The following is a 66261-nucleotide window of genomic DNA, read 5'->3' on the forward strand; positions in this document are numbered from 1 at the left end:
TTGTTCTGATCAAAATGACTTTTGATGTACAATTTTGACCAGTCAGTCAGGTTGTACTATCATTTCACACCGTGGAGTGGAATGATGGCACAAAGACTGTATTGATCTACTCGTAACCAACAGAATGAGTGTACTGTGGTTTAACTATGCAGTCCAGAGGCCCTGGACATGCTGAAACCAGTCTCTTTGCAGAGGCCCTGGACATGCTGAAACCAGTCTCTTTGCAGAGGCCCTGGACATGCTGAAACCAGTCTCTTTGCAGAGGCCCTGGACATGCTGAAACCAGTCTCTTTGCAGAGGCCCTGGACATGCTGAAACCAGTCTCTTTGCAGAGGCCCTGGACATGCTGAAACCAGTCTCTTTGCAGAGGCCCTGGACATGCTGAAACCAGTCTCTTTGCAGAGGCCCTGGACATGCTGAAACCAGTCTCTTTGCAGAGGCCCTGGACATGCTGAAACCAGTCTCTTTGCAGAGGCCCTGGACATGCTGAAACCAGTCTCTTTGCAGAGGCCCTGGACATGCTGAAACCAGTCTCTTTGCAGAGGCCCTGGACATGCTGAAACCAGTCTCTTTGCAGAGGCCCTGGACATGCTGAAACCAGTCTCTTTGCAGAGGCCCTGGACATGCTGAAACCAGTCTCTTGTCTTGTATCAACTGAATAATCTACAATAAATAGAAACATGGTGTCAAGAAACTTAGTTGCTGCCTCCTCTTCATATCTTTTAATAGACTCATCATTCCGGAGTCCAATCCTCTACCAACGTCTGAACTCTTCTAGGGACAGATTAAAAAGGTCAGAAATCTAGTTCCCCAATGAAAACTCATTGAATAGACGGTGACCTCCAAAAATAATTTCTGAATGGTTAGTCCTCAGGGTTTTGCCTGCTACATAAGTTCTGTTATACTCACAGACATGATTCAAACAGTTTTAGAAACTTCAGAGTGTTTTCTATCCAAATCTACTAATAATATGCTTATCTTATATTCTTGGCATGAGTAGCAGGAAGTTGAAATTGGGCACACTATTTATCCAAAAGTGAAAATGCTGCCCCTCATCCCAAAGAGGTTAAGGTAAAAAGAGAATGATATGCCCATCAATCCCTGGGCAAGAGATGTGTACAGACACTGAGCAAACTAATTACAGTGCAAGGTTTTACAAAGATGCAACATGGTCATAGAAGTGTGCAAATTTAAGATGTTTTATTAGTTTACAGATGTTTTAATACCTGAACACACAGTGCCATGTCTCATCTATGTGGAGCTTCACATTATCAATGTTAACTAAAGTATTCCCATTTAGCATAAACTATGAGGCAAACCACATTGAACAGTAGAATACGAGGTAGCTACTTTTCAACATCTCAAGGAGGGAACTCCCATTTTCACTCTACATTTTCGGTGGAACACCACACAGGAATGTCCTCTATTTAGTCAAAATGATTTTGAACTGTTTTTTTTTTTTTTGGCTTAACAAAAGGAGTGGCATGATGGCACAAACAGACTGGTACCCAGGCTACAAAAAGGCCCTTTAAAAACAGAATAACTAGAGAATAAAGTGCATTTGACGGAGGATTGTCAAACAGAACAGGCTCTTCCGTGTTCATTAGGGGAAGAAAATACTTGAAAAACGCGAATGTTCTGTTTTTAAAAACGTTTTGCTATAACGTGCCCTTATGAACACATCCCAGGTAGGATCAGCTTGACTACTGGACAGAGGAGGTCCCTTCATTCGTGCGGGTGTCATCCATCACTGCTGACACATTGCTAAGGTGACTTTCCGTTTCCTGGATCAGTTGTCTCAGCTGACAGGAAAAACAGACGAGACAGGGCCAGGGTGGGGGGGGGGTCAATTTAAATTGCAGGCAGTCAATTCATGAAGTGATTTGAATTTTCAGTTTATTTCCTGAAATTGACTTATCTTCAATTCAAATTAACCCCCCCAACCCTGAAGAACACCATTCACTGGAACAGCATCAGTTCAATGTAACATTCATGGCTAGAGACTAAACATGGTTTGACTACTATGGTGGAAATAGATGACGGGTGTCAACGTGCAGGGTAAAAAACAAAAAAAAAAATATTCTTACCTCACTTAAACGTTCTCCTAATGGTGCTACACTAAAGTCGAGTGTCGAGGCTTTCACCATTTGGCCAGTGCTGAAAATATAACTAGGGGGAAGGAAGAAATAATCGTATTCCATTCATGAGATAAATCTGTTTACGGAAGGTAAAAACGACAACGACAAAAACAAAAAAGGTAACTGTTTACGTTTACTACTTACCAATACATCTGGTCTTTCTTGAGGAGAAAGAGGTTGCGCAGAGCAGACAGGTGCTCTGGTGTTGAGTAGAGAATTACGCCCACGAGGCAGAGACAGCCGGCGCATTGGAGAGTGTTGTACACACTATACATGAGGGGGAGAAAGAAAAAGAACTGACACACTAAGAACACTACTCTTTCCATTACATAAGACTGACCAGGTGAATCCAGGTGAAAGCTATGATTCCTTACTGATGTCACCTGTTAAATCCACTTCAGTGTAGATAAATGGGAGGAGACAGGTGGTTAATAGAAGGATTTTTAAGCCTTGAGAGAATTGAGACGTGTGTCTGTGTGTCATTCAGAAAGTCAACGGGATATATAGTAGGTGCCAGGGCGCACCGGTTTGTGTCAAGAACTGCAACGTTGCTGTTATTTTTTATGCGCAACAGTTTCCTGTTTGTATCAAGAATGGTCCACCCATCCAAAAGGACATCCAGCCAACTTGACACAACTGTGGGAAGCATTGGAGTCAACATGGGCCAGCATCCCTGTGGAACGCTTTCAACACCTTGTAGAGTCCATGACCTGACGAACTGAGGCTGTTCTGAGGGGGCGCAAGTCAATATTAGGAAGGTGTTCCTAATGTTTGGTATTCTCAGTGTATAACTGTAGTGAAAAAAAAAACAAAAATAATTAAAGGCACATTGATCATACCATGCACTGAACAGACCATCCAGGCTCCACTCACGTTCACTATTGATGATCACATCTTGGGTGACCTCTGAAAAGAGATGACATCATTACAAAGCTGTATTCCATGTGCATCCCATCCCTTTATGAGTACTGCCTATGCCAAGAGGTCAGGTCCTTAACGGTGTAACAGTATTCCTTCTGTCCCTCTCCTTGCCCCTACCTGGGCACGAACCAGGGACCCTCTGCACACATCAGCAACTGACACCATTACGAAGCATCCATTACCTATCGCTCCGCAAAAAAAAAATGCTGGGGGAAACAACTACTTCAAGGTCTCAGAGCAAGTGACATCACCGATTGAATTGGGCATTGAGAGGCTTTGAAGCCACCGGTTGGACATATGGGCTCATGCCCAGTAGGAGCAATCCTCCATAGAAATGAATGGAATTCTACAGTATTTCAATTAAGTGTTTGAAGGACAAAAATGACATGTATTTAAGTATTTTTGCAGAGATTTTTTTTTGTCCCCGCGGTACAGACGGCGGCTATTGGTCCGCTAATACAGGACTAGTAAAGGACCATTAAATTACTTAAATTTAAAAAATACAATTAAAAAAATAAAACATTTAAAAATCACTAATCAGATTTTTCTGGGGGTGCTGCAGTACCCTCATCACCCCAACTTCCTGCAGCTATGTTTCTATCCACCGAATGTTCTAACGTTGCTATGGGAACAGCCAAACAATGGAAGTGATGGATTCCACTTCCTCTTTATTTCCTATGGAAAACTTGCCACAGTACATTATTTAAAAGGAGTAAATTTCTAAGTAAACAAGTATAATGTATTAATATCATTCAAGTTAGCTAACGTTACCATCCCAAAGGTGTTCGATGGGGTTGAGGTCAGGCCTCTGTGCAGGCCTGTCGAGTTCTTCCACACCGATCTCAACAAACCATTTCTGTATGGACATAGCTTTGTGCACGGGGGCATTGTCATGCTGAAACAGGAAAAGGCCTTCCCCTGTTGCCACAAAGTGGGAAGCACAGAATTGTCTAGAATGTCATTGTATGCCGTAGCGTTGAGATTTCCCTTCACTGGAACTAAGGGGCCTGAACCATGAAAAACAGCCCCAGACCATTATTACATTGGGACAGGTAGCGTTCCCTAGCATCCGCCAAACCTAGATTCATCTGTCGGACTGCCAGATGGTGAAGCGCTATTCCTCACTCCAGAGAACATGTTTCCACTGCTCCACAGTCCAATGGCGGTGAGCTTTACACCCCTCCAGCCGACGCTTGGCATTGCGCATGGTGATCTTAGGCTTGTGTGCGGCTGCTCGGCCATGGAAACCCATTTTATGAAACTCCCGACGAAACAGTTCTTGTGCTGACGTTACTTCCAGAGGCAGTTTGGAACTCGGTAGTGAGTGTTGCAACCGAGGACAGACGATGGAGATCGCATGGCTGTGTGCTCAATGTTATACACCTGTCAGCAACGGGTGTGGCTGAAATAGCCAAATCCACTCAATTGAAGGAGTGTCCACATACTGCTGTATCTATAGTGTAGGTTGTGATATGGCTTTATTTATTTATGGCTTCCCCCACACACTGACTACTGGTTGTGTCAGAGTTAATAGGCCTAAGTTTGTAGACAGGAAAATCTGTCTGCCTGTGGCTATGGAATCTTGACCTGTTCACCGGACCTGCTACCTGTCCCAGACCTGCTGTTTTCAACTCAATAGAGACAGCAGGAGCGGTAGAGATACTCTTAATGATCGGCTATGAAAAGCCAACTGACATTTACTCCTGAGGTGCTGACCTGCTGCACCCTCGACAACTACTGTGATTATTATTATTTGACCCTGCTGGTCATTTATGAACATTTGAACATCTTGGCCATGTTCTGTTATAATCTCCGACCCGGCACAGCCAGAAGAGAACTGGCCACCCCTCAGAGCCTGGTTCCTCTCTAGGTTTCTTCCTAGGTCCTGGCCTTTCTAGGGAGTTTTTCTAAGCCACCGTGCTTCTACACCTGCATTGCTTGCTGTTTGGGGGTTTTAGGCTGGGGTTTCTGTACAGCACTTTGAGATATCAGCTGATGTAAGAAGGGCTTTATAAATACATTTGACTAGATTGTACCTGGGCTGGAACACAGTGAGTACACAATATAAAGTGAGTATCACAATTAATAAAGTGAGTATCACAATTAAAACGTAAAATTCAGTGATGCGGAGTCATTTGAAAAAACTACTCAAAAGGCCTGCTTTTTAATAGGCCTACGCCCCGGGTCTGATTAGACAACCATTTGGATCTGTTTTAATCTACATCACATTCTAAAACTTGATTGGAGTCCACCTGTGGTAAATGCAATTGATTGGACATGATGTGGAAAGGCACACACCTGTCTATATAAAAAGGTCCCACAGTTGACAGGGCATGTCATAGAAAATAATCAAGTCATGGGGGTCGAAGGAATTGGCCGTAGAGTTACGTGACGGGATTGTGTGAAGGCACAAATCTGGGGAAGGGTACCAAAACATTTCTGAAGCATTGAAAGGCCAAGAACACAGTGGCCTCCATCTTTATTAAATGGAAGAAGTTTGGAACCACCAAGACTCTTCCTAGAGCTGGCCACCCGGCCAAACTGAGCAATGGGGGGGGGGGGGGGGGGGGGGGGGTTGGTCAGGGAGGTGACCAAGAACTCGATGGTCACGCCGACAGAGCTCCAGAGGTCCTCTGTGGAGATGGGAGAACCTTCCAGAAGGACAACCATCTCTGCAGCACTCCATCAAATCAGGCCTTTATGGTAGATTGGCCAGACGGCCACTTAGAGCTTGCCAAAATGCACCTAAACAAGATTCTCTGGTCTGATGAAACCAAGATTGAACTCTTTGGCCTGAATGCCAAGCGTCATGTCTGGAGGAAACCTGGCACCATCCCTATGGTGAAGCATGGTGGTGGCAGTTTCATGCTGTGGAGATGTTTTTCAGTGGCAGGGACTGGGAGACTAGTCAGGATCGAGGGAAAGATGAACAGAGCACAGTACAGAGAGATCCTTGATAAAAGGTCCTGAGCGCTGTGGAGCAGGTTAAGACTTGACAAAGGTTCACCTTACAACAGGACAATGACCTTAAGCACACAGCCAAGACAACACAGGAGTGGCTTCAGGCTTCAAGTTTCTGAATGTCCTTGAGTGGCCCAGCCAGAGCCCTGACTTGAACATGATCAAACATCTCGGGAGAGACCTGAAAATAGTTGTGCAGCGACGCTCCCAATCCAACTTGACAGAACTTGAAAGGATCTGCAGAGAAGAATGGGAGAAACTCCCCAAATACAGGTGTGCCAAGTTTGTAGCGTCACACCCAAGAAGACACAAGGCTGTAAAGGCTCTGAATAGTTATGCAAATGTTATATTCATTTTGTCATTATCTTTATCTTGACCAGGTCGCAATTGTAAATGAGAACTTGTTCTCAACTTGCCTACCTGGTTAAATAAAGGTGAAATATTTTTTTTTTTAATTATGGTTTTGCTTTGTCATTATGGGGTATTGTGATGTCATTATGGGGTATTGTGATGTCATTATGGGGTATTGTGATGTCATTATGGGGTATTGTGATGTCATTATGGGGTATTGTGATGTCAATGCCGGGGCGGCAGGGTAGCCTAGTGGTTAGAGCGTTGGACTAGTAACCGGAAGGTTGCGAGTTCAAACCCCCGAGCTGACAAGGTACAAATCTGTCGTTCTGCCCCTGAACAGGCAGTTAACCCACTGTTCCCAGGCCGTCATTGAAAATAAGAATTTGTTCTTAACTGACTTGCCTGGTTAAATAAAGGTAAAATAAAAAAAAAAAAATTATGGGGTATTGTGATGTCATTATGGGGTATTGTGATGTCGTTATGGGGTATTGTGTGTAGATTGATGAGGAAAAAAATGTAAAAAAAGTGGAAAGGGTCTGAATACTTTCCAAATGCATTGTATTCTCGACAGTTTAGAAGGTCCAGAAAGGTACATTAGCAGGCCACTCATGATTTATTTAGTCAGGATGCAGCCCGGTGGCCTATTGGAAAATGTGGGCTTCTCCTTTCGAACTCTCCCGCCTGAAGGAAGTGTCCAACAAGCTTCTATAGTCTTGCTTTACCTGGGCCTCTACATTTAACATTTAAAAGGAATAATCGTTGCAGCGTCTAGGTTCAGGTGCGTAATTTCACAACAGATCAAAAGACAGACAGGCTGGAGATGCCTGTAGCCTATGTGAGAAGCGTATGCATTATAGCCCATAATTCACATGCTCAATGTAAAGCTTGATACTGCAGTGAATATACCCAGTCAGTTTACACAGTGAAAGAATGTTGATTTCTATATTTATCGGTAGCCTACACTATGCTTCTCCCAGTCCCTGGGTAGCAGCTCAGAAATATAACCTAGTTTCATTTTTTTTTAGGGACAACAAATGTATCCTACCCTAAGCTACAACAACACAATGTAATGATGAATGTGATTGTTGTCAAGTGAGTACAACACGCTGTAACCCGCAGTGAATAGCCTAAGTGATTTGAATAATCTCTCAAAAGCATGGCGTTTTTGAATGCCATATTCATTTCGAAATAAAGACATGTAGCCCGCCTGATTGAGCAACCATTTGGATCCGTTTTATGGGCCTTTCCACTGCAGTTTAGCCTACAGGGTTCTGGCACATTAGCAGGCCAGTAATCATAGTGTGTTTTTTTTCAGGATGTATCCGTTAACAGACATGTTAATGTGGGGTTTTCTAGTGGCTCCATATGAATTATGATCCATAGTTTCCGAGTTTGGCTTCCGTGTTTTAAAAGCCTTCGAGAAAAAAAAAATATATATATATTATATAAATTTATATTTTCCACGGGTGAAGAAGTGCCAAGATGGAGGAAGTGGCTTCAACACAGCGCCCTCTATTAGTCATCTAGTGTATATATAAATGCATTGGTCACGATTTCTTGTTAGAAAAAAAACATTGAACACCTAATTAGCTAGTTAGATCCAATGAAGTAACTTACCAAGACAAATGAGAGAGTTGACCGATGTTGCTTCTCCACAGATCCCTCGGGAATCAGCCCACACGGTGTTGCATCGTCCACAATGAAAGGTCACGGGATTCTCGACGATGGCTTGGTTCACTGACTCATTCTCCAGTTTTTGGTCATCTGTGTCGCAGGACTGAAATGACTCAAAATCATACATTTTTTAAAAAATATTATATTCTTTCAAAATGCCACGTTGTTCAACTTCAGTGATAACCTCTTGTGTTACTTTCAAGTGTCTTCTGTGATAGTTTCCCCCCACGTGGTTTTATCGCCATCTAGCGGAGAATCATGGCGCCAAATAGTAATAATTTTTAATTGGTCGAAAGGTACTTCCGTATACATCTGCCAGCCAATCAAATGGCCTATACTCCTGTTTTTTGAAACTTGCATATGTTGACCATAAGGCGCGACAAAATACAGAGTAGATTGTGTTTGTGTGTAACGTTACTCGTTCAATTTAACGGGAGCTGATTCATTGAACGTGTTTCAGTGACACTGGCAAGCACATTGTTTTGTTTTTCGCTAAAACAAGAATAAAAAATGGACTTGGATTCCATGAAGTATGCCGAATTGCGCAGTCTTGCAAAGGAGGTTGGTCTCAAATCCTCCAAACTGAAGGTAAATCGCAAACATTTATAGTATTATTTCATTGGGTTGTTTGTTTGTGTTGTGAGTGGTTAGTTACAATAGCTAGTTAACGTTAACCAACTAGCTATTATCCATCTCGTTTGTTACGCAGTGTACCTTGCTAACTGTTCGATCTGTGTCTACTGCACAGGCTGATAAACTCCTGAAGGCGCTCAGGGAGTATTTCCAACAACAACAAACGCAGGAAGATGTTGCAGTGGACGTAAATTCTGGCTTTTAATTTCCCTCCCACTTCTGCTCAAATGATAACGCTTCCCAGATACTACAATGATCTTCTATGTATATTTGGATTTATATATATAACCCTAACACTAACTCGCTTTGTTTCTTTAATGTCTGCAGATCTGTTTTGCATTGTACAACTAATTATAGCTAGTAATAACAGACTTCTGATGGTCGTGTTTTTAGCAGGGAGGTGAGACTGGTGTTGATGCACAGGATAACACGGTTAACAGCAACTCAACTCAGGATGAAAACAATTCAGCACTGGTTGATGAGCTGTCACCAAAACCTCCAGCTCGGGAGTTTGTGACCAAACGTCGTGGTAGAGGGCAACCGAAAATGAGGAAGGAGCCTGAAGATGAGGAGGCAGAATGTGACCCTGCCAAAGCGCCACTCACCCCGGCTGAGGTATGGGACCACTATGTAAAAATGTATCTCTCTTGTAAGTCGCTTTGGATAAGCATTTCTGTTAAATGACTAAAATGTAAGAGGTGTGAGAAGTGTTTCTTACACTGAAATAATGCTGTGCATGTATCTCTGACAACCAAAAAAATTCATTTTTGCTTTATATTTTTATCGAGGAATAGCAAGCTAAATGTTTTCAATATAGGTGACTGAATCCATCATCGGCGAAGGGAGTTCCAAGAGAAGGAGAGTGTCTGCTGCTAAGGATTCTGGGGTGGCTGTGCCTGAACCCGAACACAAAGTTACAGCAGTGATGTTCGGTTAGTCTGGAGGACTCTGAAGGCCATGATGATTTGTGTAGACACATTTGCTTCGTCGTTGTTGCCAGAAGTCTAATGTAGGGTGTGTCGCTGGCCTTTTGTTCATGAAATAGGTGACTACGACGTGAGCATCACCTCTGGTTATAACGTTTTATTATTGGTCATGTTCTCATATTGCTTTACACAGGAGTGGGACAGAAGGTGGTGAAGCCAGTAGGAAAGATCCCTCGCCACGAGGGGCTCCTGAAGAGGACTAAGTCTATGTTGAAGCCTACTACACCAAGTTAGTGTCGTCCCAATCATATTTGCTGTAGCTACACGATCTTAATAACATGCTCAAACTCTCTGTTCTGTTATGGAGAGAGAAGAAGAAAAATATATACTGGTAACTACTTTTTATTGTAGACTTCAGAAAGCTCCACGAGGCGCATTTCAAAAAGATGGAGTCAATTGATTCATACGTGGACAGGAAGACCAGGAAAATGGATTCATTCAGGAATTCAGTGAATGAATTGAAGGTAATGAATTGTATATAATGTTATAATGGAGATCATTGGGATCTGGCCACTGTCTGGTTTTCCTTAAATAATAAGCCCAGGCAACATTGTTTTATTGTAGTCATCAATTTATACATTTTTGCAAGTAGTTAACTACACTGCTCAAAAAAATGAAGGGAACACTAAAATAACACATCCTAGATCTGAATGAATGAAATATTCTTATTAAATACTTTTTTCTTTACATAGTTGAATGTGCTGACAACAAAATCACACAAATTATCAATGGAAATCAAATTTATCAACCCATGGAGGTCAAACTCAAAATTAAAGTGGAAAACCACACTACAGGCTGATCCAACTTTGATGTAATGTCCTTAAAACAAGTCAAAATGAGGCTCAGTAGTGTGTGTGGCCTCCACATGCCTGTATGACCTCCCTACAACGCCTGGGCATGCTCCTGATGAGGTGGCGGATGGTCTCCTGAGGGATCTCCTCCCAGACCTGGACTAAAGCATCCGCCAACTCCTGGACAGTCTGTGGTGCAGTCTGTTGGTGGATGGAGCGAGACATGATGTCCCAGATGTGCTCAATTGGATTGACTGACCCACCGCCAAACCGGTCAGAACGTTCTCCACGGCGTCTCCAGACTGTCACGTCTGTCACATGCTCAGTGTGAACCTGCTTTCATCTGTGAAGAGCACAGGGTGCCAGTGGCGAATTGCCAATCTTGGTGTTCTCTGGCAAATGCCAAACATCCTGCACCTGTGGACGTTGGGCCCTCATACCACCCTCATGGAGTCTGTTTCTGACCGTTTGAGCAGACACATGCACATTTGTGGCCTGCTGGAGGTCATTTTGCAGGGCTCTGGCAGTGCTCCTCCTTGCACAAAGGCGGAGGTAGCGGTCCTGCTGCTGGGTTGTTGCCCTCCTACGGGCTCCTCCACGTTTCCTGATGTACTGGCCTGTCTCCTGGTAGTGCCTCCATGCTCTGGACACTCCGCTGACAGACACAGCAAACCTTCTTTCCACAACTCGCATTGATGTGCCATCCTGGATGAGCTGCACTACCTGAGCCACTTGTGTGGGTTGTAGACTCCGTCTCATGCTACCACTAGAGTGAAAGCACCGCCAGCATTCAAAAGTGACCAAAACATCAGCCAGGAAGCATAGGAACTGAGAAGTGGTCTGTGGTCCCCACCTGCAAGAACCACTCCTTTATTGGGGATGTCTTGCTAATTGCCTATAATTTCCACCTGTTGTCTATTCCATTTGCACAACAGCATGTGACATTTATTGTCAATCAGTGTTGCTTCCTAAGTGGACAGTTTGATTTCACAGAAGTGTGATTGACTTGGAGTTACATTGTGTTGTTTAAGTGTTCCCTTTATTTTTTTGACCAGTGTATAATGAGCATGTCCCATTATTGGGACAGATATATATATATATATATATATATATATATATATATATATATATATATATATATATATATATATATATATATATATATATATATATATATATATATATATATACGTGTGATTGATTTGGAGTTACATTGTGTTGTTTAAGTGTTCCCTTTATTTTTTTGACCAGTGTATAATGAGCATGTCCCATTATTGGGACAGATATATATATATATATATATATATATACACACACACACGTGTGATTGACTTGGAGTTACATTGTGTTGTTTAAGTGTTCCCTTTATTTTTTTGACCAGTGTATAATGAGCATGTCCCATTATTGGGACAGATATATATATATATATATATATATACACACACACACGTGTGATTGACTTGGAGTTACATTGTGTTGTTTTAAGTGTTCCCTTTATTTTTTTGACCAGTGTATATACACATTTTATTCTTCAGGTTCTTTAAGACTCTTTTGACACCAACTGAAGAAAAAACTCAAACAGAAAGTAGACTTTTTGGTTTCCATAGTTGTTAAAAGTGAAATTACTACCACCAATTAAACGTGTTTCCAAATGTAAAACCAGATGGCTATTTTGAGCGGGATGATTCCCAAATCCAATGTGTTGCTTGGTGTGGTCAATGTATTGTTGTTTTTTGCAGAGCTCAACCTCGAGCCGCGTCTCCCTGTTCAGCCCTGCATCCCAGAAACCAGTTCCCGACAGACGTAGACTTACCCAGGTTTCAGACAGCAAACCAGCTCCCGACAAACGTAGAATCTCGGCCAGAAAACCCCCCCAGAAGGACACTGTTGTCCCATTCAGACCCACAGTCTTGTCCACACGCCGGATCAACGTTCGGTGAGACACTCAAAACATTATTTTGTCTGAGTATTCCTAAGCTGAAGCTTCTAGGTGTCTGTTGATTTACCACTGATATAACATTCACATTAAACAAGATGTGCTGTCATGAGTTGCTAACTGGCTTCGTTCAGGTGACCACCACGTATTGGCACTTCTTGGGACGGATTTAGTTACTGCTGAATACTCTAGCCAGTTTGTGGAATTAAACTTTTGTAAAGGGGCGGCAGGTCGCCTAGTGGTTAGAACATTGGGCCAGTAACCGAAAGGTTACGAGATCGAATCCCTGACCTGACAAGGTACAAATCTGTCGTTCTACCCCTGAACAAGGCAGTTAACCCCACTGTTCCGAGGCCATCATTGTAAATAAGATTTATTTTTCTTCTTAACTGACTTGCCTGGTTAAATAAATAGTCAGTCCAACGGTTGATTTGTGTACAGGTTCTCTCAAGCTACTCAGGATAATGAGCACAAGAAGACTATGGCGAAGACGCCAGCACGCATGGCACCCCGCGTGGACCACCTCACTCCTGAGAAAGAGACTACGTTTAGAGGGAAATCTGAAGTCAACAAGACCTTTGTTCTCTCCAGCGCTAAGACACCAGGTAACCTATACTGAACAAAAATATAAACACAACATGGAAAGTGTTGGTCCCGTGTTTCAAAAGCTCATCTCTCTCACGTTTGTTCACATCCCTGTTAATGAGCATTTCTCCTTTGCCAAGAGGATCCATCCACCTGACAGGTGTGGCATATCAAGAAGCTGATTAAACAGCATGACAATTACACAGGTGCACCTTGTGCTGGCGGACATTAAAAGGCCATTCTAAAATGAGCAGTTTTGTCACAACACAATCCCTCTCAAGTTGAGGGATCGTGCAATTGGCTTGCTGTCTGCAGGAATGTCCACCAGAGCTGTTGCCAGAGAATTTAATGTTCATTTCTCTACCATAAGCCTCCCCCATTGTTTTAGAGAATTTGGCAGTATGTATAAAAAAAAAATAATAATTAAACGCGGACCATGTGTAACCATGCTAGCCTATGACCTTCACATCTTGCTTCTTCACCTGCGGGATCATCTGAGACCAGCTGATGAAACTGAGGAGTATTTCTGTCTGTAATAAAGCCCTTTTGTTGGGGGGAAAACTCATTCTGATTGGCTGGGCCTGGCTTCCCAGGCCCACCCATGGCTGTGCTTCTGCCAAGTCATGTGAAATCTATAGATTGGTGCCGTATTTATTTAAATTGACTGATTTCCTTAATAGGAACTGTAACTCGGTAAAATCTTGAAATTGTTGTATGTTGCATTTTATAGTTTTGTTCAATATACATCCTGCTAAATCTAAATCTTAATTGTTTTGGTTTATTTTATTCAGCGTTTGTGTTTAATGCGAACACCAGTGTTCTTTCTAACTGTCCCGAAACCAACAAGAAGGCCAACTTCGATCTGAAGGCCAGTCTCTCTAAGACTCTCACCTATAAGCCTCATAAGGGTAAGAGCTATATGTCAGCATTCAGATTCTGACTGTATACCAGTGCATTTCAGCACGAACCCGGTTGTCTGTAGGCTAATAAAAAACGTTTATTTTACTGGTTATCGTTTCTGGTCTGCCTGTACATAGGAAAGCTGAAGCCATTCATGGTGGCCCAAGAGAACATGGTGGACCAGACCGTTCCCTCCCACCAGAAGAACTACAAACAGCATTCGGTTCAGACAAGGTCAGTATCCGGAAACAACTGGTTAAAAGTAGAGGGGGAAATTGTATTGAATTCCTGGCTTTTTCTCAATTCACCTTTCCTTGATTCCTCTAAACATTATGGGAGAGGAATGTCAGAGAAGGGACTTTTTCCATCCACAAGATGGTGCTGACAAGACATAGAGGCTCTGCTGCTAGCTCCTAAGCAACTTTACAGTGTTTTTTTGTTTTTTTGCTATGTTGTTTCTTACATTATTACCCTTGAACCTTTTTGTTATTGCATACAACCGGAAATAACTTTTGGATATCATAGCGGCAGTAATACACCAATATTATGACCAGAAATACGACTTTCACGAATTGGATCATTTGTCCGTACCCCCCTTGGCAATTTAACTTATCACAGAGGCTGCTCCATGACACCTCCGACGGAGAAGAGGTATTCGCAGTGGGCTTCTAGTCCGACTCGGGAGGCGTGCACATCATCCACCACTTCCGAGTATATTACTCGCTGACGTTCAGTCCCTGTTCAATAAAGTAGACGAGCTCAGGGCGAGGATCTCCTTCCAGAGAGCCATCAGGGACTGTAACATACTCTGTTTCACGGAATTATGGCTAACCGGATATACTGTCCCCGGTTCATACAGCCAGCTGGGTTCTCAGTACATCGGGCAGACAGGAATAAAGAACTCTCCGGGAAGAAGAAAGGCGGGGGTGTATGTTTCATGATTAACTGCTCAGCGTGTGATTGTGATAACGCACAGAAACTCAAGTCCTTTTGTTCACCCAACCTAGAATACCTCACAATCAAATGTTTACCGTGTTACCTCCCAAGAGAATTCTCTTTGGTTATAGCCAAGCTCTGTTGGAGCTAGAAACACAAGCATTTCGCTACATCACAATAACATCTGCGGGGGTGGAAATTACACCATTTAAAAAAAATAAAATGTAACCTTTATTTAACTAGGCAAGTCAGTTAACATCTACAGGATTGGTGGGCCCCCCTTGCGACGGTTGAGCTAAAAGTAGGCTAATGCGATTAGCATGAGGTCGTAAGTAACAACAACACAAAAAAAAAATCCCTGGACATAGGTCTATCTGATATTGGCAGAAAAGCTTAAATTCTTGCTATTAATTCTTGCTATTCTTGCTATTGTTTGAGGAGATTGCACAGTTGTGAACTTGAAGTTATTAATAAACCAATTAGGCAGTCTTGGCACACAATTTTGAACAGAAATGCAATGGTTAATTTGATCAGTCTAAAACGTTGCACATATACTGCTGCCATCTAGTGGCCAAAATCTAAATTGCGCCTGGGCTGGAATAATACGTGATGGCCTTTGTCTTGCATTTCAAAGACGATGGTACAAAGAAACACATTTTTTTTTTGGTATTGTCTTTTACCATATCTAATGTTATATTCTCCTACATTAATTTCACGTTTCCACACACTTCAAAGTGTTTCCTTTCAAGTGGTATCAAGAACATGCATATCCTTGCTTCAGGTCCTGAGCTCCAGGCAGTTAGATTTGGGGGTTGTCATTTTAGGATAAATAAAAATTTTAAAAAAGGGTCCTTTAATCCTTAAGTTATTGTACAGAACAAAACGTAGTTCAGAACAAATTGTTATTTACATTGACTGCCTAGGAACACTGCCTACCCTTCATTGTAAATAGGTGTATGTGACCAATAAAATTTGATTTGAAAAGGAGATGAGGAATCAAGGAAAAACTCATTGAGAGAGCTTCCTGTTTTGAGACTTGTTTTCTCTCAGAACGATTGGCTGTATAACCTGTTATGTTGATTTCCGTGTTGCTTTTATTCTAGGGAGGAAAGGAGGACAAAACAGACTGAAGACAGGAAGCAGAAGAAAGAGAAGGTGCTTGGAGCCAGACGAGGCCTCGTCTTGACCTGATTATTCTACACTTACTTTTGCTCTTGTGAAGTTTAAACTCTTTGTCATTTCAGACCTGCTGATTGATTCCTATTTCACTTTACCCTTTTCCTCTACTTTGACTTTCAGTTCCAACCTGTTTTTGATTTTTTTTCGATTTTTCTATGAACTTATAACAACGTTTAATAAATGTTTTTATTAACTTTAGTATGGTGTACAAATAATGTTTCATATTTTGTATACCTGTGTCGTTTTGTAGACATTTACATTACAATGAGTCATTCACGCTTCGAACCCGCCGACAGTGGCCTTGGTTACTAGCTCCCTTGCGCAAAATGGTACGCAGCGTCATCTGATTATGTATGCAACAAAAGGTCAACATTCTCCTTCTGCGACCATTTCTGTCGAGCCGTCTACAGCATACAGTTTGACAAATCCAACGGTACGCACCACACCCAACACAATGCTGCAAGACAAACTCAGCCGTTTCAATGTAATTCTGTTGGTGTGATCGAAGCGTATGCAGATGGTCTTATCCGGAGCAACTTATTTCCCCTCTTCTCTGTGCTGGTTCCTCCCCCTATGGGAATCAAACCCACAACCCTGACGTTGTAAGCGCCATGCTATACAACTGAGCTACACGGGACCTTAGTCCTAAATGTTTTGTACAGTTTGGTCATATTTGTTATTCATGTGAATTGTATTTTTTTTATACCATTTTGAACTTAGCTGATGTAAAGGCAATGTAAAATACCAGTAGTAAAAAAAAATTTTTTCTCAAAGTAACATTTCTTGTTTTTATTGAGGACTTGGATGGATGATGCTTGTATACCTCATATGCAGACTCCTGTGTGTGCACGGTCGTTAGATGGCTGTGAAATCAATCTCCAGTTGAAAGGGACCCATCTGCCTTATCACTCAGCGTGATTCCAATGGTGTTGACTTAAGAACAGAAAATAAGGCATTAGAATCGAGTTAGAATTGAGTTAGCATTAGAATTGTTTGGTCTGTTTACTTGTATGCTTATCAATAAGCATATTTGAAACAGAATGTTAGTTAGCATAACATACAATGTAGTATCGTAAGAAAATCCGTCGATACCTTGTCGAACCAGAGGGGATTTTGATCACCTTGTATCCTACCGTGACTAGAGGAAGCATTTTTTTGAGAATGTAATTTGTAAAAGAGTAATCAGATGTTCGGCTTGGACCCAAACAGTTCTGGAGCATATTAGCTTTCACAAGATCACACAGTGATATTGGAAATGAGTCAAGCAAGTAGTTTGCTTTGTCCCAGATCTGTTTTGTGCTGTCGTGGAAACCTTGCGTTGGCATGATGGCACAAACAGACTGGTAGCCAGGTTAATATGTACTTTGTGCTGTCGTGGAAACCTATTTGGCGTTGGCATGACAGCACAAACAGACTGGTAGCCAGGTTAATATGTACTTTGTGCTGTCGTGGAAACCTATTTGGCGTTGGCATGACGGCACAAACAGACTGGTAGTCAGGTTAATATGTACTTTGTGCTGTCGTGGAAACCTATTTGGCGTTGGCATGACAGCACAAACAGACTGGTAGCCAGGTTAATATGTACTTTGTGCTGTCGTGGAAACCTATTTGGCGTTGGTATGACGGCACAAACAGACTGGTAGCCAGGTTAATATGTACTTTGTGCTGTCGTGGAAACCTATTTGGCGTTGGCATGACGGCACAAACAGACTGGTAGCCAGGTTAATATGTACTTTGTGCTGTCGTGGAAACCTATTTGGCGTTGGCATGACGGCACAAACAGACTGGTAGCCAGGTTAATATGTACTTTGTGCTGTCGTGGAAACCTATTTGGCGTTGGCATGACAGCACAAACAGAGTGGTAGCCAGGTTAATATGTACTTTGTGCTGTCGTGGAAACCTATTTGGCGTTGGCATGACAGCACAAACAGACTGGTAGCCAGGTTAATATGTACTTTGTGCTGTCGTGGAAACCTGGCGTTGGCATGATGGCACAAACAGACTGGTAGCCAGGTTAATATGTACTTTGTGCTGTCGTGGAAACCTATTTGGCGTTGGCAGACTGGTATTGTATATCTAATAAGGTGAAGAAGTATCATACAAACTCATTCATAGAATCTACCCTGTAAACACCTTTTATTATACACAGATTCTAAATAAATAAATACAAATGTGCATTTTGTGGTTGTGACCCAGAGACTCTTGACCATTTATTTTGGGACTGTTCTTATGTCATAAAATATTGGAGTGAGTTAGAATATTTTATTTTAAAATAAACTATTAATGTTTGGTATGTTTAATTTAGATCCAAATGATATATATACCCTGATTTAACTTGAATTTTTTATTTGTTTTATTTTTCATGGATTATTTATCCATAAACAAACCCCACTTCGCATTGTTTAAGAGAATTTAAATATTATTTTGAAATTATCAAATGTAAAAACAAAAAAGCAATACCATAAAACTGTTTGACAAATTGAAAATCTCAATATTTGTTAGGTTTATGTACTATTGTTTGTATATTTCTGCTTTTGCATTTGTTTTAAAGTTCATAATAATAATAAACAATTTCTTTATACTTTATGTTTCTAGAACCGTACAGCAATTAAGAATCGATTCACGTTTAGATGGAGTATTTGACTGTTTTTGGCTGCCAGAGCCAATTCACCTTTAAACAGAACATGTAAGGAGGTCCTTGGACTAGAAAGAGTAACGTTAGGCTCTTTTTAGTCCATTATTGGGCTAAGCCAATAATAATAGCAGGGCATTCTGGTTCATAGCCACAACGACAAGCTATTTGATGAAGTGAATCACAGAATGCACACTATCAATAAATAAACTAGTTTTGACACTGACAGTACATAGCAGGAAATCTCAATGTAGTTACTTAACGTTACTCAATGACCAACGTTACACGGTAAACGATGACTTTAGCTAAACCAGCTAAAAAACAAACAATTTGGATCTGTCTCTTGAATTGATTTAAAACTGGCCTTTGGTAGCATTGTGTTCATCACTCACGGAGTAGAATACATATGATAACATTTGTATATATATATTTGTTTCACCTTCATTTAACTAGGTTGGCTAGTTGAGAACAAGTTCTCATTTGCAACTGTGACCTGGCCAAGCTAAAGCAAAGCGATTCGACACATACAACAACAGAGTTACACATGGAATAAACAAAACATACAATCAGTAATACAGTAGAACAAAATAAAACAAAAAGTATATGTACAGTGAGTGGAAACGAGGTAAGATAAGGGAGTTAAGGCAATAAATAGGCCATGGTGGCGAAGTAATTACAATATAGCAATTAAACACTGGAATGGTAGATGTGCAGAAGATGAATGTGCAAGTAGAGATACTGGGGTGCAAAGGAGCAAGATAAATAAATACATAAATACAGTATGGGGATGAGGGAGTTGGATGGACTATTTACAGATGAGCTAAGCACAGGTGCAGTGATCAGTGAGCTCTAACAGACATATGTATAATCATTAAATAAATAACATCTAGTTCCCATATCCAAGGTGTTGTGGTCCGTGTAGATTTTAACGTCGTCCCTGAAAACACAACCGCTGCTATTTTCAGTTCCACTTGGTTTTTGTTTGTTTGTTTGTTTGTTTGTTGTTGCGCATGCTCAGTGGTACTGTAGCGCCTTTGTGTGTGTGTGTGTGTTAATGTGTACGTGTGTGTGTGTCTCAGGACCAGTTCAGGGTCTGTCGGTGCTAAACTACTTAGCTACCCGCCGTTTCTCTCGTCTTCAACAACACACAGAGGTAGCCGAGCTCATCCACTAGCTAAATCATGGTGAATGTAAAGAAACGGAAAGGTCGAGTCGTTATCGACTCTGACTCTGAAGACAGCGCTAGTGATGATAATTTAGATCAGGTGAGTTTTGCACCTTGTCTGGATTGTTCATTTGTTTTCCTGCTACTTAGTAGGCAGTGGTGTGTTTTGACAACTGGATAAGAACAGTGTGAGGGTTAGCATGTTAGCATGCTGTGTCTTGAGTTTGGAGGAAAACACCGCGCCGTAAGGCCTGAAGTTTTTACAGGCGTTATTTCAATCCCAGTATAATATCACGTGGAAACATTCATCTAAACGCATTTTTAATCATTTAGTCATGAAATAAATACACTGACCTGCGGATTTATAACATTTCTATATCACGCAAGACGTAATGGGCGCTGCTAAAGTTATATATTTTGGTGTTGATCAAAACAGTTAGCTAGTTAGCTTAACCATAAGCTAAAGTTAGCTTCGGAGGAATGTGTAAAAAGATAACATGTTACTTACTTTACACACCATGTTGTGCTATTAAAAACATGCCAGTCGTAGATTTAACATCACGTAACTTGCCGCAGTGAAGTTGCTAACTAGCTAGTTATCTTTGCTAGCTTGGTGTTTTAAGTCGTAATACTAGTTAGTTAGCAGCTAATTAATATCATAATGCTGCTGTTGGTAGTTAACATTTCGGGCCTGTTGGTTAACATCAACAAACATAGCTACTATTAAACAAAATTGACACACACTGCAACAGAGAGATGTATTAGTCAGTGATGTCTCATTTAGTTATTTACACAGGACCATATCGAAATAGAATAAGTTGAGTTGCACAACTATAAAATGAAAGACAATCACTGACTACTACAGTACCTTAATGCTTTCTAACATTCTGAAACCACTGTAAATATGCTGTAAAGGTGATTGTCAGTCAACTGAAATGTTACTTTGACACATCCGCTGTCCCCAGAGCAAACCATGCAGCATTCATCCTGCAAAAATCTATTCATATTAACTATTGATCTACGTTGTTACAAGATGTCAGTTCCTCCACCATTGTGCCTTTTTTTTTTTGTTGGTATTCAGAATATCGAATAATATATATCGTAACATAATATGTGCTCCTCAACTTTGGCCTCTGTTTCCCCATCACTGTAAGTTCTCTCACGCGTGCTTTAAACTCACCTTTGTTTTGTCTCTCTCACTCTGTGGCCCCCAGGAGCTCCTGTCTCTGGCCACCAAGAGGAAGAGGGTGGACTCCGATGACCAGCAGGACGACCAGCAGGATGACCAGCCAGTCAGCAAGCCTGCAGCCTCATCGGACTCAGAGACATCAGACAGTGATGATGAAGTATGTCACAGTAACGTCCTCTCTCCATATTGTTTGATCTTCTTAGGGCTGTTTTCCCGGACTAAGAAGCATGCCCAATGTAGGGTCACCTTTCAAATAACTTCTTAATCCCAGACTAGGCTTAATCTGTGTACAGGAAATCAGCCCTTACGGTAGTGGCATGAAAGAGACACTGTATTTGTTAACACACTTTCATACCGTCCTTGATGCTTCACATGATAATGTTCTGTTTTCTGTTTGTTTTTTGTTGTGTGTGTGTGTTGTTTTGACGTAGTGGACCGCCGGTGGTCCTAAAGTCAAGAAGAAGGTCAAGCCAGGGAAACCGACGGCAACCGAGAAGAAGAAAGAGGCAGCGAAGAAGAGGGCACATAAAGCTGCGTCGTCCGGGAGTTCTGGGGGAGACAGTTCAGCTGACAGCTCCGCCCCCGAGGAGGGTACGTTTACATCTTCTTTTTTTGAAGCCCGATTCTACACCCTTTCTTACGACGTGTGAACTTGCATACGCCCTCTCGTGGATTCAATAGTGGAAACTCCCTCCAGCAGGGCGGCAGGGTAGCCTAGTGGTTAGAGCGTTGGGCCAAAAGGTTGCTAGTTCGAATCCCCGAGCTCACGACAAGGTAAAAATCTGTCGTTTTGCCCCTGAACAAGGCACTTAACCCACTGTTCCTAGGCCGTCATTGTAAATAAGAATTTGCCCGTAACGGACTTGCCTGGTTAAATAAAGGTTAATAAATAAATAAACATGCTTACAACAATCACATTTTTTTTATGTCCATGGTGTGGAGTGTGCAAGTCCACACTTCAGGAAGTAACCCAAGAGAGTGGCAGCTGTCAGTGGTTCCACTGACAACAGTAAGTTTTCTGTAGGTCCGGGCTCATTCTGGAAACCTCTGTCCTTGGCTCCTTCTCAAAAAAAATATTGGAGAGGATGATCCGAGGGGAGAGATCTTCCATCTTCTCCTACAATATGGTTGAGAAGGAGGTGAGGAGATAGGATGCAAGGAATCATATAAAAAGGAATTGAGACAGACCCCAAGAGAGTGGTTAATTGCTGCCTTTGGTTAATGTGACCAACAATTGTTTTGACTCTTGTATCGAAAGGTGCCTTAACACAGACAAAATATGTTGCTATAGAGACGGCCCTGTGACGCCGTGGCCGCGGAGACGGCCCTGTGACGCCGTGGCCGCGGAGACGGCCCTTTGACGCCGTGGCCGCGAAGACGGCCCTGTGACGCCGTGGCCGCGAAGACGGCCCTGTGACGCCGTGGCCGCGGAGACGGCCCTGTGTCGCCGCGGAGACGGCCCTGTGTCGCCGCGGAGACGGCCCTGTGTCGCCGCGGAGACGGCCCTGTGTCGCCGTGGCCGCGGAGACGGCCCTGTGTCGTCATATAGATGCAGTCTAAAAGACGATCTCCTTTATGCCGTCTCTCTCCACAACAATGCTAACGCCATATAATGTTTTCCTCCACCAGGTGAGGTGTCTGACTCAGAGAGCAACAGCTCTGCCTCCAGCTCAGACTCCTCGTCGGAGGACGATGTCTTCAGGGACGGCTACGGAGAGGACCTGATGGGAGACGAGGAGGACAGGGCTCGGCTGGAGCAGATGACGGAGAAGGAGAGGGAGCAGGAGCTCTTCAACAGGATAGAGAAGAGAGAGGTGCTCAAGAGGAGGTAAGAATAGGATCAGCAGGAGAGTTGTTACTGTCTGGAGCCATCAGAGTACAGAGCTAGGGGGTGTGTTCAGCAGGAGAGTTGTTACTGTCTAGAGCCATCAGAGTACAGAGCCAGGGGGTGTGTTCAGCAGGAGAGTTGTTACTGTCTGTCTGGAGCCATCAGAGTATAGAGGCTTGTGAACATTATTCTAGTTATTTTGTTCATATAAAGAATCTCCAAGAAAAGTTAATGAATAGCACACCCAAGATATAGAGTTTTACATCCCTGTGGCTGTTATACTTGATCAGTAGACCAGTTGATTTTGTTCAACTGTTTTAGGTGATTGAAATGAATATCCTGGGATCATTACTATGTAACTCATCGTGGAACACCATTCGCCTGACCCTGTCAATCTTTCTGTACAGATTTGAAATTAAAAAGAAGCTGAAAACAGCGAAGAAGAAGGAGAAAGAGGAGAAGAAAAAGAACCACGAGGAAGAACAGAAGAAGAAGAGGGAGAGATCGTCCAGCGGTCATCATGAAGACAGAACTCATCAGGACCAGCAAGTGGTGAGTTCATCCTCTAATCCCAAACCTTGTCTTAGAAACAACAACGCGCCACATTGTGTTCCGTAGTCCTTAACCGGTACGTTGTGACTGCGTTCTCCTGTAGGTTATGTCTCACAACAAGGAGAGGAGAACTAAACGGGATGAGAAGCTGGATAAAAAGTCTCAGGCCATGGAGGAACTGAAAGCGGAGAGAGAGAAAAAGAAAACAAGGACAGGTCTGTTGGCTGTGTAGTGTTTGTCCTCACATTTCCATTGTCGTCAAGCGATACATGTAGTCAATAGATTGCATTTATGCACTGGGTCAACAGGAGGAGGTGTATATTTATCTATATTTATTTTATTATATTATATAATATTATTATATTTTATTTTATATTTTATGTATCTATATTTCTCCAATAAGAAACGTTGCTGACCTTTGATCTCTGTTGGGAGAACAGAATATGTGTTTGTGAAATGTACTTTAAATACAATTTGATTTGTCTGCTAAATGACAACAAAACACCAATGGATTTGGACAGCGGAGCTCCTGGCGAAACGGCTGCCACTGAAAACCAGCGAGGTCTACTCGGACGATGAGGAGGAGGAGGAAGAGGAGGAGGACGACGACAAATCATCCGTAAAGAGCGATCGCAGTTCACACTCTTCATCTTATTCCGAAGACGAAGAGTGAGTATCTTTCTATCTATCCTCTGCAGATAATGATAGACATAATGGTTTAATTGATAGTACTACTGTGTCTCAGCTGTAGATCGACAGATAATGGTTTAATTGATAGTACTACTGTGTGTGTCAGCTGTAGATAGACAGATAATGGTTTAATTGATAGACAGATAATGGTTTAATTGATAGTACTACTGTGTGTCTCAGCTGTAGATAGACAGATAATGGTTTACTTGATAGTACTACTGTGTGTCTCAGCTGTAGCTAGACAGATAATGGTTGAATTGATAGTACTACTGTGTGTGTCAGCTGTAGCTAGACAGATAATGGTTGAATTGATAGTACTACCGTGTGTCAGCGGTAGATCGACAGATAATGGTTTAATTGATAGACAGGTAATGGTTTAATTGATAGTACTACTGTGTCTCAGCTGTAGATAGACAGATAATGTTTTAATTGATAGACAGATAATGGTTTAATTGATAGTACTACTGTGTCAGCTGTAGATAGACAGATAATGGTTTAATTGATAGTACTGCTGTGTCTCAGCTGTAGATAGACAGATAATGGTTTAATTGATAGACAGATAATGGTTTAATTGATAGTACTACTGTGTGTCTCAGCTGTAGATAGACAGATAATGGTTTAATTGATAGACAGGTAATGGTTTAATTGATAGTACTACTGTGTGTGTCAGCTGTAGATAGACAGGTAATGGTTTAATTGACAGTACTACTGTGTGTCTCAGCTGTAGATAGTTGTTCAGTGTCAGGTAACGTTTTGATCATAGCTCCATATGACAGTTGGTTCCATTCGGTCTTGTAAGTTGTTTTTCTTGAGTTAAGAAAACACTTATTTTTTTTTTTTTTTTTAACCAACAATTGAACACCTCTCTGCATGACCTCCGTTTCCTGTCTTGTGGCGTTCCAGGAAAGAGGAGACGCCGCCAAAGTCACAACCCGTGTCACTACCAGACGAGCTGAATCGTGTCCGTCTGTCCCGACACAAACTGGAGCGTTGGTGTCACATGCCGTTCTTCCAGAAGACCGTCAGCGGCTGCTTCGTACGGATCGGCATCGGGAACAGTAGTACCAAACCAGTTTACAGGGTAACAAGATGCATTTATTGGGGCAGTTTCCTGGACCCAGATTATTATTTTTTTAAATTTTAAAATCAAAGTTCAATGGTGAATCCCCATTGAAAGTGACTAGGGTTTACTCTGTGTCTGAGGGAAACCAGCCTGAGTCCGTATTCCTATTTAACTTTGGAGATTGTTCCTTGGCAAAACCTTTTTTCTATATGTTTCATTTGGATTTTCAGTTAGCTATGTTCAATAATGAGTTTCTTGTAATTCCCTGTGATAAGGTGGCTGAAATAGTTGACGTGGTAGAGACGGCTAAAGTGTACCAGTTGGGAACGACCCGGACAAACAAAGGACTACAGTTACGGTAATACTACTCAGCTCTTACCTGCTACTACCCTTGGCTTCTCCTCTCTCTGTTTCTCTCCTCCTGTCTGTGTCTCTCCTCCTCTGCCCGTTTCTCTCCTCCTCTGTCTGTTTCTCTCCTCCTCTGTCTGTTTCTCTCCTCCTCTGTCTGTTTCTCTCCTCCTCTGTCTGTTTCTCTCCTCCTCTGTCTGTTTCTCTCCTCCTCTGTCTGTTTCTCTCCTCCTCTGCCCGTTTCTCTCCTCCTCTGTTTGTTTCTCTCCTCCTCTGTCAGTTTCTCTCCTCCTCTGTCTGTTTCTCTCCTCCTCTGTCTGTTTCTCTCCTCCCGTTTCTCTCCTCCCGTTTCTCTCCTCCCGTTTCTCTCCTCCTCTGCCCGTTTCTCTCCTCCTCTGCCCGTTTCTCTCCTCCTCTGCCCGTTTCTCTCCTCCTCTGCCCGTTTCTCTCCTCCCGTTTCTCTCCTCCTGTTTCTCTCCTCTGTCTGTTTCTCTCCTCCTGTTTCTCTCCTCCTGTTTCTCTCCTCCCGTTTCTCTCCTCCCGTTTCTCTCCTCCCGTTTCTCTCCTCCCGTTTCTCTCCTCCTCTGCCTGTTTCTCTCCTCCTCTGCCTGTTTCTCTCCTCCTCTGCCCGTTTCTCTCCTCCTCTGCCCGTTTCTCTCCTCCTGTTTCTCTCCTCCCCTGCCCGTTTCGCTCCTCCCGTTTCTCTCCTCCCGTTTCTCTCCTCCTCTGCCCGTTTCGCTCCTCCTGTTTCTCTCTTCCTCTGCCCGTTTCTCTCTGCACGTTTCTCTCTGCCCGTTTCTCTCTGCCCGTTTCTCTCTGCCCGTTTCTCTCTGCCCGTTTCTCTCTGCCCGTTTCTCTCTGCCCGTTTCTCTCTGCCCGTTTCTCTCTGCCCGTTTCTCTCTGCCCGTTTCTCTCTGCACGTTTCTCTCTGCCCGTTTCTCTCTGCCCGTTTCTCTCTGCCCGTTTCTCTCTGCCCGTTTCTCTCTGCCCGTTTCTCTCTGCCCGTTTCTCTCTGCCCGTTTCTCTCTGCCCGTTTCTCTCCTCCTGTTTCTCTCTGCCTGTTTCTCTCCTCCTGTTTCTCTCTGCCCGTTTCTCTCCTCCTGTTTCTCTCTGCCCGTTTCTCTCCTCCCGTTTCTCTCCTCCCGTTTCTCTCCTCCCGTTTCTCTCCTGTTTCTCTCCTCCCGTTTCTCTCCTCCTCTGCCCGTTTCTCTCCTCCTCTGTCTGTTTCTCTCCTCCTCTGTCTGCTTCTCTCCTCCTCTGCCTGTTTCTCTCCTCCTCTGCCTGTTTCTCTCCTCCTCTGCCTGTTTCTCTCCTCCTCTGCCTGTTTCTCTCCTCCTCTGTCCGTTTCTCTCCTCCTCTGCCCGTGTCTCTATTTCGACTAAATGTTTCTCTGTGCTCTGTCCCATATATCTCCCCTAGGCATGGTGGTGACACCCGAGTCTTCAGACTGGAGTTTGTGTCCAATCAGGAGTTCACAGAAAACGAGTTCATGAAGTGGAAAGAGGCGGTGAGTTGACTGGAGGAGCATGCTGATTGGATGGTTGACTTGAAGTGGCAGGAGGAGAATGCTGATTGGATGTAGACTGGAGGAAGTGGCAGTGAGAGAATGCTGATTGGATGTAGACTGGAGGAAGTGCCAGCGGGAGCGTGCTGATTGGATGGTTGACTTGAGGAAGTGCCAGCGGGAGCGTGCTGATTGGATGGTTGACTTGAGGAAGTGCCAGTGGGAGCGTGCTGATTGGATGGTTGACTTGAGGAAGTGCCAGTGGGAGCGTGCTGGTTGGATGGTTGACTTGAGGAAGTGCCAGTGGGAGCGTGCTGGTTGGATGGTTGACTTGAGGAAGTGCCATTGGGAGCGTGCTGGTTGGATGGTTGACTTGAGGAAGTGCCAGTGGGAGCGTGCTGGTTGGATGAGGCAAAGTTGCTTTAACTCCACCACCTGGTAGATGGCAAGACTTCAAACGACAGACCAGTTGAATAACGAGAGTGAATGTTGTGGATCTAAGTTGGATAGTTAGTTAGGTGGTTAGATGGCTAATTAGATGCTAGTTGGGTGGCTGGTTAGGTGGCTGGCTTGTTAGGTGGCTGGCTGGTTAGTTAGTTAGGTGGCTGGTTAGTTAGTTAGGTGGATGGTTAGTTAGGTGGCTGGTTAGTTAGGTGGCTGGTTAGTTAGGTGGCTGGTTAGTTAGGTGGCTGGTTGGTTGGATGGTTGGATGGTAGGCTGGTTAGTTAGGTGGCTGGTTAGTTAGTTAGGTGGCTGGTTAGTTAGGTGGCTGGTTAGATGGCTGGTTAGTTAGGTGGATAATTAGATGTCTGGTTAGTTAGGTGGATAATTAGATGGCTGGTTAGTTAGGTGTCTGGTTAGTTAGGTGGCTGGTTAGTTAGGTGGCTGGTTGGTTTGATGGCTGGTTGGTTTGATGGCTGGTTAGTTAGTTAGGTGGCTAGTTAGTTAGGTGGCTGGCTAGTTAGTTAGGTGGCTGGTTAGTTAGTTAGGTGGCTGGTTAGTTAGTTAGGTGGCTGGTTAGTTAGTTAGGTGGCTGGTTAGTTAGTTAGGTGGCTGGTTAGTTAGTTAGTTAGGTGGCTGGTTAGTTAGTTAGTTAGGTGTCTGGTTAGTTAGTTAGTTAGGTGTCTGGTTAGTTAGTTAGTTAGGTGGCTGGTTAGTTAGTTAGGTGGCTGGTTAGTTAGTTAGGTGGCTGGTTGGTTAGTTAGTTAGGTGGCTGGTTAGTTAGTTAGTTAGGTGGCTGGTTAGTTAGTTAGTTAGGTGGCTGGTTAGTTAGTTAGTTAGGTGGCTGGTTAGTTAGTTAGGTGGCTGTATAGTTAGTTAGGTGGCTGGTTGGTTAGGTGGATGGTTGGTTAGGTGGCTGGTTGGTTGGGTGGCTGGTTGGTTGGATGGCTGGTTGGTTGGATGGCTGGTTGGTTGGATGGCTGGTTGGTTGGATGGCTGGTTGGTTGGATGGCTGGTTGGTTGGATGGCTGGTTGGTTGGATGGTTAGTTAGGTGGCTGGTTTAGTTAGGTGGCTGGCTAGTTAGGTGGCTGGCTGGCTAGTTAGGTGGCTGGCTGGCTAGTTAGGTGGCTGGATGGCTAGTTAGGTGGCTGGATGGCTAGTTAGGTGGCTGGATGGCTAGTTAGGTGGCTGGATGGCTAGTTAGGTGGCTGGATGGCTAGTTAGGTGGCTGGATGGCTAGTTAGGTGGCTGGATGGCTGGATGGGTGGCTAGTTGGATGGCTAGTTGGATGGCTAGTTGGATGGCTAGTTGGATGGCTAGTTAGATGGCTAGTTAGATGGCTAGTTAGATGGCTGGCTGGTTGGATGGCTGGTTGGATGGCTAGTTGGATGGCTGGTTGGATGGATGGCTGGTTGGATGGCTGGTTGGATGGCTGGTTGGATGGCTGGTTGGATGGCTAGTTGGATGGCTAGTTAGATGGCTGGTTGGTTGGATGGCTGGTTGGTTGGATGGCTGGCTGGCTAGTTGGATTGCTAGTTAGATGGCTGGTTGGTTGGATGGCTGGTTGGTTGGATGGCTGGTTGGTTGGATGGCTGGCTAGTTGGATGGCTAGTTGGATGGCTAGTTGGATGGCTAGTTGGATGGCTAGTTGGATGGCTAGTTAGATGGCTGGCTAGTTGGATGGCTGGTTGGTTGGATGGCTGGCTAGTTGGATTGCTAGTTGGATGGCTAGTTAGCCTCATGGGTTATGCCAGGATTACGTCAGCCTGTCGTAGAGCAGTGTCTAGTGGAGTATTGAAGGTGTTTGATATGTCTCCTCTCTGTCTACAGATGATCATAGCCAGTATGCAGGTTCCCACTCTAGATGAGATCAATAAGAAGGAACAGGCCATCAAAGAGGCTTGTAACTACAAATTCAACGACAAAGACATCGAGGACGTAAGTACACTACATGACCAAAAGTATGTGGACACCTGCTTCGTCCAACATCTCATTCCAAAAATCATGGGCATGAATGTGGAGTTGGTCTCCCCCCCCCCTTTACTGCTATAACAGCCTCCATTCTTCTGGGAAGTTTTTCCACTAGATGGGAGGGGACTTGCTTCCATTCAGCCACAGGCATTAGTGAGGTCGGGCACTGATGTTGGGGCGATTAGGCACATTCATCCCAAAGGTGTTCGATAGGGTTGAGGTCAGGGCTCTGTGCAGTCCAGTCAAGTTCTTCCACACCGATGATTTAAATAAATAATAATTTTATTTACAAATGTTATTTTTTGGAGGGGTTAGGATGCACTTCCAGAAACTACATGATGGAATAACGATCCTGCCCAACCCTTAGTCTATAATGTTGAGTTTCAACCCAGATGTGATTTTGTGGTTGATTTGTTTATTCACAGATTGTAAAAGAGAAAGACAGGTTCCGAAAGGCCCCTTCCAACTACGCCATGAAGAAAACATCACTACTCAAAGATAAGGTAGATTAACAAACGTTTCTTAACCCAGGAAGTTTGTTTTTCATTAGCTGTGTACTACTGTGTACTTGTTTATAGTTGTGTATGCTACTGTGTGTACTGTTGTGTGTGTACTACTTGTTGGGGATTAATCAGAATAGTTGGGTAACATAGATAAGATGTTTTATTTTCATTATATGCTTGTGAGTTACTTCTCATTTAGAATGCATCTTGTTGTACTATAGTGGTGGCTATTTGCGGTTATCCTTTATCTGTCCTGGGTTCAGTTACAGAGAGGGGAGAGGTCAAGCTTGTCTTCATATGTAAACATATCTTTTAAACCATGTGAAGGGATGATTGAGGGGGAACCAATTATCTCTTGGCGCCACAATGTCTGTGTGCCAGTCACTGTGTCTCTGTGATCTTGTCCAGGAGGGGGTGTATTTGACATACCTGTTGATGAGGTTTTGTTTTTTTTGTCCTGAGTGGTACCAAGAGCGAGATAAGAACATAGTTTAGGAGACAAAGCTGAACGATAATTTATAGCCAATGCAGTCTGGCTATGTGTGTCTTTGCTATAAAGGATCTCAGTTGCAATGTGTAAGGGACTCTACTCTCTGAGTGTCACAGGGTTGTGATGGAGCTCATAATAATTAAAGATGGACTTTATGATAACTTTATGACTTGTGTGTGGTTTGCTCTCATGATTTGGTTAATACAGGAAATTTCCACTACATACTGCTGTGTACTACTGTGTGTACTGCTATGTGCTGTGTGTACTACTGTGTACTTGTTTATACTTGTGTATGCTACTGTGTGTACTGCTGTGTACTACTGCGTGTACTACTGTGTTGTGTGTACTAATGTGTACTTGTTTATACTTGTGTACTGCTGTATGTACTGCTGTGTCTACTACTGTGTACTGCTGTGTGTACTGCTGTGTGTACTGCTGTGTGTACTGCTGTGTGTACGACTGTGTACTGCTGTGTGTACGATTGTGTACTGCTGTGTGTACTGCTACTTACTGTGTGTGGTCCTCCCCTTCCTCCTCTGAGGACCCCCACTGGTATATACACATGTTAAAATGTGTGTTCTCACCTCCAGGCCATGGCAGAGGAGAGTGGAGAAGGAGACCGAGCCAAAGAGATCCAGGACCAGCTGAATGAGTTGGAGGAGAGGGCTGAGCATCTGGACAGACAGAGGACCAAAAACATCTCTGCCATCAGGTGAGACCATCGCCTGTCTTCCCCCCTTTGCCTGTCTTCCCCCCTTTGCCTGTCTCCCCCCCCCCCCACCCCCTGTCATTTAGCAGACTCTCTTATCCAGAGAGACTGGCAGTAGTGAGTCATTTAGCCGACTCTCTTATCCAGAGCGGCTGGCCGTGAGTGCATACATTTTCGTACCTTTTCCCCGAATAGGTGCACCGTGGGTAACAAACCCACAACCCTGGCGTCCTTAGAATCAATTTCTAAAGACAAAAGAAAACACAAATGTATGTTTTTTTGGGGGGTGGCAGTAACTGTTGACGGTCACTCAAGTAGCCCGTGTCAGCAAACATCTTTTCGATTGGTAAGTTAGTCGGGCGGGCCAGCTATCTAAACTTAGATATATTGTCAAATGACCGACCGTGGGCCCCCATTAATTTTTTTTAGTCGCTCTCACTCAGATAACAAATGAAAAACATTTATCTCCGCCCATGGCAAAATGTGTAGAATTGCATGAAATTAAATTAATTATAACATTTTAAAATATTCTCTCCATCCCATGACAAAATGTGGATGATTGCAGGATATTCAAAATTGAGCTTTGGGCCCCCAAAAGGCTAGTGTGTGGGTATGGATGTGGGTACGTAGACCAGCGAACCTCTGCAGCCCCCCCCCCCCATTGATAAGTTCAGATCAAAGTTGCCCATATCTGCGCTACCAACTGTTTCTGTCTCTCTCTCTCTTTCTTGCTCTCACCCTCTCTATATCTCTTTTTGCATCTCTCGGTCTATCTCTCTGTCTATATAAACCTCTCTGTCCATCTGTCTCCTCCAGCTACATCAACCAGAGGAATCGTAGCTGGAACATCGTGGAGTCTGAGAAAGCCCTAGTGGTAAGTATCCATACTACAGCTGTAGTGTCTTAATTTGATCACTGTTACGCAGCAGGAAATTCAAATGAGCCTTGTGATTCACTGAACTTGCAGTTCTCTTTCTTGTCATTAGATCTGAACTACTGTAGCCTATCAAAACTAATTTCTTGTAAAAAAAAAAGTGATTTATTTTATATATATATATATTTTTTAATACTATTTCTGTCAGGCTGAGGGACAGAATGCCAAGATGCAGATGGACCCGTTTACTAGACGGCAGTGCAAACCAACCATGGTGTCTAACGTAAGTCTCAGATCCTCTCTCTCAATTCAACTCAAAGGGCTTTATTGGCATGGGGGGAAACATGTTTACATTGCCAAAGCAAGTGAAATAGATAACGAACAAAAGTGAAATGAACAGTAAACATTACACTCACAAAAGTTACAAAAGAATAGAGACATTTTCAAATCTTATATAATTAATTGTCTCTGTACCGTTTTGTAACGATGTGCAAATAGTTAAAGTACAAAAGGGAAAATAAATAAACATAAATATGGGTTGTATTTACAATGGTGTTTGTTCTTCACTGGTTGACCTTTTCTTGTGGCAACAGGTCCCAAATCTTGCTGCTGTGATGTCACACTGTGGAATTTCACCCAGTAGATATGGGAGTTTATCAACATTTGATTTGTTTTTGAATTCTTTGTGGATCTGTGTATTCTGAGGGAAATATGTCTCTAATATGGTCATACATTGGGCAGGAGGTTAGGAAGTTTGGGTCAGCCACAGTGGTCAGGTATTCTGCCACTATGTAAAACATTGCAGCTTGCAGGTACAAAATATCCTGATTTTTTTTATTTGAGTTTTTAAATCCTATAAATCACATCAGCCTATTAACTTGTGTCCCGCCCAAAGCTTTTAAAATTATTTTTATTTAATGACTTATTTAATTAGGGAAGTCGGTTAAGAACAAATTCTTACTTACATTGACGGCCAAACCCGGACGACTCTGGGCCAATTGTGTGTAGCCCTATGGGCCGGTTGTGATACAGCCTGGAATCGAACCAGGGCCTGTAGTGACGCCTCTAGCACTGAGATGCAGTGCCTTAGACCCAGGCGCCACCCGTGAGCTTAAAGCATCAGCCAAGCTCCATTTATATAGTTATACATTTAAAAGGGGATGGGGGGGTGGCCAACCTCAGCAGTAAGGGCTACAAAGTCAGTCCCAGAGCCAGGGTGAGGGTTTGAGTGCTGAGATGATAAAGTATCCTGGAGCAACTTTAAGTGTTTTCTACACGTATTAAAGTTCTGAATAACTTGCCTGTCTGAAGTATTGAGGTTTTGTGTTCGTGTTCTCACAGGCCAGAGACCCTTCAGTCCATGCAGCTATCCTCCAACACCTCAATGAGAAGTACGGAGAAGGGTCAGGCAAAGAGATGGACTTGGAGTTTGAGATGGGCAGGGGAGCAGGACAGGCTGCTCTGAAAGTCATCGACCCTACTAAGAACACCAGCGACCTATCGGAGGACCTCTTTAAAGTTCACGACTTTGACGTCAAGATAGACCTACAGGTTCCCAACGCAGGTGAGACGGACAGTTTCAAATGTCTACGTAACATGCACAAAGTGGTGAGTTCGATCCCTGCCTCCAGGAGGGTAGTTCAATGTGCACTAACGATACCGTTAGACATATGTATGTTTCCCCTGGGTGCAGATCAGGGGTTCCCCCCCTAGGTGCAGATCAGGGGTTCCCCCCCCCAGGTACAGATCAGGGGTTCCCCCCCCCCCCCCTAGGTACAGATCAGCCCCCCCCCCCCTAGGTACAGATCAGGGGTCCCCCCCCCCCTAGGTACAGATCAGCCCCCCCCCCCCCCCCTAGGTACAGATCAGGGGTCCCCCCCAGGTGCAGATCAGGGGTTCCCCCCCCCCCAGGTGCAGATCAGGGGTTCCCCCCCCCCCCTAGGTACAGATCAGCCCCCCCCCCCCTAGGTACAGATCAGGGGTTCCCCCCCCCCCTAGGTACAGATCAGGGGTTCCCCCCCCCCTAGGTACAGATCAGCCCCCCCCCCCCCCTAGGTGCAGATCAGGGGTTCTCCCCCCCAGGTACAGATCAGGGGTTCCCCCCCCCCCCCCCCCCCTAGGTACAGATCAGGGGTCCCCCCCCCCCTAGGTACAGATCAGGGGTTCCCCCCCCTAGGTACAGATCAGCCCCCCCCCCCCCCCCTAGGTACAGATCAGGGGTTTCCCCCCCTAGGTACAGATCAGTGGTGTCCCCCCCCCCCCAGGTACAGATCAGGGGTGTCCCCCCCCCCCCCCTAGGTACAGATCAGGGGTTCCCCCCCTAGGTACAGATCAGGGGTCCCCCCCTAGGTACAGATCAGGGGTTCCCCCCCTAGGTACAGATCAGCCCCCCCCCCCCCCCCCTAGGTACAGATCAGCCCCCCCCCCCCCCCCCCCAGGTACAGATCAGCCCCCCCCCCAAGGTACAGATCAGGGGTTCCCCCCCTAGGTACAGATCAGTGGTGTGTCCCCCCCCCCCTAGGTACAGATCAGTGGTGTGTCCCCCCCCCCCCAGGTACAGATCAGGGGTGTCCCCCCCCCCCTAGGTACAGATCAGGGGTTCCCCCCCCTAGGTACAGATCAGCCCCCCCCCCCCCCCCCTAGGTACAGATCAGTGGTGTCCCCCCCCCCCCCCCAGGTACAGATCAGGGGTGTCCCCCCCCCCCCCCCCCCCCAGGTACAGATCAGTGGTGTCCCCCCCCCCGGTACAGATCAGGGGTGTCCCCCCCCCCCCCCCCCCCCGGTACAGATCAGGGGTGTGTCCCCCCCCCCCAGGTACAGATCAGGGGTTCCCCCCCCCCCCAGGTACAGATCAGGGGTTCCCCCCCTAGGTACAGATCAGGGGTTCCCCCCCTAGGTACAGATCAGGGTTTCTGTTAGACTTCTGTCTCCCAGAAGTCTCTGTCCTCATCCACAGCCCGTGTCTCCTCCCGCTGATTACCCAGCATGCCTGTAGCAGCAGCTCTCACACTGACTCCCATAAGCCTCTGTATCCGTAATCCTGTGCGCATGTAATAAATAAAATGCTTAACGAATATACACGTTAATTCCAATAGATTATGCTAAATAAACCTATAGCATGGCTGGGTGGAATGGATTTACATCAATTCATAGGTTATAGGTTCATAGGCTAAAAAGACTTTCGCAATGTTTTTCTTTCTCCTCCCAGACGATTGGCCGGCGGCATTTTTTTTGAATCTGCTTTCTTTATTTTATTGGCCAAAAGCCGGCTATGATCAGCTTCCCCTCACCAAGTCCTAACCTTAACCACTTGTGAGGGAAATGCTAAACTCACTCGAGGTCAGGTCTAGGGGCACCTGCACCTGTAACAACAGATGTGTCAGACTAATGTTGTTCCTCTGGTGTGTTTCAGAAGCCAAGTCTCTGTCAGTGAGCGCCAACACCCTGGCAGTGAAGGACGGTGCTCCACGTAGGTCTCTCAACCTGGAGGACTACAAGAAGAGGAGGGGCTTGATCTAAAGAACTACAGGAAGTAGATGAGGGGCTTCAACGACTGATCAAATGGCCTAAAACCTCAGTCAGTCAGAACCACCTGCATGTTGGTTGGCCATTCGCCCCAGGACACCAGTGTATTTGAGGGAAGTGTGTGTGTGTGAGAGGTGTGTGTGTGAGAGGTGTGTGTGTGAGAGGTGTGTGTGTGTGTGTGTGAGAGGTGTGTGTGTGAGAGAGAGATGTGTGACCGTATGCTTGAGTATGTGTGTGTGAGAGAGGCTGTCCATCTTAAAACGATAGGAAATAATAATTAAGAGAAGACAACTTTTTTTTTGTTTTTTTTTCCCCTCGAAGGTTTTCTCTTAGAAGACAGTTGGCCACCTTTACTTTTTTTTCCTCTCGTTATTATGTGGTAAAAATTGTACTTGGAATTGTGTTATTTTTCTTTTGTAATTTCTAAGTTTTTATAAATAAATCTAACGTTGGTTCTCCCTCATACGGATCTGAAGTTCACTCTTTTGGTGTCCAGTTCTTTTGCAAGGGCATAGTGGTTGTGGATTCTTACCTTGGCCAACTCTGTCTTGTAAGACTTAGATTGACATGATTTGAGGTTATTGGGACGGTCAACATTTATTGGGGTAGAATCTTGATTTCCCCCCCCCCTGTTTCAGACACGGACTGTATTCTCTTCGTACATGATTTAGGTTTTCCCCTGACCTAAGAGGTTGAGGGCAGTACCACGTTCTCCAGCTGACCCGTTCTCTTTCTCAGACAGCAGGGCCGGCTCGTTATCTGCCTGGCTACTGGACAGCACTTTGTAAAGTCTACAACAACAAAAAGATTTAAAAATGAATTTACATGGATCACAGAGAGAATTGTTTATTTTCTTTTTGGTACCCTTAACTCTCTCTTTTCCCGGCGCAGATTCTAAGTGTTATCGATCCTTCAACAGTTCCTGTATTGATGTGGCATGCCATATAAATCATTCCCATTTGCAGTGTGGCAGAATAAAGAGAGACACTGTTTTGTAACATCTGTGTTCTCTTTGTGTTTTGTCTTTCTCTCCCCATTATCAGTGGTTGAGATACCTTTGGGTGTTGGCACTATCCCCATGAGCGATTTAATTTAAAATGTATTTATTATTATTATTTATTTTTTAAAATCTTTTTTACTGATGACAGAACCTTTTGTGAATAAAAGGATAGTTAAGTTTATTTTGTGCATATTGTAGGGTCTCTCAAATTACTGCAGTCAAGCCATCCACACTTCAGACCCATCCTGAATTTGGATGCACGAATAGACAACACCTGACAATATCACATGTATTCTGGAAACTAAAACAGGTACTCACGTAATAGATAGGGACATCACTAGTTACCACAGTCACAAAGTCATAAACCCTGCCTAAGTTATACAATCTTAAATTAGGAACAAAAAGCTCATTTTTATTTTCCTACGTTTTTACGGTATAGCCATTTTGACTTTGCCTGTGCTATCTAATGGAAACCCACAGATGGAGAAGATGACTTTACAAATCATTTAAAGAAAACCGTTTGAAGCGCACAGTCTTTCATAATGTAACAGTGCATACTGAGGAAGAAATATTTTTTCATTTTCGCACCTTATCAAACATTTCTCTGAAATCACAGGTAGTGAGGCTCCAGTAGCTTACCTGCTTTAATTTTTATTTTATTTAACTAGGCAAGTCAGTTAAGAACAAATTCTTATTTACAATGACGGCCTACCCCGGCAAAACCTGGACAACGCTGGGCCAATTGTGCAATGCCCTATGGGACGCCCAACCACAGCCAGATGTGATACAGCCTGGTTTTGAACCAGGGACTGTAGCTTGCACTGAGGAGCTGCGCCACTTGGGAGCCCTAATATCACAGTGGTCAACAATTTCTCTCCAGAAATATGTTCAAAACCAATTATTTGTTATAACTAAGCCAAGATAGACCATGGCCTGTCGTTTCCAATGGGAGCAAATGAATCACAGTGGGCAGACCCAAGTACGATTTACCGAGATCCTATTGGTGGGTTCTATCATTATTTGCATATTTCAGTTAGGGAACGCCCACACTGAAGTGCTCGTGTGCAATAACCCTATTCGCCCTTGTACTCCATCTAAACAACAAACACATTTTAAACTTTGGAAAAATGGTCAAGTCTTCCAACTTAGCCCTCTCTATTCGTAACATATTTTAGTTTTGGGAACACAAAACGGTATTGAGATCAAATGTTTCATGATGAGAAAATTTGCTGAATATCGGCCAAATTCCATCTCCCCCTACTTGGATTCCTCTCATCACCTTGGTGTTGAGTGGAAATGTCAACCGGATATTTCAGATTTATACATTCGGTGAAACACCTGGTTTACTGTTCTATCTGTGTCAAAATCCTGACAGCTGGCTTGTATTTTAATCAGGCATCGAGATAGGCGTTCTGTTTTTGGGGGTCCTTGCGTTAGTTCCTGGTCCACGTATGAGACAGATCCAAACGCTAATATTTACCTAACAAAGATTTACCAGATAATGTGTAAATGTGACACTATAGTCTATCTGTTGATTATTCATCCCGGTCTATAAATTGTCTGGGATATTTATTTATTTTTAGTTTTGGACGTCGCTGTTGTTATACGGTAAGTCGACTAGCTAGTTAGCGATAATGGATGCTAATATGTTAAGATAGTTTGGTTGTCGGACCCTGTGTAATCCACCCCTGATTTATGCCGAAAGCTGAAAGTTGATATCTCAGTATGTTGTTAAACGTACCCACACAGACCATTTTATACTATTTTGAGGGTTAATTTAGTGATCACCCGGATTTCTAGCTAGCCTTCAAAGATGTTAGCCATAACATCAACAATCTTGCTATCTGTTGGACGGTAGAAGCAATGTCATCATAACATTTTGCATTATCTTTTGGTTTTAGGGGAATGTCTTTTGACATACACATGAGATTTTGTCACAAAAGCTATTGTTATTTAATTTCTGAATCTGACAAACTGATTAATTTGTGTTTCTAGGATGCAGAATGTCTTGGTTGGCTGACCTGGCAGGGAAAGCTGAAGACTTCCTGAATAAAGTGGATGCAGGAGCTGCCAGCCTGACCAAACCCCAAGGCCGCACCTCCTCCTTCTCCTCAGCCTACGATGCTCCTGACTCCACCGAAACCTCTCCGTACAGTAGCACCGGCTACAGCACCAACACATCAGAGACACAGCAACACCCCTATGGGAACTCCACCTCCCACAACGCACCAGGATCTGGTTTCATTACTGCAGCTGCTGGCAACATCAAAAAATCCAAAGGTTCCCTGTTGACTAGCTCAGCCACAGTCTCCACTACCAGCACCCTTCCCCTGGGGTCTTCCAGCACTGCCTCCTCCTCCAGCTCCATCAAACCCTCCTCCAGCTTTGTGAGGCCCAGTAAGAAGAGTCAGAGTGAGCAAGATGTAGATGATGACCTGTTGTTTGACTTCCTTAACAGCTCAGACCCTCCGGCGGCCAACGAGAGGCGGGAGGTCAGACCAAGAGATCCTCTCAGAGTATCTCCTGAAGGATCAGGCTCCCCACAGCCAGCACCTCCTGTCTCGGCTGCTGCCCCCATCATGGTCCCCTCAGCCCCCTCCACGCCCCCCTCCCTACGGGGCATGTCGCGAACCTCCAGCTACAGCTCTCTGTCCACCAGTACTCACAGTGCCAAAACAGGGGGTTCGGAGGATGGCTCTGCCAAAGAAAGTCAAGGTACTGACACTTAAACTGGTAATGTTAATGTCAAGGCACTGTCTTTTTGTTATTTTATGTTTGGTCGACATCATATACGTTTATGAAATAATCAACAGTGTTCTAGTTACAATTGCTAATTTAAATCATCCGCTCAACGTTCCCTCCTTTATATGTGTTCTCTCTTTCTCTTTTTTCCAGACACACCTGATGGTTCTGACTCTGGGTTGGCTGTTCCCCAGTCTATCACCTACTTATCAGAGTCTCCGGCCACATACGAGGCCCCTCCCCCAGCCCTGGCCCCGCCCCCTATAGAGGAGCAGCAGAGTCAGATGATGTCCAGTCTGCGTTTGGAGAACCAGCTACTGAGGTCAGAGGTCACCTCCCTCAACCAGGAACTGGCATCCATCATCCAGAGAGCCAAAGACACTCAGGAGGGTGAGAGAGCTGAGAGAGAGAAGACTGAGGAAGAAGACTCATGTCCGGTCCCAAATCTGTTTATGCTGTCTTGCCAACTCCTATGGTCGTTGTCATGCCGATGGATGTTGTCTTGCCAACACAGCACTGACAGATCTGGGACCAGGTTTTGCTCGTGTATGTGTAGCAGACACCTAAATAATGTGGTTTGGTTTATGTCTGTCGTGGGCGTAACTATGGTCATAATCTCTTTCCTACAGAATTGAACCAGGCACGGTTACGCACAGAGAAGTGGAATTCGGACCAGTCTCGCACAGACCGCACGGTCAGGGAGCTGCGGTCGCAGGTTGATGACCTCACAGAGGCCCTCGGTGCTAAGGACGGGCAGTTGGCCGTGCTGAAAGTCAGGCTGGATGAGGCAGATCAGTTACTGAAGTCACGGAGCTCTGCTCTGGAGGAGGCACAGACTGAGAGGTCCCGGTATGTTTACAATCTTTGTTAGATGGATAGGCCTGGAAGTACTAAATCTGTCTGCTTCATTCATTATTAGTAAAAGACAACTACATTTGTCAGAAGGTATGTTTAATTAACCAAATCTTTGTGAATGAATAGATCCAGTCAATGAGGCTGTCCTACTGCTTCAACATTTACATATTAGTAAAAACATTTTTTTTTAACAGTCAGAGAATAATCCATATCTAACCCACGTGAGCACTGTTAACATGGTGTTGCTCCGGAGGCTCTGTGTGAGGTGCTCTCTGAATAGCTAGTCTATGTGTAACGGAGGTGAGAACGTGCCGTAAGCTCCACTCCACAGCTAGCTTGAAAATGTCGCCAATGAAGTTATTGAATCGGATCCTTTTCTGTAGGACGACTGGTTGGTTGGTACGTTGTCAAGGAGGTCCGGTCACGTGTCTTTATGGAGAACCGCTGGTCCGAGCCCAGTAACCAAGGGAACCGGGACAGTGGAGGAAACGAAGCTCTGTTCTGTTCTGAAGTTGGTTTTGTATAGTACTAGGGAGACGACGACTAACTGTGTACCCCCCCCCCGTCATGTCCAGGATCCTCCAGGACCACACAGAAGGAAGCAGTATGCAGTCCCAGGCCATGACGACCATGCAGGAGAGACTGAGGGAGGCAGACATGGCTCTACGCAGGGAACAGGATGGCTATAGACAGATGCAGGTAGAAAAATATATACACACACACGGTCCCAACTCTCAAGTACACATTGATATATATATATATATATATATATATATATTTTTTTTTTAAATGAATCTTTAATCTGTCAAAGCAAAATTAAGGATGGTGTAACTAGTGGAAACAGGGCACGTTCTTCATGTACATTCAGAAAGTACAGACCACTTTTTCAACATTTTGTTATGTTACAGCCTTATTCCTAATCAATCTACACACAATACCTCACATTTACATAAGTATTCAGACCCTTTTACTCTGTACTTTGAAGAAGCACCTTTGGCAGAGATTATAGCCTCCAGTCTTCTTAGGTATGACGCTACGTACCCGTGGCGGCAGGTAGCCTAGTGGTTAGAGCCAAATCAAAATCAAATCAAATTTATTTATATAGCCCTTCGTACATCAGCTGATATCTCAAAGTGCTGTACAGAAACCCAGCCTAAAACCCCAAACAGCAAGCAATGCAGGTGTAGAAGCACGGTGGCTAGGAAAAACTCCCTAGAAAGGCCAAAACCTAGGAAGAAACCTAGAGAGGAACCAGGCTATGTGGGGTGGCCAGTCCTCTTCTGGCTGTGCCGGGTGGAGATTATAACAAAACATGGTCAAGATGTTCAAATGTTCATAAATGACCAGCATGGTCGAATAATAATAAGGCAGAACAGTTGAAACTGGAGCAGCAGCACAGTCAGATGGACTGGGGACAGCAAGGAGTTATCATGTCAGGTATTCCTGGGGCATGGTCCTAGGGCTCAGGTCCTCCGAGAGAGAGAAAGAAAGAGAGAATTAGAGAGAGCATATGTGGGATGGCCAGTCCTCTTCTGGCTGTGCCGGGTGGAGATTATAACAGAACATGGCCAAGATGTTCAAATGTTCATAAATGACCAGCATGGTCCAATAATAATAAGGCAGAACAGTTGAAACTGGAGCAGCAGCACAGCCAGGTGGACTGGGGACAGCAAGGAGTCATCATGTCAGGTAGTCCTGGGGCATGGTCCTAGGGCTCAGGTCCTCCGAGAGAGAGAAGGAGAGAATTAGAGAACGCACACTTAGATTCACACAGGACACCGAATAGGACAGGAGAAGTACTCCAGATATAACAAACTGACCCTAGCCCCCCGACACATAAACTACTGCAGCATAAATACTGGAGGCTGAGACAGGAGGGGTCAGGAGACACTGTGGCCCACTCCGAGGACACCCCCGGACAGGGCCAAACAGGAAGGATCGACACAGCCAGTAACCGAAAGGTTGCTAGATTGAATCCCTAAACTGACCAGATAAAAATCTGTCGTTCTGCCCCTGAACAAGGCAGTTTAACCCACTGTTCCCCTGAACAAGGCAGTTAACCCACTGTTCCCCTGAACAAGGCAGTTTAACCCACTGTTCCCCTGAACAAGGCAGTTTAACCCACTGTTCCCCTGAACAAGGCAGTTTAACCCACTGTTCCCCTGAACAAGGCAGTTTAACCCACTGTTCCCCTGAACAAGGCAGTTTAACCCACTGTTCCCCTGAACAAGGCAGTTAACCCACTGTTCCCCTGAACAAGGCAGTTTAACCCACTGTTCCCCTGAACAAGGCAGTTTAACCCACTGTTCCCCTGAACAAGGCAGTTTAACCCACTGTTCCCCTGAACAAGGCAGTTTAACCCACTGTTCCCCTGAACAAGGCAGTTTAACCCACTGTTCCCCTGAACAAGGCAGTTTAACCCACTGTTCCCCTGAACAAGGCAGTTTAACCCTCTGTTCCCCATAAAGCCGTCATTGTAAATAAGAATTTGTTTTTAACTGACTTGTCTAGTTAAGTAAAAGTTAAATAAACTCTAAAGAAATACAGGTTTGGTACACCTGTATTTGGGGAGTTTCTCCCATTCTTCTCTGCAGATTCTATCAAGCTCTGCCAGGTTGGATGGGGAGTGTCGCTGCACAGCTATTTTCAGGTCTCTGTAGAGATGTTCAATCGGGTTCAGGTCCGGTCTCTGGCTGGGCGACTCTAGGACATTCTGAGACTTGTCCCAAAGTCTTGGCTGTGTGCTTAGGGTTGTTGTCCTGTTGGAAGGTTAACCTTCGCCCCAGTCTGAGGTCCTGAGCGCGCTGGAGCAGGTTTTCATCAACAATCTCTCTATACTTTGCTCCATTCATCTTTCCCTCGATCCTGACTAGTCTCCCAGTCCCTGCCGCTGAAAAACATCCCCGCAGCATGATGATCCCACCATCTTGGTTTCATCCAAGCGGGCTGTCATGTGCCTTTTACTGAGGAGTGGCTACCGTCTGGCCACTCTACCATAAAGGCCTGATTAGTGGTGCTGCAGAGATGGTTGTCCTTCTGGAAGGTTCTCCCATCTCCAAAGAGGAACTCTGGAGCTCTGTCAGAGTGACCATCGGGTTCTTGCTCACCTCCCTGACCAAGGCCTTTCTCCCCCGATTGCTCAGTTTGGCCGGGCAGCCAGCTCTATGAAGAGTCTTGGTGGTTCCGAACTTCTTCCATTTAAGAACGATGGAGGCCACTGTGTTCTAGGGGACCTTCAATACTGCAGAAATGTTTTGGTATCCTTCCCCAGATCTGTGCCTCCACACAATCCTTTATTTAATTAAAAAATATATATATTTACATTTATTTTGACTTTTTACCCATTTTTTCAATCCCCAGTTTCGCGGTATCTAATTGGTAGTTAGTCTTGTCTCATCGCTAAAACTCCCGTGCGGACTCGGGAGAGGCGAAGGCCGAGAGCCGTACGTCCTCCGAAACACGACCCAACCAAGCCGCACTGCTTCATGACCCAACGCCAGCTTAACCCGGAAGCCAGCCGTTACACCTGGCGACCGTGTCAGCGTACATGCACCCGGCCCTCCACAGGAGTCGCTAGAGTGCGATGGGACAGGGACATCCATGCCGGCCAAACCCTCCCCTAAGCAGGACGACGCTGGGCCAATTGTGCGCCGCCCCATAGGTCTCCCGGCTGCGACAGAGCCTAGACTCTAACCAAGATCTCTAATGGAACAGCTAGCAACTGCGATGCAGTGCTTTAGACCACTGCACCACCCGGGAGGCCCCGCCTCGACACAATCCTGTCTCGGAGCTCTATGGACAATTCCTTCCACCTCATGGCTTGGTTTTGGCTCTGACATGCACTGTCAACTGTGGGACCATTTATATAGACAGGTGTGTGCCTTTCCAAATCATGTCCAATCAAGTTGTAGAAACATCTTAGAGATGGTCAATGGAAACAGGATGCACCCGAGCGCAATTTCGAATCTCATAACAAAGTGTCTGAATACTTATGTAAATAATGTATTTCTGTTTTTTTACATTTTTTATAAATATTCAAAAAAAAAAAAACATGTTTTGCTTTGTCATTGTGGGGTATTGTGATGTCATTATGGGGTATTGTGATGTCATTATGGGGTATTGTGATGTCATTATGGGGTATTGTGATGTCATTATGGGGTATTGTGATGTCATTATGGGGTATTGTGTGGTTGATTTGATTTAGTTTTATTTAATACATTTTAGAATAAGGCTGTAATGAAATGTGTAAAAAGTCTAGGGGTTCTGAATACTTTCCCAAAATGCACTGTAAAGTCAATCATAGACTACATAACGTGTCGTCTCCGTGGTTCCCACAGAGTGAGTTTGCGGTGCGGCTATCTAAGGTGGAGGCGGAGAGGCAGACGCTAGCGGAGGCTGTGACGGGCGCAGAGAGACGGGCGTCGGATGACAAGCACCGGGTCGAGGACCTCCAACAGCAGATGAGGAGTGCCCGGAACGCAGCCGAGACTGCCAAGCAGGAGTTACAGGACTATAAACACAAAGCCTCCCGCATACTACAGGTAAGAGATAGAGATCTTTAAAAACATAATAATAATAATAATAATAATAATAATAATTATTATTATTATTATTATTATTATTATTATTATTATTATTATTATCTGTCACACATGGGAGATTTAGGACACAACTCACTATTTCCTTTCTAATGCTTTTGTTTGTGTGTGTGGTGTGTGTGTGTGTGTCCTCTCCAGTCCAAAGAGAAGCTGATCAGCAGCCTGAAGGAGGGGTCAGGCTTGGATGGTCTGGAAGGAGGAGGAGCCGGAGTTTTGGAGCTGGAGGAGCTTAGACATGAGAAGGAGCTGCAGAGAGACGAGATCCAGAAACTACAGGGACAGATGCAGACGCTCCGTGCTGAGATACAGGTGAGAAGGGACTGGAGATGGTTTCAATGATATATATCCATCTCTCGGGCCGACACCCCCTTAGCACACATACAAAGCAACTTACAGTACAATGTGAGCGCATACAATTCTTTAGTATGTTGATGTGATTCCTGCAGTATCCCTGCGGAACTTGAACTCCTCACCTTGCCGTTGCATGGCACCAACTGAGCCACACAGGACATGCTTACTTCAAGACAACCTTGGTAGCTGGATGACCTGGCTGTAAGAGTGAGATGTTGTGACCTTTCTTCTCCCAGGACTTGGAGGTAGCGGCCCTGACTGAGGCAGAGACGTGGCGAGAGCAGCAGCTGGAGAACCAGGAGCAACAGGCCCGACAGACCAGAGCCAAGCAGGAAGTGGAGGCCGAGGTGGAGCGCTACAAACAGGTAGCAGAATATATCTTATTATACCACGGGCGTTGTTGAATACTCCTTTCTGATTGGCTTGGAGAGGGCATTCTAGAGCATGCGTTATTTCTCTGTAATGTACACTATAATTCAATGGCTCTGAAGGTCATTGTTGTGTGTTTTTATGTTTGAGCTGCTTTTGAAAGCAAAAGTCAAACATTATTGGCGTTGTTGAAAAATTGAATTTCATAATAGCAAGCTAGGACTGACGCTTTTCGTTGCCGCGATGAGACAAGATTGTAACTACCAATTAGATACCGTGAAACTGGGGTAAAAGTTTTGGGTTTTTTTTTTATTCAAAGAATGCTGTTCATTGACTACAGTTCGGCGTTCACCACTATTGTTCCATCCAAGCTCAACACTGAGCCCAGGGTCTGGACACCACCCACTGCAAATGGATTCTGGTCTCACTGACGGGCAGACCACAGGCTGTGAGGTTTGTCAACAACACCTCCTCCACACTGACTCTTAACACAGGGGTCCCCCAGGGGTGTGTCCTCAGTCCTCTGCTGTACTCCCTGTTCACCCACAACTGTGTGACTTTGCACGACACCAACTCCATCGTCAAGTCTGCTGACGACACATCACGGTTGTAGTCCTGATAACCAACAACAATGAGACAGCCTTTAGGGAAGAGGTCAGTGAACTGGCATTGTGTTGTCATGACAACAACCTCTCCATCAGTGTCAGCAAAATAAACAAGTTGATTGTTGACTTCAGCAAGCAGAGGAAACATTCCCCGATTCACATCAATGGGATCACGAGTTTCAAGTTCCTCTGCGTCCACATCACAGAGGACTTGACATCGACCAACAACACCACCACTCTTGTCAAGAGGGCGCAACAGCGTCTCTACTTCCTAAGGCGGCTGAATAAATTTGGGATGCCACCCCAGATCCTCACCAAATACTACCGCTGCACCATCGAGTGCGTCCTGACCAGTTGCATCACAGCCTGGTAAGGGAATTATTCCATACACGACCGCAAGGCCCTCCAGCGGGTGGTGAAGACGGCCCAGTACATCCCTGGGACCGTGGCCCTCCAGCGGGTGGGGAAGATGGCTCGGTACATCCCTGGGACCGTGGTCTTCCAGTGGGTGGTGAAGACGACCCAGTACATCCCTGGGACTGTGGCCCTCCAGCGGATGGTGAAGATGGCTCGGTACATCCCTGGGACCGTGGTCTTCCAGCGGGTGGTGAAGATGGACCAGTACATCACTGGGACTGTGGCCCTCCAGTGGGTGGTGAAGATGGCTCGGTACATCCCTGGGACCGTGGCCCTCCAGCGGGTGGTGAAGATGGCTCGGTACATCCCTGGGACAGTGCTCCCACCCATCCAGGACTTCAACTCAAAATGGTGTCTGAGGAAACATCATCAAGGACCCCACACACCGCAGCCACGATCTGTTCTCTCCCTTAGCGTTGGGAAGACTGTATCAGAGCATGAGATCTGATACCAACAGGCTCAGAGACAGTTTCTATTTACAAGCCATCAGACTGCTGAACACTTGAACTGGACTGATCACCTGCTCTGATTCTCCGCACACATGCACTCACTCACATATACACAGACATACACACAGTATGTGGACACACCCCTTTTTTCAGCCACACCCCGTTGCTGATGGGTGTATAAAATCGAGCCCAGCAATCTCATTGGCAGTTGTGTAAAGCTCGCCGCTATTGGACTCCGGAGCAGTGGAAACACATTTTCTGGAGTGATGAATCACTCTTCAACATCTGGCAGTTTGACTGCCGAATCTGGGTTTGGCGGATGCCAGGAGAACGCTACCTGCCCGAAATAGATAGTGCCAACTGTAAAGTTTGGTGGAGAAGGAATAATGGTCTGGGGCTGTTTTTCACGGTTCGGGCTAGGCCCCTTAGTTCCACTGAAGGGCAACCTTAATGCTACAGCATACAATGACATTCTAGACGATTATGTGCTTCCAGCTTTGTGGCAACAGCCCTTTCCTGTTTCAGCATGACAATTGCACAAAGCAATGTCCCATTCAAAAATGCTTTGTCGAGATCGGTGTGGAAGAACTTGACTAGCCTGCACAGAGCCCTGACCTTGACTCCATCGAACACCTTTGGGATGAATTGGAACGCCGACTGCGAGCCGCGCCTAATCGCCCAACATCAGTGCCCGACCTCACTAATGCTCTTGTGGCTGAAATGGAAGCAATTCCCCGCAGAAATGTTCCAACATCTAGTGGAACGCCTTCCCAGAAGAGTGGAGGCTGTTATATCAGCAATGTTCCATCATCTAGTGGAAAGCCCAGAAGAGTGGAGGCTGTTATAGCAGCAATGTTCCAACATCTAGTGGAACGCCTTCCCAGAAGAGTGGAGGCTGTTATATCAGCAATGTTCCATCATCTAGTGGAAAGCCCAGAAGAGTGGAGGCTGTTATAGCAGCAATGTTCCATCATCTAGTGGAAAGCCTTCCCAGAAGAGTGGAGGCTGTTATAGCAGCAATGTTCCATCATCTAGTGGAAAGCCTTCCCAGAAGAGTGGAGGCTGTTATAGCAGCAATGTTCCATCATCTAGTGGAAAGCCTTCCCAGAAGAATGGAGGCTGTTATAGCAGCAATGTTCCATCATCTAGTGGAAAGCCTTCCCAGAAGAGTGGAGGCTGTTATAGCAGCAATGTTCCATCATCTAGTGGAACGCCTTCCCAGAAGAGTGGAGGCTGTTACATCAGCAAAAGGGGGGGCCGACTCCATATTAATGCCGCCGATTTTGGCATGAGATGTTCGACGAGCAGGTGTCCACATACGTTTGGCCATGTGGTGTACGTTCATGCTACACACATCACAACTGTTGCTACCAGACTCTTATTACACTGCTCAGTTTATACACTGTCCCCCCCCCCCCCCCCCCCCTTCCCCAATACACCTGTAAATATTATAAATTATGCCTTCCTGTGTTATACTGATGCTAAAATGTGTATTCAATTCTTATTTTTTGTATTCTTATTTTTTCTTATTGTTGCATAGTCGAAGGATCCTGCAAGTAAGCATTTCATTGGACGATGTCTACCCAAGCATAACCAAAGCAATCCTACTAATAAAACTTGGACCTTGGGTTCCTATTCATTTGAGGTGTGCAACGGAGAAAAAAAAACACATTATGAAACGTTTTGCAATGTAAAACGTGCGTTTCTTATTGGACCACATGTCCAGGTAGTCCCTGCCTGTTTCTTTCTCTATATCTGGGCTAAGTGGGAACTTCTTTGTGTGATGTAGGAGCTACAGTATGTCGAGGAGGAAAACCACCGTGCCAAGACCACGCTGCAGAGTCGCATCAAGGATCGGGAAGATGAGATCCAGAAACTCAGAAACCAGGTAAAATAGACAGTTGAAGTTTACAATCACTTAGGTCGGAGTCGTTAACATGCGTTTTTCAAACCGCTCCACACATTTCTTGTTAACGAACTGTAGTTTTGGCAAGTCGGTTAGGACATCTACTTTGTGCATGACACAAGTCATTTTTCCAACAATTGTTTTTACAAGTCCTCAACTGGCTGCTTCATTAAATTGTACCCCGCAAAGCACCAGTCTCAACGTCAACAGTGAAGAGCCGACTCCGGGATGCTGGCCTTCTAGGCAGAGTTGCAAAGAAAAAGCCATATCTCAGACTGGCCAATAAAAATAAAAGATTAAGATGGGCAAAAGAACACAGACACTGGACAGAGGAACTCTGCCTAGAAGGCCAGCATCCTGGAGTCTCCTCTTCACTGTTGACGTTGAGACTGGACAGAGGAACTCTGCCTAGAAGGCCAGCATCCCGGAGTCGCCTCTTCACTGTTGACGTTGAGACTGGACAGAGGAACTCTGCCTAGAAGGCCAGCATCCCGGAGTCGCCTCTTCACTGTTGACGTTGAGACTGGACAGAGGAACTCTGCCTAGAAGGCCAACATCCCGGAGTCGCCTCTTCACTGTTGACGTTGAGACTGGACAGAGGAACTCTGCCTAGAAGGCCAGCATCCCGGAGTCGCCTCTTCACTGTTGACATTGAGACTGGACAGAGGAACTCTGCCTAGAAGGCCAACATCCCGGAGTCGCCTCTTCACTGTTGACGTTGAGACTGGACAGAGGAACTCTGCCTAGAAGGCCAGCATCCCAGAGTCTCCTCTTCACTGATGACGTTGAGACTGGTGTTTTGCGGGTACTATTTAATGAAGCTGCCAGTTGAGGACTTGTGAGGCGTCTGTTTCTCAAACTAAACACTCTAATGTACTTGTCCTCTTGCTCAGTTGTGCACCGGGGCCTCCCACTCCTCTTTTTGTATTCTGGTTAAAAAATCTATCCGTTTCCAGCTACAATAGTCATGTACAACATTAACAATGTCTACACTGTATTTCTGATCAATTTGATGTTATTTTAATGGACAAAAAAAAAAAAGTGGTTTTCTTTAAAAAAACAAGGACGTTTCTAAATGATCCCAAACTTTTGAACGGTAGTGAATGTCAATAAAGTTCACATAATAAAATATATATATATATATATATATATATCGTGCAGTGAAATGCTTATAGTCCAAGCTCCTAACAATGCAGTAGAATGTCAAAAAAAGGCCAATTTTTTAGGAGAATAATTTTAGGACTATAAACATTTCACTGCACGATATATAACATCTGCTTAGCTGTAAGTGACCAATACTCTTATTTGATTTTTAGAAGTAGCACAAGTAATGTAACATTTCCCTGTCCCCGCCCCCCTCCCTAGCTGACCAATAAGGCTCTGAGCAGCAGTAGCCAGGTGGAGCTAGAGAGCAGGTTACACCAGCTGACGGAGACTCTGATCCAGAAACAGACCATGTTGGAGTCCCTGGGAACAGAGAAGAGCTCACTGGTCTTCCAGCTAGAGAGGCTGGAGACCCAGCTGAAGAGCGTCCAGGGAGGAGGGCAGACCGGGGGGCCGGCCATTAACATGAGCAGCATGGAGAGCCCAGGTGAGGCTGGGGCTGTTTTTTTTAAAAATAGCACCCTATATACATTTAGTACACTATTTTTGACCAGCTCAGGTGAGACTGATATCATGTGGACGAATATGATTAGGTAGCCTGGTTGTCATGTGGACGGATATGATTAGGTAGCCTGGTTGTCATGTGGACGGATATGATTAGGTAGCCTGGTTGTCATGTGGACGGATATGATTAGGTAGTCTGGTTGTCATGTGGGCGGATATGATTAGGTAGCCTGGTTGTCATGTGGACGGATATGATTAGGTAGCCTGGTTGTCATGTGGGAGGATATGATTAGGTAGCCTGGTTGTCATGTGGACGGATATGATTAGGTAGCCTGGTTGTCATGTGGACGGATAGGATTAGGTAGCCTGGTTGTCATGTGGACGGATAGGATTAGGTAGCCTGGTTGTCATGTGGACGGATAGGATTAGGTAGCCTGGTTGTCATGTGGACGGATAGGATTAGGTAGCCTGGTTGTCATGTGGACGGATAGGATTAGGTAGCCTGGTTGTCATGTGGACGGATAGGATTAGGTAGCCTGGTTGTCATGTGGACGGATAGGATTAGGTAGCCTGGTTGCCATGTGGACGGATAGGATTAGGTAGCCTGGTAGCCATGTGGACGGATATGATTAGGTAGCCTGGTTGCCATGTGGATGGATAGGATTAGGTAGCCTGGTTGTCATGTGGACGGATATGATTAGGTAGCCTGGTTGCCATGTGGACGGATAGGATTAGGTAGCCTGGTTGCCATGTGGACGGATAGGATTAGGTAGCCTGGTTGCCATGTGGACGGATAGGATTAGGTAGCCTGGTTGTCCCAGATTTGTTAATGTGTTAATGTGTCTCCTTTAGGTATTGGTCTGGGTCCAGGCTAAGGGCTAGTTCAGGGTGGGGAATTATTATTTTGGGGAAAAAAACAAACTCCAGGCTACTAGATAAATTATGTAGAAATTATAATGGACTTTAGTATATTTTTTTAAAATAACTGCCCTTTTGCTGGCTTGCAAATTGTTTTTGATGAACAAATCGGTCTGAAAATGAATCTGTGCTGCCCTGTGCTGAGTTTTGAAATCCGGGTGTTGCCCTCGAGCCAAGATGTGTTCCAACCCCTGGACCAGTTGGTTAAAGTGGTCTTTTTCTTGACGATCAGCTAACTTTATTTGATAGATCGTCGTTGCAAGTAAATATATATACATTGATTTGAGATTTGGGAAGCATTTTTTTTTTGTTGTTGGTATTTGATGAAGAAGCACTCAGCTCAAGCTCTTTTACTTCATTTTTTTATTTTTAGATAAATAAATTTAAAAAATTGTCTTCAGATGACCACTCAAATTTTTTGGTATATGTAAAGCATTTCCCACACTGAGAGCAGAGGTAGGGTCTCTCCTGTGGGAACTCTCTTGCGCTTACTGTGCGTGAAGGAAACTCTTTCTACGCTCTGTAGAAGAGAAGGCTATTTCTTCTGTGTGGATCACCTGGTAGCTTGTAAGATCACTGGTGTTCGTCAAACGTCTTCCCACATTCAGTGCAGAGATAAGGACGTTCTCATGTGTGCCATGCCTAGTGAAAACTCTTCCCACACTCATCACAGGTGTATGGTCTTTAACCCAGTGTGGATCATCATGTGTTTATTATCAAGCTCATCTTTTCGACGAAAGATGTGTACCACATTGTTGGCAACAGTGGGGGGTTTTCCCTCCTGTGTGGATTAACTTGTGCCTACTGAGAGAGAGTGTGTGTGTACGACGAAAACTCTTTTATTTTTTACACACGCTGTACAAGGGGAAGGATCTTTCTCCTGTGTGGATCCACACTGGTGCTTTATAAGATCTGCAGAGTGTGAGAACATACTCCCCCCCACCCACATTCAGTGCAGTGGTAGGGCTTTTCTCTTGTGTGACCTGGCTGGTGTGTCTCTTCAGTTTTCTCTGCAGGTGAAGCCGTTCCTTTATCCATCACAGGATGTATGGTCTTTAACCCAGTGAGTTATCAATGGGTCTTTTTCAGCAGGAATTTTTTTTTACCGAAAGCTTTACCACGCAGAAATGATTTCTGTTTCCATCTTCCTTTTCATCTCCTTTTGGATTTTCTAACCTTGTGTGGGTTAGGAACCTAATTTTTTATTTTTTTTCACATAATTTCCATGTGTTTTGGTGGGTTAGGAACCTGTTTAGTTCACATCATTTCTATGTGTTTTGGTGGGTTAGGAACCTGTTTTGTTCACATCATTTCCATGTGTTTTGGTGGGTTAGGAACCTGATTTTTTTTTTTCACATTTCCATGTGTTTTGGTGGGTTAGGAACCTGATTTTTTTTTTTCACATTTCCATGTGTTTTGGTGGGTTAGGAACCTGTATTCACATCATTTCCATGTGTTTTGGTGGGTTAGGAACCTGTATTGTTCACATCATTTCCATGTGTTTTGGTGGGTTAGGAACCTGTTTTGTTCACATCATTTCCATGTGTTTTGGTGGGTTAGGAACTTGATTTGTTCAGATCTGTGCCTTTTAGGATGTCCTTTTATCTGACATCGTGGTGCATTTGTACTTTAGAGACAAACTCAGATCCTTCTCTCTTCCTCAAACTCACTTAATAACAAGACATCAGCCTGTTTCATTTCAATGTTCAGATTCCTGTATAATCCCTTTTCGATTCTATTTAAATAATGCTTTCAGCCGGGTGACTTTTCAAACCCACTTCTGTTGCTTCAGTTTGTGAACAGTCATGTGAAAATTTGTCTAAGGCCCGGGAGTAATACTTATGTGTTGACGACATGTGACCAGGCTTCTTCACACTCCTGTCTGGAAAAAGCCTGTTGGTCAGCGGCTGGTCCAAAATCAGGCTCACTTTTCACCAAAACAGGAAGCGGGGAGGAAAGGCTGGTTCTGGTGAACAAATCACAGCTCACCTCACAGCTAGATCCTATATGAAAGCACATACAGTGTAATTATTATATAATTGACTAAACATGGCTATGACATTTAATACTTAATTTGACAACCGACAACATTATCTAGTTCTTTTCTGCAGAAGCTTTTGAGACATCTGCATAAAATCATAACAGAAATATTTCATTAAAGAAATCTGTAGATTAAAACAAAAAAAAAAATAGCAGTGTTTGTTTGTTTGCTCACTGCTCTGAATACCAACTTCAATATCAATTTGAGTCTTCACAGCGTTGTTTTCAGAGATTGAACAAACAAGATTACATTAAACATGACAACCAGCAGAACTAAACAAAACGGATTCACTTTCAGTTCTCTACTCTCTTATGTTTCATTACCCCTAAAGTTGTTTTTGTTTTTGTCTTTAAGTTAACTGTAGCATAGGCCTTTACAGCTACACAACAAGAGAAATGCAGCTATACAACCGTACAACAAGAAAGCATAATCAAAATGACCAGAATCCAGTTGAACATCGGAAGGACTCATAGATTTACCACAGGTTTTTTTTATATTGACACTTCTCGGGGGACAGCAAGATTAGGGGTGGACAGCAAGATTAGGGGGGGACGGCAAGATTAGGGGGGGGACAGCAAGATTAGGGGGGGGGACAGCAAGATTAGGGGGGGGGGGCAGCAAGATTAGGGGGGGGGGACAGCAAGATTAGGGGGGGACAGCAAGATTAGGAGGAACAGATCTCCCTTGTTCCTAAAATAGAGAAGTCTTCTCCCTTGTTCCTAAAATAGAGAAGTCTTCTCCCTTGTTCCTAAAATAGAGAAGTCTTCTCCCTTGTTCCTAAAATAGAGAAGTCTTCTCCCTTGTTCCTAAAATAGAGAAGTCTTCTCCCTTGTTCCTAAAATAGAGAAGTCTTCTCCCTTGTTCCTAAAACAGAGACGTCTTCTCCCTTGTTCCTAAAATAGAGAAGTCTTCTCCCTTGTTCCTAAAACAGAGACGTCTTCTCCCTTGTTTCTAAACAGAGACGTCTTCTCCCTTGTTCCTAAAACAGAGACGTCTTCTCCCTTGTTCCTAAAATAGAGAAGTCTTCTCCCTTGTTTCTAAATATAGCACTCATTTGCTCCAGTGGTAGTAGGACTTTTTAATCTCACAATTCCACTGATTTTATTGTTTGTGGCTGGTGTTTTTTATCCAGTTCTAGAGAATGTATTTGCAGGGCACAGAGTACATTTTTTTTTTTTTAAGGAGATTTGAGCATATTTTGGGGAAGCTGAGATGTTACTAGTAAAAGATGTGCGATTTGTTTATGTTTTCACCATAACCTCTTGGATGGCAGGACTAAAAAGGCCTTTTATGTTAACTTCACACAGGGACACGCCAGAGGAATGCACCAATCCTGTTCAACGACCACGACAGTCCAGGAGTGTATGGACAGGTACGCAAGGCAGCCAGCACCATCGACCGGTTCAGGTGAGCTATTATACCAGAGGGTTGGCCTTATCATAACATACTTTTTTGGGGGGGGGTTTTAAAAGGAGTGTGATTTTTTTTTAAATATTTATATATATATATATATATATATATATATATATATATATATATATATATATATATATATATATATATATATATATATATATATATATATATATATATATATATATATATATATATATATATATATATATATATATATATATATATATATATTTATTTATTTATTTTATATTATGCTTTTATTCAGACAGTACAGAAATGGGGGTAGACAGGCCAGACAGGATGGAAACGGGGGTGGTGCTGGGCCAGACAGGATGGGAAACGGGGGGTGGTGCTGGGCCAGACAGGATGGGAAACGGGGGGTGGTGCTGGGCCAGACAGGACGGGAAACGGGGGGTGGGCAGGGCCAGACAGGATGGGAAACGGGGGGTGGGCGGGGCCAGACAGGACGGGAAACGGGGGTGGGCGGGGCCAGACAGGACGGGAAACGGGGGTGGGCGGGGCCAGACAGGATGGGAAACGGGGTGGGCGGGGCCAATCAACCACAAGACCTTCAAGGCTCTTATTTTAGTTTCAGGAATGTTACCATACAACTACACCTGCAGGTTAAGTTTGAGGAATTGTTTGGTATTGTTAACTAGTCACAATAACATGAGCTGTTTGTGTGTGTTTTGTTGTTGTTAAAAGAGCAGTGGAATTTAATTCTCGTTCTGTACGTTGTGATGCTTAATTCAGATTTTATAGGCACGAATGTTTACCATTCAACCACACGAGTGTCACACATTTATCTCACCTCGACAATAATCCGAACATCTTGTCCTTCCAGCATCCGGTTAGGAATCTTCCTGAGACGCTACCCCATGGCTCGGGTTTTTGTAATACTGTATATGGTGAGGGTCTTTGGCTCTAATGCTATTTGTGTATTTTTTTTTTTGTATCGCAAACTTAGTTTTTTTAATTGCAACTACTATAATTACTATACATGTAACGCTAACCAAAATACACTGCTCAAAAACATAAAGGGAACACTTAAATAACACATCCTAGATCTGAATGAATGAAATATTCTTATTAAATACTTTTTTCTTTACATAGTTGAATGTGCTGACAACAAAATCACACAAAAATGATCTATGGAAATCAAATGTATCAACCCATGGAGGTCTGGATTTGGAGTCACACTCAAAATTAAAGTGGAAAACCACACTACAGGCTGATCCAACTTTGATGTAATGTCCTTAAAACAAGTCAAAATGAGGCTCAGTAGTGTGTGTGGCCTCCACGTGCATGTATGACCTCCCTACAACGCCTGGGCATGCTCCTGATGAGGTGGCGGATGGTCTCCTGAGGGATCTCCTCCCAGACCTGGACTAAAGCATCCGCCAACTCATGGACAGTCTGTGGTGCAACGTGGCGTTGGTGGATGGAGCGAGACATGATGTCCCAGATGTGCTCAATTGGATTCAGGTCTGGGGAACGGGCGGGCCAGTCCATAGCATCAATGCCTTCCTCTTGCAGGAACTGCTGACACACTCCAGCCACATGTCTAGCATTGTCTTGCATTAGGAGGAACCCAGTGCCAACCGCACCAGCATATGGTCTCACAAGGGGTCTGAGGATCTCATCTCGGTACCTAATGGCAGTCAGGCTACCTCTGGCGAGCACATGGAGGGCTGTGCGGCCCCCCAAAGAAATGCCACCCCACACCATGACTGACCCACCGCCAAACCGGTCATGCTGGAGGATGTTGCAGGCAGCAGAACGTTCTCCACGGCGTCTCCAGACTCTGTCACGTCTGTCACATGTGCTCAGTGTGAACCTGCTTTCATCTGTGAAGAGCACAGGGCACCAGTGGCGAATTTGCCAATCTTGGTGTTCTCAGACAAATGCCAAACATCCTGCACGGTGTTGGGCTGTAAGCACAACCCCCACCTGTGGACGTCGGGCCCTCATGGAGTCTGTTTCTGACCGTTTGAGCAGACACATGCACATTTGTGGCCTGCTGGAGGTCATTTTGCAGGGCTCTGGCAGTGCTCCTCCTTGCACAAAGGCGGAGGTAGCGGTCCTGCTGCTGGGTTGTTGCCCTCCTACGGGCTCCTCCACGTTTCCTGATGTACTGGCCTGTCTCCTGGTAGCGCCTCCATGCTCTGGACACTCCGCTGACAGACACAGCAAACCTTCTTGCCACAACTCGCATTGATGTGCCATCCTGGATGAGCTGCACTACCTGAGCCACTTGTGTGGGTTGTAGACTCCGTCTCATGCTACCACTAGAGTGAAAGCACCGCCAGCATTCAAAAGTGACCAAAACATCAGCCAGGAAGCATAGGAACTGAGAAGTGGTCTGTGGTCACCACCTGCAGAACCAGTCCTTTATTGGGGGTGTCTTGCTAATTGCCTATAATTTCCACCTCTTGTCTATTCCAGTTGCACAACAGCATGTGAAATGTATTGTCAATCAGTGTTGCTTCCTAAGTGGACAGTTTGATTTCACAGAAGTGTGATTGACTTGGAGTTACATTGTATTGTTTTAAGTGTTCCCTTTATTTTTTTGAGCAGGGTATAAGTTAAAATTCTCTGTGCCTTTTTTAACTGAATAAAACCAATGAAACCAGTACAAACCTCTTGCTGTTTCAAAATAAATGTGTGTCACAATGATCTTTTAAAGCCCAGTTTGTTTTTTTTGTTTTTTTTCAGGCACTACTGCACCTATGGGTCATGATTGTTCTGTTGACCTATTCTCCAGAGATGCATGAGATCCACGACCATCCTGCAGGGACATAGAACTCAAGGCCTGAACGATGTCATGATAGAGCTTTACATATATATATATATATATATATATATATATATATATATATATATATATATATATATATGTATATGTATATGTATATATATATATGTGTATGTATGTGTTGTTTTGATCTGGGGTAAGGTGAAGATGCGTTCTCTTTGTCATCAAAGACTAGCCTGGTGCCAGATCTGTTTGTGCTGTTCAGACAGCCGGTAACCCTAAAGTCACAGAACTATTCTCTCAGCTACAGCCGGTAACCCTAAAGTCACAGAACTATTCTCTCAGCTACAGCCGGTAACCCTAAAGTCACAGAACCATTTCTCAGGCTGGATGGCAGGTCTCCGCCACACCCATTGATACCACTGATGTGTGAGGGGGGAAAAAGGACAACGAATTGTTTTGCTTAATTTAATACATTTTCCAAAATTGTGTGTTTAGTCAAGCACATAACCACTATTATTTTGTAGTTAGCTCCTTGGTAAAGGCGTCATTACGACGAAAGTAAGTTAGCTACAGCATTTATTAAACGAACCGAGAACATTTTCTTGACTGCACGCGTTTTTTTTGCTCTCCGTAACACGAGAGCGTTGACGAGCGAAGGGGGGGAAATGTGCGCGTCGTTGCGCGGATGGGAAACGGTCATGGCAGAGAGAGCTCCTCCACCCGGTACCGTCCTTCACAGAAAGTTATGTTAAGACGTTTTAACGATTACTAGGCCAATGTTAATGGATCAGTTTTTTTGATCTGTCCTTGATTATAGCTAGATGTCAACAGTGCGCTGCTAATGCTGTGGTAAATCAGTTCACCAATGACAACGAGGCATGTTGAATTAATGGTAGTCTAGTAGTCAGACCTGATGGATTAGATCAGGGATAGAGATCTGGAAACCAGTTGAGGTAGCTTCTAATTCAGTTGAGGTAGCTTCTAATTCAGTTGAGGTAGCTTCTAATTCAGTGGAGGTAGCTTCTAATTCAGTGGAGGTAGCTTCTAATTCAGTTGAGGTAGCTTCTAATTCAGTTGTTTCATGTTCCATATAGCCGACAGTAAGCTAGACCTAATACATTGCATCCAGTAATTGAATTATTCCGAATTCTCCCCATAACAAAATGAAAACGCCAGTTTACACTTTCACTAGACTCTATCCACATAAAGACATCTATTAATTAGAATTTCCCCTAAATTGAACCTAGAAAAAAATGTGAACGTGTCATTGAGACCACCTCAATTTGATTTAGGATCAAACACAAGATTACATTTTTATATAATATAAGACTAGGTTTCAAGAAATGGCAGTTTTAAAGCTTTTTTTTTATTTTTTTATTTTTTTTATGTTAAAATGTCGTTAATGGGGTCTGTGGTGCCGCGCTTAAGTGATACTTCAAGGTTGGCAGGTCTGTGTTTTGCCAGCGCCGTTCTCCGTTGGCATGACAATGACCATAGGAGTTGGCTAGAAAGCACACCTAGATCTGAGACCAAAGGCTAGTTGGGAGTAGGGATGGAGCAAGCTGCTGATTTAATGGCTCGATAGGCACAGAACTGACATGTTAGCTACTCTATGGGACACGGACTGACTTAGGATCACTTTTCCCTGTTATCCACCTCCTAAGGGTTGCACAATTCTTGTAACTTTACCCAAAATGTCAAGGTTTTCCAGACATTCTCTCTGGCGGTTTCCTGCAATCAGGAGAATAACCAAGGAGGGAATCAGAGGGGGGGGGGGGGGGGGTAACCAAGGAGGGAATCAGAGGGGGGGGGGGGATAACCAAGGAGGGAATCAGAGGGGGGGGGGGGGGGGGGGGGGGGTAACCAAGGAGGGAATCAGAGGGGGGGGATAACCAAGGAGGGAATCAGAGGGGGGGGGAATAACCAAGGAGGGAATCAGAGGGGGGGGATAACCAAGGAGGGAATCAGAGGGGGGGGGATAACCAAGGAGGGAATCAGAGGGGGGGGGGATCCACTAACTGGAATCCTCCAACTTGGATTTCTGGGAATTTTGGAAAAAGTTACTAGTATTGTGCAACTCACCCCCGTCCCCTGTCTCCCCCCTTGTCCCCTGTCCCCTGTCTCCCCACGTCCTACCTAAAGATCCACAGGTCAGTCACAGTAGAACTGTGTTTTTTTTAGCTGTTATTACGCAGTCAGATGCTGGTGGTTGGTGCAGTGATGCCGGCATATTCATTACAGTTATATTCATTTCTCCTGATCCCCTTCATGATGGGATCCCTTCATATGATGTAACCCTCCCCGTCTTAAATCTGTTCCTTTCTATGGGGGAAATAAACGGTTTCCATCCACAGTCTTCACGTGAGTAAAATCATACCTAGAAAAATATTATATATATATATATATATAAAAATAAAGCTGGTATGGAAACCGGAACATTTCGGTACAATAGTATAAATGCCGACAGATAATTAACATGGTGGATTCTTTTTGTGTCGGTAAAATGTATTATGCGAGAAATGGAGGTGTGTGTGTGTGTGTGTGTGTGTGGTCCTTCCACGACGACTCGGAAAACCATGCAGTTTTATTAGGCTACAGATGAACTAGGTTATGATGAACTTCACAGGGTGGCGAAGAACTGCACGGTGATCTTGATGCTCCTTTCCAATAAATATCGAGGGTCTTATTCTGGTGACATGACGATCGATGCTTGGCTGTCGTTTTGACAAATAAACATTTGCATATTTTCTTTTTATGCGGATTCTAGAATATTCACATGAAAATCTGTCTCTCCAATTGGATGGAAAACTTGGCTACTGAGGATTATTTAAATGTGAAAAGGATTATTTTAATAAAAGTCAAACCTGAAGATAAAAAACACTGTTTTTGTTTCATCTGTCTGTGGATGCATAAATTATTTGCTTTCAGTCCATTACTTGCCTGACAGGAAATTGACATGCTATAAATTTATTATAGCAGATTCCTCCTTGGAAACTATCGTAGGCCAACATACCCTGAACAACCAAAGGTTTGGCCTGGCCAAAACTCATCATCTACCTGACCCTACATACACTACATGACCAAAAGTATGTGGACACCTGCTAGTCGAACATCTCATTCCAAAATCATGGGCATTAATATGGAGTTGCGCCCCCCCCCCCCCCCCCCCCCCCCCCCCCCCCCCCCCCCTTTGCTGCTATAACAGCCTCCACTCTTCTGGGAAGGCTTTCCACTAGATGTTGGAACATTGCTGCTATAACAGCCTCCACTCTTCTGGGAAGGCTTTCCACTAGATGTTGGAACATTTCTGCGGGGACTTGCTTCCCATACAGCACAAGCACATTAGTTAGGTTGGGCACTGATGTTGGAACGATTAGGCCTGGCTCACAGTCGGCGTTCCAATTCATCCCAAAGGTGTTCGATGGGGTTGGGGTCAGGGCTCTGTGCGGGCCAGTCAAGTTCTTCCACACCGATTTCGACAAACCTATTTATTTTTGGACCTCTCGCTTTGTGCACGGGGGCCTTGCCATGCTGAAACAGGAAAGGGCATTCTCCAAACTGTTGCCACAAAGTTGGAAGCACAGAATTGTCTAGAATGTCATTGTTTGCTGTAGTGTTAAGATTTCCCTTCAGTGGAACTAAGGGGCCTGAACCATGAAAAACAGCCCCAGACCATTATTCCTCCTTCACCAAACTTTAGTTTACACTATGCATCGGGGCAGATTGCATTCGCCAAACTCCGATTTCTCAGTTGGACTGCCAGATGTTGAGTGATTCATCACTCCAGAGAACGCGTTTCCACTGCTCCGGAGTCCAATGGTGGCGAGCTTCACACCACTCCAGCCGACGCTTGGCATTGCGCATGGTGGTCCTAGGCTTGTGTGCGGATGCTCTGCCATGGAAACCCATTTCATGAAGCTCCCGACCAACAGTTATTGTGCTGACGTTGCTTCCAGAGGCAGTTTGGAACTCGGTAGTGAGTGTTGCAACCGAGGACAGACGATTTTTGTCAATAACAGCTATATTTTTCGTAGCCATCTATTTACCACCACAAACCAATGCTGGCACTAAGTCCGCATTAAACGAGCTGTATAAATCCATAATCAAACAGGAAAATGCTCATCCAGAGGTGGCGCTCCTAGTGGCCTGGGGACTTTAATGCAGCGAAAAATTAAATCAATTTTACTTCATTTCTACCAGCATGTCAAATGTGCAACCAGAGGGGGGGGGGAAAAAACAACTCTAGACCACCTTTCCTCCACACAGACGCGGATGCTAAGCTACAATAATGTTTTGCTAGCACAGACTGGAATATGTTCCGGGATTCATCCGATATACCACATCAGTAACCGGCTTCATCAATAAGTGCATCGACGACGTCGTTCCCACGGTGACCGTACGTACATACCTCAACCAGAAGCCATGGATTAAAACCAAAATCTGCATTGAGCTAAAGGTTGCCACTTTCAAGGAGCGGGGACAGTAATCCAGATGCTTATAAGAAATCCCGCTATGACCTCCAACGAACCATCAAACAGGTAAAGCATCGATACAGGACTAAGATTGAATCCTTCTACATCGGCTCTGACGCTAGTCAGATGTGGGAGGGCTTGCAAAGTGTTACGGACTACAAAGGGGAGCTACAAGACGCGAGCTGCCCAGTGACACGAGCCAACCAGAAGAGCTAAATTACTTCTATGCACGCTTCAAGGCAAGCAACACTGAGCATGCATTAGAGCACCAGCTGTTCCGGACAACTGTGTGATCACGCTCTCCATAGCCAATGTGAGTAAGACCTTTCAACAGGTCAACATTCACAAGGCCAGACGGATTACCAGGACGTGTACTCGAAGCATGCGCTGACCAACTGGCAAGTGTCTTCACTGACATTTTCAACCTTTCCCTGACTGAGTCTGTAATACCTACATGTTTCAAGCAGACCACCATAGTCCCTGGGCCCAAGAACGCCAAGGTAACCTGCCTAAATGACTACCGACCCGTAGCACTCACTTATGTAGCCATGGAGTGCTTTGAAAGGCTGGTCATGGCTCATAACAACAGTGGAGGCTCCTCAGAGGAGGAAGTGGTGGACCATACTCCTCAGTGATTTTCATAAAAATAAAAATTGTCAAACATTTAAAAAGTTGTTATTTTTAGAGAAAACTATACTAAATATATTCACGTCACCAAATAATTGATTAAAACACACAATTTTGCAATAAAGGTACTCTGTAGGGTAGCACCATGATGTAGCCGGAGGACAGCTAGCTTCCGTCCTCCTCTGAGTACATTGACTTCAATACAAAACCTAGGAGGCTCATGGTTCTCACTTACACAGTAATTATGATGACTTCCGGAGGACGTCCTCCAACCTATCAGAGTTCTTGCAGCATGAACTGAAATGTTGTCTACCCAATCAAAGGATCAGAGAATTAATTTAGTACTGAAAGCATAAGCTACAGCTAGCTAGCACTGCAGTGCATAACATGTAGTGAGTATTTGACATAAAAGAAAGAGAGACAATAGTTGAACAGTTTTGAACAAATTAATTTCTTCCAAAATGGAGGAGAGAGAAACATGTTCAGTTTCATTGTAGCAAATACCAGCTAGCTACGTTTAGCCTATTCAGCATCCCTCTGTTTGCAAGGCACTTACAGAGGGTAGTCGGTACGACCCAGCACATCACTGGGGCCAAGCTTCCTACCATCCAGGACCAAGCTTCCTACCATCCAGGACCTCTATACCAAAAAAAAATTGTCAAAGACTCCAGCCTCCCAAGTCATAGACTATTCTCTCTGCTACCGCACAGCAAGCGGTACCGGAGCACCAAGTCTAGGTCCAAGAGGCTCCTTAAAAGCTTCTAACCCCAAGCAATAAGACTCCTGAAACAGTTAATTAAACGGCTACCAATGCTACCTGTCCTCTGCTGCTACTCGCTGTTTATTATCTGTACATAGTTTGATTTGATTTGAATATTGCCATACAAAAAGGTCATAGGAACTTGCCAAAAAGGTCATAGGAACTTGCCAAAAAGGTCATAGGAACTTATTGTGGGCGTTGACTTTTGACTGGAATCTATCTATGTATGAAATATGAAATCTACATTATGGAGAAAAGCGCATTATAACTTCCATGACAGCATTAAATAACAGTGTGGAAAGCATTGCGTTCTTGGAAGAGGGTATCGGATCAAATAGGCTGCTGGAAGACATGAAGCAAGACGGGGGATGGGATGGTGGTTGGAAGAGCGCGCTTGTTTGAAATGGAAAAGCGTTGCGGTAGCTTTCGATAAAGAAGAACATCAAGACGAAGTAGCTGTTTTATAAGTGGGATGCACTGTTGAGCGCTACATCCCGAGGGGTTCGTGCTGATTGGAGGTTGTGTCAGCCAGTTAAATGGCGTCCCTTGAGAAGGCAAGAACAAGATGTATGTCAGGAGAAGTGCAGTGTTAACATAAGGAGACTTATACTTTGAATACGGAGGAGGAATGGAAGGAAAAAGAGAGGCAGAGGAGGTCTGAGAGAGAGGAAGAGGAGATCTAAGAGAGAGTGAGGGAGGAAGAGGGTGAGCTTGAGTCGGTTAAAAATGGTGGATTAAAGGAAAATGGTTTGTTAAAGAAGAATGGTAGAAAGTGTACGCAGAGTGAGCTGAAGACAGGAGGAGAAATGGAAGTGAATGAGGTCAAAGTATCAGAGGTGGTAGGTGTGGTGAAGTTCTCGACGCTCGAGGCTTTCACCAAGGGTCAGGTTAAAGATGTGTCTGTGACGTTTTTGGAAAAAGTGGACCCTTGCCTTTTAACTGATCTATTTGTAGTTTCAGAGTGGGTGAAAACAGAGTTGGGTGCTGTGGAATCGGTGAGGGTAACCACAAGTGGTCTTGTGATAATCGTTTGTGTTTCTGCTGGTCAGACGGAGAAGGCTCTCCGCGTTAAATGAACAGGGGCAAGAAATGTGAATTGTTTTGCTCTTAAGAAAAGGGCGCCATTGAAAGGAGTGGTTATTGGGGTAGCAGTAAATGTAAAAGTTGACCAACTGAAGGGGAAGATTCCCGGTGTTTGTGATGCTCGTCGTTTGGTGCGACGCAGACAGGGTGGCGTGAGTGGTGAAACAGAAGAGTCGTTGTCTGTTCTTCTGAGTTTTGATGTTGTCTTTCCCTGACAAAGTGATGTTAGGGTATATAGGTTATCCTGTACAAGCTTTTGTGCCGAATACGTTACGTTGTTACAGGTGTCAAGCTTATGGGCAGGTGGCAGCAGTGCGTAGGAGGGAGGTTCCTCGGTGTGAAAAGTGTGCAGAAGTGCATGAGACAAAGGAATGTGTAGCATTGGGGAAAGTAGTGGTATGTGTTAATTGTAAGGGTGCCCATGGGGCTGGGGATCAGAAATGTCCCATGTGAGAGAGGCAGGTTGAGGTTGAGGTTTCCAGGGTTAGAGTAGTGCAGAAGTTGTCATGTGCTGAGGTAGTGAAGAAAGTAGAGGAAGATGGGTCAAGGTGGAGGGATCCTGAGAGGAGTGGTGTGACTAGTAGATCTGTACCAGAAAAGGGAGGGATCCTGAGAGGAGGGGTGTGACTAGTAGATCTGTACCAGAACAGAGGGAGGGATCCTGAGAGGAGGGGTGTGACTAGTAGATCTGTACCAGAACAGAGGGAGGGATCCTGAGAGGAGGGGTGTGACTAGTAGATCTGTACCAGAAAAGGGAGGGATCCTGAGAGGAGGGGTGTGACTAGTAGATCTGTACCAGAACAGAGGGGGGGGATCCTGAGAGGAGTGGTGTGACTAGTAGATCTGTACCAGAACAGAGGGGGGATCCTGAGAGGAGAGGTGTGACTAGTAGATCTGTACCAGAAAAGGGAGGGATCCTGAGAGGAGGGGTGTAGTAGATCTGTACCAGAACAGAGGGAGGGATCCTGAGAGGAGTGGTGTGACTAGTAGATCCGTACCAGAACAGAGGGAGGGATCCTGAGAGGAGTGGTGTGACTAGTAGATCTGTACCAGAACAGAGGGAGGGATCCTGAGAGGAGGGGTGTGACTAGTAGATCTGTACCAGAACAGAGGGGGGATCCTGAGAGGAGGGGTGTGACTAGTAGATCTGTACCAGAACAGAGCGATAAACCAACAAGTGATATATGTTTCAGTAAGATTGGATTTATAGCATTTATAGCAATGGCTATCAACTGTACTGCAGGGATGGAACGTAAGTTGCAGAAAATGGAGGTTGGGAAAGGGGGATACCTAGTCAGTTGTCCAATTGAAAAGTGTCTTCTGCATTTAACCCTCTGAATCAGAGGTTGTGGTGGCAGCTGCAGAGAGGTATTTGGGTGTGTGAGACTTGACATCAGAAGAGTTACAGGGTGTGTTAAGTGGTGGTGTCCCGTCCTTTCAGGTTGTTGGCCTGAAGTAGGACTAAATATATTTAAATAGTGGGGTGGTGTTAGTTAGATGGTAGGGTATTTGATTATTTATTTATTTTTCAAGCAAAGTGTAAGGGAGTTGTACTCCCAGCCTAGTAGGGGGCGGTAATGCAACATTTATTGGATGCCAACCGCCGTTCCAACCGCCGTTAAACCTCATCGAAGAAGAACATTGCAGAAGAACATTGCAGTCTTGAATGCAGCCCAAGTATAATCAAATATTTGTATAACTAAACCAAGATAGACCACAGCCTGTCGTTTCCAATAGGAATAAATGAGTCATAGTTTGCAGAACAAGCAAGGAGGTGAGCAGAGCCAAGAACGAGCTAGCCAGATCC

General features: G+C 44.6%; 4 protein-coding genes and 1 long non-coding RNA gene across 7 annotated transcripts; 3 read left to right on the plus strand and 2 right to left on the minus strand.

Annotated features, from left to right (window-relative positions):
* Positions 1 to 1181: 1181 nt before the first annotated feature.
* On the minus strand, positions 1182 to 8283 carry oip5 (opa interacting protein 5). The gene is made up of 5 exons (XM_021585462.2): positions 7992 to 8283; positions 2978 to 3044; positions 2283 to 2405; positions 2088 to 2169; positions 1182 to 1802 (listed from the first exon to the last, which is right to left on the minus strand). The coding sequence occupies exons 1-5, from the start codon at positions 8173 to 8175 to the stop codon at positions 1704 to 1706; spliced, it is 555 nt and encodes a 184-aa protein (XP_021441137.1). The 5' UTR covers positions 8176 to 8283; the 3' UTR covers positions 1182 to 1703.
* Positions 8284 to 8361: 78 nt separating this feature from the next.
* Positions 8362 to 16192, plus strand: LOC110505990 (nucleolar and spindle-associated protein 1). Of its 2 annotated transcripts, none has more exons than XM_021585460.2 (11): positions 8362 to 8636; positions 8797 to 8868; positions 9075 to 9296; positions 9499 to 9613; positions 9801 to 9896; positions 10019 to 10131; positions 12198 to 12394; positions 12836 to 12999; positions 13771 to 13887; positions 14017 to 14113; positions 15919 to 16192. In XM_021585460.2, exons 1-11 carry the CDS (start codon positions 8559 to 8561, stop codon positions 16004 to 16006), a joined length of 1359 nt encoding a protein of 452 aa, XP_021441135.2. In that variant the 5' UTR covers positions 8362 to 8558; the 3' UTR covers positions 16007 to 16192. The 2 variants fall into 2 exon arrangements, with proteins under 2 accessions (XP_021441135.2, XP_021441136.2); XM_021585461.2 differs by having other exon boundaries at positions 9078 to 9296.
* A 645-nt stretch (positions 16193 to 16837) lies between these two features.
* On the minus strand, positions 16838 to 18081 carry LOC118944233. Its single transcript, XR_005039525.1, has 3 exons — positions 18039 to 18081; positions 17087 to 17968; positions 16838 to 16927 (listed from the first exon to the last, which is right to left on the minus strand). It is a non-coding gene; the product is annotated as an uncharacterized LOC118944233 (long non-coding RNA).
* A 1554-nt stretch (positions 18082 to 19635) lies between these two features.
* LOC110504284 (RNA polymerase-associated protein RTF1 homolog) lies at positions 19636 to 36477 on the plus strand. Its single transcript, XM_036962646.1, has 17 exons — positions 19636 to 19891; positions 21006 to 21137; positions 21412 to 21571; positions 22610 to 22808; positions 23216 to 23360; positions 23464 to 23575; positions 23882 to 24029; positions 24954 to 25131; positions 25389 to 25471; positions 26881 to 26968; positions 29238 to 29345; positions 29804 to 29881; positions 30962 to 31083; positions 31897 to 31954; positions 32163 to 32237; positions 33296 to 33518; positions 35367 to 36477. Exons 1-17 carry the CDS (start codon positions 19808 to 19810, stop codon positions 35471 to 35473), a joined length of 2100 nt encoding a protein of 699 aa, XP_036818541.1. The 5' UTR covers positions 19636 to 19807; the 3' UTR covers positions 35474 to 36477.
* Positions 36478 to 37569: 1092 nt separating this feature from the next.
* On the plus strand, positions 37570 to 59098 carry golga5 (golgin A5). 2 transcript variants are annotated; one of them, XM_036962681.1, is made up of 14 exons: positions 37570 to 38087; positions 38475 to 39194; positions 39375 to 39611; positions 39851 to 40070; positions 40652 to 40775; positions 44414 to 44617; positions 44813 to 44983; positions 45262 to 45390; positions 48655 to 48753; positions 50137 to 50362; positions 54646 to 54745; positions 55599 to 55662; positions 57470 to 57611; positions 57684 to 59098. In XM_036962681.1, the coding sequence occupies exons 2-13, from the start codon at positions 38483 to 38485 to the stop codon at positions 57554 to 57556; spliced, it is 2373 nt and encodes a 790-aa protein (XP_036818576.1). In that variant the 5' UTR covers positions 37570 to 38087; positions 38475 to 38482; the 3' UTR covers positions 57557 to 57611; positions 57684 to 59098. The 2 variants fall into 2 exon arrangements, with proteins under 2 accessions (XP_036818576.1, XP_036818577.1); XM_036962682.1 differs by having other exon boundaries at positions 57470 to 57610; positions 57679 to 59098.
* Positions 59099 to 66261: the final 7163 nt, after the last annotated feature.

The sequence above is a fragment of the Oncorhynchus mykiss genome, chromosome 25, assembly GCF_013265735.2.
Source record: "Oncorhynchus mykiss isolate Arlee chromosome 25, USDA_OmykA_1.1, whole genome shotgun sequence".
Lineage (NCBI taxonomy): Eukaryota > Metazoa > Chordata > Actinopteri > Salmoniformes > Salmonidae > Oncorhynchus > Oncorhynchus mykiss.

Bases quoted from the DNA above. Each gene is read 5' to 3' on its own strand.
- oip5 (XM_021585462.2), bottom strand. From the start codon at position 8,175: ATGTATGATTTTGAGTCATTTCAGTCCTGCGACACAGATGACCAAAAA. The intron at 2,406-2,977 runs GTATGATCAATG...CCTCATGTATAG, and splicing joins GATGGTCTGTTCAGTGCATG to TGTGTACAACACTCTCCAAT. The intron at 1,803-2,087 runs GTAAGAATATTT...TTTTCCTGTCAG, and splicing joins TAGGAGAACGTTTAAGTGAG to CTGAGACAACTGATCCAGGA.
- golga5 (XM_036962681.1), top strand. From the start codon at position 38,483: ATGTCTTGGTTGGCTGACCTGGCAGGGAAAGCTGAAGACTTCCTGAAT. The intron at 40,071-40,651 runs GTATGTTTACAA...CGTCATGTCCAG, and splicing joins GCACAGACTGAGAGGTCCCG to GATCCTCCAGGACCACACAG. The intron at 55,663-57,469 runs GTGAGGGTCTTT...GTTTTTTTTCAG, and splicing joins TTTTTGTAATACTGTATATG to GCACTACTGCACCTATGGGT.
- LOC110504284 (XM_036962646.1), top strand. From the start codon at position 19,808: ATGGTGAATGTAAAGAAACGGAAAGGTCGAGTCGTTATCGACTCTGAC. The intron at 19,892-21,005 runs GTGAGTTTTGCA...TGTGGCCCCCAG, and splicing joins GTGATGATAATTTAGATCAG to GAGCTCCTGTCTCTGGCCAC. The intron at 23,361-23,463 runs GTGAGTTCATCC...GTTCTCCTGTAG, and splicing joins CTCATCAGGACCAGCAAGTG to GTTATGTCTCACAACAAGGA.
- LOC110505990 (XM_021585460.2), top strand. From the start codon at position 8,559: ATGGACTTGGATTCCATGAAGTATGCCGAATTGCGCAGTCTTGCAAAG. The intron at 9,897-10,018 runs GTTAGTGTCGTC...TTTTTATTGTAG, and splicing joins GTTGAAGCCTACTACACCAA to ACTTCAGAAAGCTCCACGAG. The intron at 14,114-15,918 runs GTCAGTATCCGG...CTTTTATTCTAG, and splicing joins CAGCATTCGGTTCAGACAAG to GGAGGAAAGGAGGACAAAAC.